The sequence below is a fragment of the Pagrus pagrus genome, assembly GCF_965226575.1.
Source record: "Pagrus pagrus genome assembly, chromosome: 8".
NCBI lineage: Eukaryota > Metazoa > Chordata > Actinopteri > Spariformes > Sparidae > Pagrus > Pagrus pagrus.
The window spans coordinates 27,380,512-27,452,600 of NC_140192.1; the positions used below are offsets into that span (position 1 = coordinate 27,380,512).

Below are 72,089 nucleotides of genomic sequence, written 5' to 3' on the forward strand. Positions count from 1 at the left end.
ATTGTGATCAGTCAAATTTCTTCGTTTTCTTAAAAACTTTGCGTTCTGTTCAAATCTGCCGACTTTGATTTCGCTGCACCAAACTCCATTCAGATTTTCGCTATTTTAAACTTCTCTCCCGCTCAGACACGTTTTTCGCTTCTCCCTCAATCATTTCTCCTTCTCCCGCATTCAAAGCGTGTAATCCTCACCATTTCTGCCTCAATATCCACAGTCTGTACACTCACTGATCGAAATCACAGCAGACTGGAGAGCCTGCAGGAACGCGCATTGCTGTATAATGATCTCTGTCTTACCTTTTCCGATGGATGCAACACTTCTGCTTACTTTAAAAGTCAATTGCTAAAGTTTAAGGAGCTTTGTGCTGCTGCACACCTGCTGCCTTGTGGAAGGCGAGAAGGGAGGGCCTGTCACGCACGCACGCAGAGGCTCATTAAAACACCGCCGGCTAAAAAGTTGGCGGATTGATTTATTGAATGAATGTTTGATGTCCTCATTCACACAAGTGACCTGGCCGATAAGTGCAGAGCGGCTGGAGGAGGAGGGGGAGGAAGGGGATAACACAGGCTTTATATATGTTTCTAAAAATGTATTGATTATATTGTATTGCTCATAATGCGGCTAAGATAATCCAATATGCTGCGAGGCGGTGATTGACCCCATGCTGTCAGAAGCGCTGGGGGGAACATGGCTTCATGAGTGGACTGATTTGAACAGAAAACGTGTAAATATGTCTTTTAATGAGAAATATTAAAACTTCAGTATTTATAACATATTCATCTCTGCTTTGAACGTGTGTGTGACGCACTGGTGTCTGAAAGATGTGACAATATGGTAAAGTCCTGAGTGTGTTTGACTCCCCTGAATCTTTTCAGATGAGTGCAGCTGTTCTCTCTCTGAACGGCAGAGGGCAACGCCAACAGTCTGCTCTCTGTTTTCCAAACTGGGCTACAGGTCATCGCCTTGATGCTTCACAAAGGACACCAGGAACAACACGCAGCTATAGGCCTGTGGATGTGGAGGTAAACACTGCAGAGAGACGATGGAGCAGTGAGCAGAAATATTTTGGATCTACTTTTTTTGTTTGTTTTTTTTCTTGCAAAAAGTATCCTCGTGTAAAAAAATATATATATGACTTATTTTCTCTTTAGATAATGTGCAGCAACTATTATTATTATTATTACTATTGTTATTATTATTATTATTATTATTATTATTATTATTATTATTATTACATTTTCCATCCTGTCTGTATTATCTTCAATTGAGCAGGTAGTTGTTTTATTATTATTTGACTCAGCTGTATAATTATAATAAATTCCACCTGAGCTGATCTGAGCATATAGACATGCACAATGCGTTTCCTCCATGTGTCCACTCTCCCTGCATCATCCTGCCTGAGCCTGTAAGATTTTTTCCAGAGATAACAATGAGCCTCTCACGCAGCGCGACGTGAGGAGCAGCTCACAATCCCATTAGCAGTTTGAGACAGGCCCCGGTGCAGCAGCAGCCCTCCGCACCTTCCAAAAACGTCTTGATCACGTCCCGATAAAGAAACGCACACATCAGCCCTGAGTTGTGTTCACGTTCTGACCCTGCAGGCCAGCAGCCACAAGCGATACATGGATATATTCACAACGGTGGTATTTACAAGTGTTCACATTGGGTTGATTACTCTGGGTCAAAGCTGCTGTTCCTGCAACAAAATAAATACACTGTTACTATTATTTTTATTTTTTTTGCTCTTGACCGGGGAGCCGGGGCTCGGCGTGGCCCTGCTCGGTGCCGGACGCAGCGCTCTTATCACCGCTCATCGCCAGGTGCATCAGCTGAAAGGAGACAGCAGCTTCCACTGGAAACAATACACAAAGAGCAGAGAAAGCACGTGATGCTCATCTGTCTCATCACCACTGAGAGACAGAGAAACAACAACATGGTGATGATAATAACAAGAATAATTCCACATGAATATGTAAAGTTTGCCTTTCTTTTATCTCGCTCCAAAAATAATAAAGCGAGGTAAAAATTTAAAAAATCCAGAGAAGGCTTTATTATAGAAATACGCGCAGAATTAAATTGGAGTGTATTATTATTATCACTATTATTATTGTTGTTGTTGTTATTATTATTATTATTATTATTATTATTATTATTATTATTATTATTATTATTATTATAGTCCTGTTGTCTCAGTGTCCATCCGGGCTTCATGCGTAAAATATCATTTTTCTCTTTCTACTCTTCTGTGACTGTGTGTGAGAGTGTGTGTGTGTGTTGTTATTGGACTGTGTGCAGCGCACTGTACTCTGCTCCAATAGCATCCCAATGGCAGTGAATGGGGGGAATGAAAAAAAAAAGTGTAGCCATGCATGCAGGAGTGGGAGGATCCACTTCGCTTCAATCTCGATCTCAGACTTTTGCAGCGACAGGGGCACAACCAACCGACCGACCGACCGACCGACCGTCTGCGTTAACTCCAAAAAGAAGAAGAGTTACTGCCGGGACATCTACACACACTCTCCTGTTTTTTTTATGGGGATTTGTTGTCAACTTTGTCTTGTTTTTCTTCATCCTTAACCGAAGTGTTACCCCGAGAAGAAATTCTCCCGTCGGCTTGTGGACGTGAAGATAAAGCCTCCTCGGTGTTGAGATCCTAACAGGTGACTGTTCAGAGACTTTCCCACCTTTATTGTGTGCTTTCTGTCCTCTCTGACACATCGGGGATTTGCGTAGACTGCCTTTTACCCTGTAACCACTGCGAGCATCAGAGTCGTCTCCTTTAGATTTCTTCCACTTAAGCACATTTTCTCTTTTTCCTCCTCCCGAGCTGCAGGCAGTGTGAGTGTGTGTCACACGGAACTCGAACGCGGTTTTCAACAGGTTCTTCGCTCTCCTGCCAGAGAAAAGCTCAGTGTGTGCCCGCAGGATTTTTCTTGCCCAGTCTGACCGTATTCTTATGGATATTGCAACAGGTCTGGTGTCACTGGAGCGCCTCTCCGCGGGAGAACAGTCCGAGACGTGCATCATGCTGGACGGCATAAAAATCGAAGATCATCCCCTGCGATCGGGACAGGCCACGCTGGGAGTCATGCTCGGTGAGTCCTCTTCTGTTACTCTATAAATCAGCAAATTACCGTTGAACTGCGCGCACAGGTCAGACACCAGACTCTGATCCCTGTCTGGATGCCATTACTGTGAATGCATGCCCACCGCTGCTTTGTTTCCTGACGCATGCAGGAGCATGAAAACCGAGGAAAAGTTCACCTTTACGCGCGTAAATGGATAAAAAATATGAGAAATTATGTTGGAAAATGTGGTTTTATTCTCATGTGATTGTGAAGAAAATCCACCCTGAGCGACCCGGACACGTAACGGCTGTATGAGTGATGTAATCTGCAGGCCGAGTTGGGGAGAAAATATCAAATTCATCCACTAAAACCCAGCTTTTTATTTGATTTAACGCCACACACGCTAATTGATTTGTTGAAGCGCTCAGAGCGCGGGCCTTCACAGTTTTCTCGCAGCCCCTGGCTCAGGCCTTCTCTCTCCTTCCCCTTCTTCCAGGGTCTGACTGTCATCATCCATCCGTGTGTGAAGGATGCCAGCGTCCCATCTCCGACCGCTTCTTGATGAGGGTCAACGACTCCTCATGGCACGAGGAGTGTTTGCAGTGCACCGTGTGTCAACAGCCCCTCACCACCAGCTGTTACTTCAGAGAAAGGAAACTTTACTGCAAACACGACTACCAACAGTAAGCACGCATTTCCCCTGCTCTCCTCAGGTTGCTTTGGTTGGTGTGCACTGATTTTTTTTTTTTAAAAAGACATTGTGGTGTCTTGGAGGCCTCCGTGTTTGTGTCAGAAATACAGAGAAAAGTCGCTCACATGGCGTGAGTTCTCATTTGAATTTTACAATATTTAAATTCACGCACAAGAAATATCTGCCGTCATGGCGGGTTGGCACACATTAACCTGCTGTCGTTGCTCCTTCTGCAGAAGAATGACGTTGATCTGCCTCCTTTTAGATGATACAAATAAATGAAAGGGCAACAGGAGCAAGTGGAATTAAATGTGAGCTGTGGTAATGAATCAGAGGAACGGAAAGGGGACGCTCATATTTGCGGTCATGTTCGCTTCATTAATGTCACAGTGGCCCACGGTTTTTTTCCACATTTAGTCTCTGAACAAAAAGATGTGCAGGCCCGAGAATGTGCAGGCGGAGGTTTTTATTATTCCTCTCGATCTCTGTCATTTATTTCCTGGTTTGCATCGCGTGGCCTGTCCCCGTCACCGCCAGCCGCTTCTCATGCCTTCAAAATATGTAAAAGTACATTTCAGTGGGGTTTTCTGCGCGGAGCCCACAGCGCAGTGTAGATGTAGTTTCCCCATCAGCTCGTGATCTTTTATTTTGAAAATCGGATGCCTTAAATTTACCATTTAAAATAAATAAATAAAATGAGCGTTATTTATTTGACCCGTAAAAAGTTGATCATGTTTTTTTCACTCATGTTCTTATAATTTAATTTCAAGTTATTTTTATTCTATTTAATTTCAGGCTGTTTAATTTTGCTGCATTGATATGAGAATTTTTTTTAACCATTTAACGGATTTAATAATAATAAAAAAATATCTGTCTGCGCTTTTTATACCGTACCTGCGAGCCACACACGCGAGAACGTCAATTTAGATTAGAATGAACACGCGCGCGCACCCCAACAACACAGCCACGGTTTTAAAAGCGTTAATGATTTAGTGTTAAATTGTAAATTTCACAGTTTGAAAACATGGTAAAAAAAAAAGTGACTAGTTTAAATGCTGGAGTGTGTTCACAGCTGCAGACTAATGTGATTCAATCCAGATTGTTAATTTGATAATTTGCTCTGTTAAATTTAAAGCAACACAATAAATAAAAAACGGCATGATAAATATTTTATTTACTAAAAATAAAAATGGCAGTATAAATTATAATAAGAATAATAATAATAATAATATAAACATTTCCCCATTGTGCTTATTGTTTTGAAAGTGAATCACATTAAAGTTTTACTTTGTAAATCCAGTCTGACAGGAAGTAGAATGTCAGCCACCAGCTCTGGAGCAAGATAAATTAGTAAATTGAATTATTAAATTATCACATAAAAGCAGCAGATCTGTGCTGAGGTAAATATCGCGAGGAGAAGCACCAACAATGCTGAGGGGTTGCTGTTTGGCCCTGGGAGGACCCCGGGGTGCCCTGTGTGTGTTTCTCATCGCATGAGCGCTTTTCATGCTTGTCACTAAATTTCCAGCTTTTTGTGCGCGGCCTTTTTAACAATTCTACTTCGATTACCGGGACATTATGGCTCTCTGCTAGACACCTTTGCGAGGCAACAAAGAGTTACATGTATTGCCATGCGTGCCATTCATCCAGCTTTGTGACAGGAGTGTAGTCGGCTGATAACAATAGCAAATTCATAGCAGTAACTATGGGAGACCGGAGTCACGGCGTCACGGCTCAGAGGTGGCTGGAAACTGAGACAGCCCGGCCGGGAGAAGGATCTCTTTCTCCTGCTTCTTCTTCTTCTTCTTCTTCTTCTCCACTTGTAGCTTTTTTTTCTTTTTCGGTGTGTGTGAATAGAAGAAGTCAGACATAAACACACAGAGACAAGATCTGTTTTGCTTCCGAATAATGCTCCTTCCTGGCATTTTGTTTCTGCTGTGCTTCTGAAGTACCATATTTGGTGTCTCTCTGACCGTTTCCCCTCTTTCTTCTGCTACGTTGAGCTTGTGTGGCAAATCCGACCGACCCAGCCAAACACAGCGACCTGCTGGGCGACGTCCTGCTCTCACACGCTGTTATTCATCACATCTTTTAATTCTTCACCCACCTTTTTTTATTTATTGTTTTGCTCCTCCCTCCCAGGTTAAAAACTAGCCGGAGGGTCCGTCCATCACACAGGCCATCTCCTTTTTTTTTTTTCCTTGTTTATTCCATTTTCATTGATGGGATACTTAAAGATGTAATTGGCACCTTTTTGACTTTTATGACACCCATTTAAGATGCATTTGTCAGCCCACAAACTGCTTTGGGCTGTGAGGAGAGCTCCTCGCCTTACAGAGGTCTCCGTGCCTAATTACATTCCTACAGCAACTGATTCATGCCCCGTAATCAGCTCTCACTTGCTATAATAAATCAAGGAATTGGCAAGCAGTCCTTTTTGGCACCTTTGGAACAGGTTTAAGTGCAGACGGGGGAAAACAATTGTGTACTGTGTTATTAAAACTCCCACCAACACTGTTCAACGCATCTCGCTCCATACAGAGCAGTTATATAGTAACAAGATTGGATTTTATTAGCCATTATCCCATATGTTTGCCTCTTTTTATGCCATGCAGCTGACCTGCGTCCTCGTCTCGATTCGAGGTGAATCCGTAATATTATTGACGGTTCGAGTAAAAGAAAAAAACAAATGCACAGATGTGAAGCATAATTTCCAGAGGGGGAAATAAAATGAAATATATCCCAGAAGAGGCTAAACATGGTAATGCGGCGCTGCCTTTCGCAAGAATATTTCCGAGCGAGTTTGATAAAAGAGGAATTGAAGGAAAAAACGCAGAGCTGTCAGTTGGACAGCAGCCATCGCCGTAGAGGAGGAACAAGCTCGAACGAGAGGGGCGGTATGTAAAAGGTAGAGTGGAATTACACCACCCCGAGAGAGTTTGTTGTGCCCCGGTGTTTGGAGGTCAATTATACATCATTAGAAAGAGGGAGATCTTTTCCCCAGGGAGACCTTTCCTCTAACCAAGCAGATGCTTTGAAGGGAGCCGTGTAATAAGGCCTATCACTGACCCGAGTGTTGGACAACACCCCTGTAATGGACTGCCTTGTTAGAAAACTGCCAATGGGCTCCATCCACAAAACATAACATTAAGTATATTACACACCATGCTGCCGACTTTTTGGGTCGTGCTGCTGATGCATAAAAAACATTCCAGTGTGGATTTTTTTTCCCCCCTTTTTGCTCTATAAAGTTTTACTGTCTAGCAAAATGTTATTTTAGAATGTTTCATTTGTAACTCGTCCAAATGCGCACAGATTTTTTTTTCCAAATTATCTAATTTGCGTGCTGTAAGCAAAAAAATGAAATTTAGGTCACGGTGCTATGAGTTGTAGAAAAACAGAGCAGTGATGAAGCCATAAAAGCCGAGCTCCGGGAACCTGTCTCACCTCCCATGCATGCTGGACGATCCCCCGGTGTGCTGAGAGCTGCTTTTTAGAACTGTTTGGAGTGCCCTCCTGTGAAATTGTTGTTTTTTAATTAGCTGTGCTTGGGACGCTGCGGCAGTGTGTGTGTGTGTGTGTGTGTGTGTGTGTGTGTGTGTGCCGGAGGAGAGATGCTGACGGCTGGGTTTCTGTGTTAGCTCACAGAGTGTGTGTTTTACTCACTCTAGGACACTCCCGCGTGGCCTGGCACTTTGTGAACACTCGTATGCACTACAGGAAAAAGAAAAAAAGTAACTAGGATGTACTTTGTGTTGTCAACCCAGCTGGGTAGTTTTGCAGTTAATTAAAGAGTGTCTTCAATCCTGCTGAGGTATTTCAGCAGCAGCTCTGATCTGTGGGTGCATGCTCCTTTTGTGCAGGAACTTTCAGCTATACTTTCTTTCTTTTTTTTATTTGTATTCTCCCTAAAAAGGATAAAAACGCATCTTTAGCCACTGCTCTTGGGTAAATAAAAGAGGACCTCTACAGAGAGACAAATCTAATGTTAGAAACACTAAGCCAGATAATATTGCTTCAGCTTGCTGGGATTTTTTAGTGCTCGGCAAGGAGCTAGCTGAGGCTGGCCCCGTTCCTCTGTAAGGAAGTATTGGGTTTTATGTCAACATGGCTCGGCCTGTCCCTGCAGCATACTAGGATGCATCATCTGTCATCTCATGGTTTGCTAACTGCCCCCCTCCCAACACATTTAGACCCATTAAATAAAGGACCTGTTGGAGCTGTATTTATTTGCATCACTAGCTACATCTTGGACTGTTTTTTGCTCTTTCCGGTTCCCACAAATAGCTCCTTGAGTGATAAATATTTGATTTAAGCATATCGTTTTACAAGAACTCTTGTGTATATATAATAGTGCCGCTATAAATTTTTACACCGACTATATCTATAAAAGCCTCAGCAGTCTGCTGTTTGAATGTTTTTTGGGATGCCGTCAGTAAATCTTAAGTATTATTTTATGAAATCAGGTGACTTCACTTTCTACTCTGTTTTACTACAAATGAGTGGGCGCAGAGTGTTTGTGTGTGTAGATGGAGGATGGGGGGTATTAAGCATACTGGTGTGTATGTGTACGTAGCAGCAGTTGGAACACAAAGCACTTTGCAGGACGCTATGGGAAGCCACAGAGGCTCAGCCACGGTAATGCCCATCACCACTTTAGAGGCCAGACTGGTGGCGAGGGATGTGGAGCGAGGTCTCTGTGGCTTTGTGTGGGGGAGCTGGAGTGCAGGGGAGGAGAAGGATCTGCGGAGGGATCTGCCTGGTGTGCTCACATTACACTGGATGATAGCGGAGGGGTGCAGAGGAACTCAAGCATGCAATTTGTTGGTAGCCACAATTTAACCTCATCTCCTAAAGCCGGCTGTTAGGCAGCCAGTGGGACATGTCAGTCAATCGGGAATGCTAATCAGTGACGGTGGAGAGAGAAAGCCTCTGCTCGGCAACGTCCTGATTTTCATTACTGGCTCCGAGTCCTCGGGCCTTCAGGTTTATTTTCACAGCATGACAACTCTTCATAACAAAAAGGAAGGCTACCACAAACCATTAAATGCAATTTACAAATTAGATTTTGGCTAAATCTGCAAAATACCGTTATAGGCTTCTTAAAGTAGGCAGCCGAGGAATACACACACTCAGCAAATGTTTTCGATTTCAATTTGCCAGATTACGTGTTCAAATCAGAGGAATGAAGCGTTTTTACGCGGCTGTGCTGAAATAATTCATTTCAAATATCATTTACGGTGTGTCAGCGAAAGTGTAGCGTTTAAAAAAATTATCTCCCAGCATTTTTAATTACATTTCACACATGTTTTGTCTCATTATGCGTCCATAGTTTGGTGGTGGCCCGCACTTGTTTCTCCGGGCAGCCTGGTCGAACGTGCATGAGAAATTGAGACATGGCCTCTGCTGCTGGCTCCAAGTATCGCTGCTGGCCCCAACTGTGTATATGTGATCCCACTCTGGAATGTTTTTCCAACACGTAGGCTTTTCACAGATACACTAGAGAGGACTGGCATCATAGTGGCAAGTGCTGCATTCAGACTGTTGTGTGCCCAAGGCTTACTCTCACACTCACGTCACACATTCTAGCTCTACATGGGAATGGGCAGAGCAGTGTGTTTGTCTACATACACCCCAGGTTTTTGAGAGGGTGTGGGCGCATGTGTATGTGTGTGTGTGTGTGTACACTTGCTTCCTCTCTCTGCTCCTTTCTTTCTTTGTCTCTAATCTAAGCTCCTCGCACTGCCTCACATTCACTCTGCGGAGTTTAAAGATACATTTCAGCACCTCATCGTAGCTGCTGCACGTCCAGATTTCAGCAGTATAGATTTTTGTACATGCGGGAAAACACGTTTCTTTGTCTTTTTTTTTTTTTTTTACCCCTTTTAATCTTCATCAAATGAGATTAGCCCCCAAATACCGGTATTCCTGCCCAAAGTGACTGACAGAGATTTGCACTTTTATCATTAAGTGTGACACTAAGCTGGTCGGAGCTTTGTCTTGAATGGAGGGTCTGACGGAAACGGGGGCTCCTAATCCTTTTATTTGTGTCAGGCCCAGAAAGGGGGAAGAATGGGGCCGGGGTGGGATGGGGCTGCAGAATGCCACGGCCCTTAGTCCCCTCCAGACCCGGCCTCCACAGCCAAGTGAGCATGAGACTCATCTTATGTGGTCTATGCACTCGAGCGGACGCATACACACTCATGCGCACACAGGCACACATTTGTGCATCTACAGTATGTTGAAATGTTTGCTCAAGCACATGCACACGGTCATAGATACGCCGCCTCATGTACACGTGCATATGTTCGCCTACTTCTGCGCCCAATCACACAGTCGTTTTTCGAGTGTGTACCTGCTCACAGCGAAGCATGCATCGGTCTGTGAGTGCAGGGATTGCGGTAGCGGGAGGTTCAATCTAGGATGAGATTAATAAAGTTTGCCGGTTCCCTGGTCGAGGTCCAACGCTAGGCTTTTGTCTGCGGCTCACATCGGGTTGTGGGGCTTCAGCTCCTTTTGTGTGTGCACCCTTGTGGTAATCCATCTCCAGCGGGAGTCCCCTGGGGCACTTTATTTACTCATTCAACTGTTTGGAAGTCTGTTAGACTGCAGATCAGATGCAGTGAAACCAATGTGATTACTTTAACCAGCACTTCCAGATTCCTGCCCAGCATCTCCTCTCACCCTGAGCTGGTGTGCTCTGCAGGTGGGAGGGAAGGTCCACACTGCAGTGTTTCCCACAGGTGGAGAATTTACTGGTGACAGTGCGACGTGTGACGGCGAAGTTCAATAATTAACTAGTCAAATAAAGGTTTATCGATAACGCTTTTTGGCCTATAAGGTGCCGGGCGATGTACAGTTATGGTGTTTGCCCTACCACAGTGGCAGGAGGGGGTCGGCCGACTGTTCTTGGCTCAGGGCTCTTCAGTTCAGGGATCTGGAGGTCTCAACCTCCAGATCAAGGAGGTTGAGACCTCAACTCAAAATCAACCTCGACTCAAAAATCCTGACCTGAAGTCATTGAGATGGCCAGAGTTATTCATTAATCACGTCACTTTAAAAAATGACTTTCTGATTTTTTAGGAATTGTTCATTTTTTTAACTATTACTTGAGCAAAGTATATCTGCCCATTCTCACTCCAAACATATCAAATACAGCCGCTTAGCCTGTGGCCTACACTTCTATGTTTGAACCTCTAGCATCAATTCTTGAAGTGAATTTGGTCTTTTCCTAAACCTAACCAAGTAGATTTGGTACGTAAACCTAACCAAACTGTGTCATTTTCACGTTTATATCAGTCCGAAAGTCATACTATGTTATAATACATGAACTGTTTGTCAGCAAGCTTTATTTTGAAAGTATAACCAGATGTTGAATATTACGTATTACTGTTAACATGGCTGTGGAGCGCTTCACGTGCAAACTGAAGCTAGAGGGGTAGGTAGATCGTCTTGAAGCTTAGGGCCTCTGATTTGACAAGTTGGGACAGAGAACGTGTTGAATATTTACATATAACGTGAACAATATACTTCAAATAACCTCTACAACCAGTTCATTTCTGATACAACTTAGTATTGGGTAACTTTCTGTTTTTTATTTTATGTTAGAAAATGGCACATTTTCTCTAGGTGTCGGATAATTTATAACACCATGGTGATGAATGCTGGTTGGAGGGGCTCCCTGGGAATTTTTGCCTTTGGCCCCAACAGACTCTAGAACTGAAACTGCACATACCGACAACAAAGTACAGGATGTTATGTTCTGATTCGACAGCGGTTGAGTTACATCACGTTTTCACTCATTCATCTGAGTTCCATTTTTTGCTGTCCGGCGGCAGGTCTGTGCTCCACAGTGTCACCCGGCGTCTGTCAAGACTCGCTGACATAGTTTTGTGGTTCCATTCTGTTCATACTACACTGAACCTGTATGTATATGTATGTGTATGGGAACAGAAGCTACAGAAATCAACTTTTAGGTAGACTGATTTATTGCGCGCTACTCAATGCACGAGTTGACGTTGTGAATCAATCAGCCCACCTTAAATTTGACAGCTTTGACCGTGAAGGTCTACAGATCTGTGTGCATAATGAAATCACAATTGTGCATTTTGATTGAAAAAAGAGTGAGAACGAATATTTTATCTACCCGGGCGGACTTCATACCATTAGGCTGTAAAAAATAGGAAGATTTTCTGGGGTAAAATGGTCGACCCTTGCTCACGCTCACCGCTGAATTCAGGAGATTAACAGGAGAAATTACCAGTCGGGGGAGTGCAGTGGGAGAAAGGGTTAATAAAAGGGGACTCCTGCGAAAATCAGGAGTGTTGGCAGGTATGGGACTTTTGTCTACCTGGCGGGGGTTGCCCATGTACGTGAACCTGCACTGACTCATCCCTCTCTGTCTGTCCTGTTTACCGGCCTGCTTCAAGGGCCCGTCCAATATTCTCTGTTATGAAAATTCTGCATTAGTTATTGAACCTCCTGTGCCCACACACTGTAGAGCTGACTTGATTCTTTTATTATCCTTGTTTGTTTGAGTTTGTTATTTCCTCCCTTGCATCTCAAAAATACAAGTTCCAAATTTGGTGGCTGGCATTTGTCAGGTCTCTCTCACAGCAGATCATAATTCTGCACCATAGCAAGTGTGGTGTCACAGTGTAAAAACTAACATCTATGTTTTATTGCAAACAATGAGATGGATTTGGTTATCCATCCATCAACATAAACCCAGAGCTATGTATTCGGGGCTAACCCTCATGTTAAACCGTTGCAGGCTGTCAGGCTCTCTGAATTTACTCTCCGTCTCTTCCCCTGGTGTGGCTGGGGAATATGGCTGAAATCAGCTGCCAGGACCGGCATCTACGGCGTGAGCTCCCTAAACTCGCTGTTTAGGACCAGCCGCTGATTGGTGATGGCTGTCTTGGCAAGAAAAACAACCCTGTATGAAAACAGTGCAGATTGGGTTTCTATGCGTCTGACTCACTCCCGTCCTCTCTGACCGGCCCCCCCACAGCAGGCCAGCATGATTTGTGCATGAGGTCCCGTGACCCATGGAAGCTTCAAAAAGCAGCGAGGGGAAATATTTGGATGATCCTGATGGGGGAGTGGAGACGTGGGAGGGAGGCAGAGATGATGGGGGCTTGGTTAGAGCGGGGCTAAGAAGTGTAAGGCAATGCAGATGTGGAGAATCTGCAGTGCAGCCCGTGATGACAGGGGAGTGTGTGCGCGGAGGAGATGAGTGCCCATCTTGGACTCTTACCCATACACCCACCACCACCACCACCACCATTGTAATCGTCTCTGAGGACAGCTGTAACACAGACATTATGTCCTGCATAAAAAAGGTGGCAAACAGTAGAAGAAACTGTGCACAGGGGGTTGGAAAGGGTTGCAATAGAAGAGGCATTTAATCATCAGGTACCATGCCATGATACTGATCGTCTGTACCTCACCCCCCTGCTGTACACCCCCGATCCCTTCTCCTCTCTCTTACCTTTCCTCTGCTGGCTGGATATTAATATTTCCCAGAAAGCTTCCACAATACGTCTTCTCGGGAAATTCCACGACTCCTGAACGCTGCAAAATGATCTGGTGTCTCTGAAAGGGATGGATAAGGGGATAAAACATAAAGATTTTTCAAAGTGTTTTCTGCGCTTATGTGATTTCATAGTGCTCTCTGGATGGAGATTTCTATCCGGTTGCCTTGATAAGAAAAATGTGTTGCTGCAGGTGAAGGCTGAGTTGTTTGCTCTATTCATCTAAATTTTCTCCTCTAGCTGATAGTATTTTTTGATTCAACCTCATGGCCTCATAGCACATTATTTATGCAGAGAGTCTGCCTCTGGGGCCAGTTCAATGGAAACCCCACTGAACAGAAATAGCTGTAGTAGGCTGAGGCTTGATGCAAACCCAAACTCAGCATTTAGAAAATCAAAGCTGTGGTCTGAGGCTACCTCAATCATTCTTTGGCTTCTATGCCTGTCGCTGCCTCCTCCTGAGAGTGGGTGGGTTGACTGACCCCCAGGGTGTCTGTCTGCCTTAACGTTGGCCCTGCAGGCCCGGCCTCACAGGGGAGCGCCAGCCCCGGGCCGGAGTCGTGCTCTGAAACCAGAGCTCCAAAGTTGTGTTGTGATCCCAGCTGGAGAGACAGCTCTGGCTCTGAGCGGAGCCCTCTCGCAGCGTGCAGCCGGGGTCACCGGTGGCCTCTCAACCTTCATCACTCCACTGTGCTCCTGCGAAAGCACCGACTCGGACTGCGTTATTTATTGAACCGCAGTCTTCGCTTCTTCTAAGACTCGCAACAAATATCAGAGAAGTGAAGTTTTGATGAGGTCATGTTATCAATTACATCTGGCTCGGGAGGTTAAACTACACAAAATGTTGGTTATGCCTAAGCAATTTTCGAGATGAATGTTTCGCATGACTTATGCTGTCAGTAATAGCACTCTGTCAGTGAAAACACAACGACAGCGTCATCTGTTATGTCTATGTTGGACAGTCTCACTTTTGCACTTTAATCTGTAAAGTAACCAGAAAATCTGGGTTCGGGAAAACTGAGTGTTTGTGGTGTGACTGTGTCTTCATGTCTGTGTTTTCACAGTTTCTTACTCCAGCATGTTTATCTCCTGGTATCTTATAGGTTCCAGCTTAGCTTTTATTTAATCGGGTTTTTCGCATTCCTGTGTGAACGCGCTCGCATGTGTGTGTTGCGTGCCCCTTTGTGTGTGTGTGTGTGTGAATTTGGTCTGTCACTCCGCCAAGCATTGGACATGCTGTTGGCAGGCGACACAGTCTGTGGATTCTCCTCTTGGTCGTGCTGCTCTGGAGGCTGAGAGCGGTGCGTGCCACCCAAACCACCAGCCACCCCCTCGCCCCCACCCCCCCCTCTATCATCAGCAGACCGGCCCGCTCCCTGCTCTCCTTGCTCTCCTTTTCCTGGGCCCCAGAGCCTGGGCTGTGGCCTGTGGATGAGTGCTACATCCTGGCTGTCAGCACAGGGGTTAGCTGGGGATTGGCCTGTGGTGGAAGTGCAGTATCTGGCCCTGTCTGTCAGCTCCTCGTTCCACTTCCTCCCGCCCCTCGGCGCACGCTGCAGTCAGTGGCACAAACACACGCCGGCCGAGCTGCGACTGACTCACATCTCTGGCTTGAAAATGAAAGGATCGCCCTCAGAATAGGCATATTCATAGCCATGCCAATGAAAAGGGGCTGTTTAAAACCCTTAAGTGCTCGGGTGTTGTGTTTTTAAACAGACCACGAAAGCTTTGACAGACGGTTTACTATTTCACCCTGTATTTCATTTCAGGTAGTTTAACTGTCACTCTCTGACTTCCGAGGAACGACCACTCAGCCACAGTGTGTATTTGCATACAGTTACAGCTCCCATGCAACCTTCTTTTATTTTGGATGACCCATTCTCATTTATTAGACTGCTGATTTCACAAAATGTCAGTCATATTACATTTTTATCCTCCGAGAGTCTGGTTTTGTGTACATACATGAAACCTGTGTGCGGACCACATTATCTGATGCACACAGGTACATACATGCTTACACACACATCTGTCGTGCACATGCTCGCAGACAGGCTTACACATGTCGAAGGATTTGCGACTATAATCAGATTAATTGGTCCATCTCTCCTTGGAAACATCACATATACACATGAAGGCCTCTGGTAGCGTTCAGCTGGATGCTGCTTACACTAACCAGAGGCCAGGCAGCAGGCGCAGGGTCGGCCGGGTCACAGCACGCTCTCTGGCATCAGCATCTCCTTATGGCTTACATGTTCGAAAAATTATTACAGCCTCGTTCGCTCTGACAGAGGAGGAATTTCTATGTGCTCCTCCTGAGAGTTCCGGTGTATTTAAGCCGCTTTAGCTAAATTTGACACAGAGACACTTTTTTCGCCACACAACGTAAACACGAGAGTTGGTGTTGCTTGGCAGAAGCCGCTGCCTCTTCAAAGGAAGCGGCAAAACACGCTTGGCCTTTGCGATGAATATTATAAGTGCATTAACCATAATCCTTATTAACATTCTCCAAGCTGCATGCAGGTTCAGAGCCGCAAGCGTATGTTTTTCTTGTTGCCCACAAGTATGTCTATGTGAGGGACTATCTACACACATGCTGCCATTCATGATTTTATTATAGGTTTGAGCCTCACCACAACTTGTAGACAGGAACGAGTTCTGCTGCCTGTCTTTCTGTCTCCTTTTTAAAGTGTCTAATCTCTTCTTGACTACTTATACTTCTGCTTGCATGTATATTAGTAGTGTTATGTGTTGAGTCTTTATTAAGGGTCATGTCATGGTGCATCAGTGATTTTCAACCAGGGATTCTTATACCCATGTGCGTCTGCCGTTGTCAGGTGGAAAGATTGTGGAGTGGCCAAAGTCATTTGATAAAATAGAAATTACAAATGGTTTAAGAAATGAAAAAATATATCCACATATTGAGTCAGCTGCTACTATTGAACACCACATTTTGTGACTAAGAATGTATGCACAGTTGCAGCTAAAAGTAAGGCTGTCGATTAATCTGTTGATTATTTTTTTGGATTAATCTATTAGCTTCTTGTTCTATAAATGTCAGACAAAGATGAAGAATGTCGATCCATGTTTCTCAACGCGGAAGACGACGTCCTCAAATATCTTGTTTTGTCCACAACTCAATGGAGGAGTCATGGAGGAGCAAAGAAACTATACAATATTCACATTTAAGAAGCCGATTAATAAGTACAAGTACCGTACTTAAGTACACTTTTGAGGTTTCTGTTCCTGTTACTTTATGCTTCCACTGCACTACATTTATTTTGAAACTTCAGTTACTGGTTACTTTGCAGATTCACAAAATACTGAGTGTTGATGGATGTTACCTGTGACTCGTAACCAATCAGATAGTGTTGTGGGCGGGACATTGAGTGAAACCACAGAGTGTTGACAACAGACAGACGAAGGAACCAAAGCATTGCGTTTTCAAATTAACCAATTTTATCACAAAAACACTGTAATAATCAATTCAAAGCACATTTAGAATACATGAGGTCAATCAAAATGTACTTGAGTTCATCTGATTGCTGTGTGAGTGCATCTGACAAAAAAAAAGTTTGGGAACCAGTGGTTTAAGGAGGGGAAACATGATATTTATGCTCCCAAACTAACTCCCTCCTAAAAATAATGGCAGAAGAATGATTGTATGAATTTTGTTTAGAGTTGTTTATTTTATCCATCTCTAATTAGCAGTGAGTTGTGGTTTACCAAATCAGAAAAAATCAGATAGTGTTAGGTAAGCTGTCAATCACGAAAAGACCGAGTTAACATTCACATACTTGCTTGTGATTGTCCAAATACACAGTCCGCCTGCTCTGCCTCATGTGGTAAACCCGGCGCTGCTGGCACTTAAGACGAGCGAAACAACCCATAAAAGCGTATTTTGCAAATACAGTTTGACCCAGCTCTGGTTTTTTCACACATTCTGGCGCTAATAAGCTCTGACACACCCTAAACAACCACCCTCTCAAAGAGCACGTCGAGTGTGGAGCGGCGGTTTGGTGTCCAGGGGAAGCCTGTGGTTCTGGAGCCAGAGAAGGAGTCGTGCCCCGCCGTCCCACAGAGATGACAGGAAGATAAGAAAGAGAGGTGGCCTCTCCGCACAAAAACATCCCACCAGGAACTAACCTAACCTGGGGGAGACGAGGAGGGCTGCAGGACTCTTGTCAGAATCTATCCTCACTGGAAGGAAATACACACGGAAAATCACTGTTTCTGGGAGCGTTAGACGTCCAGTAGCCATCAGAATCGGCTGTTAGATGTTCTTGTGGTGTCACAAATATCCATATCGAGTTTATACTACAACAGCATGCCTCTGTATGTCACAACTTTGGCTTTGTGACATGGTTTCTCCTAACCAACAGCCACAGAAATAAAGGAGGGGTGGGGGGCTAAGTACAAGCGACAGACTCTTGGCAGACACAGCCCCTGCAGCTACAGTATAGCTTAGAAAACCGCTTATAGTTTGCAATATTTGAGAAGGCGAAGTGAAAAGTTAGCCATTTCTCTCAGACGATGCGTAATGAGGGAACCGTAGGGAAGGAGAAACAGCGAGCGGTTTGTGGAAGCGGCACTAACACAGGGATCAGCAGCATTAAAAGAGATTTACACCCCGAGCTCTTAAACAGTTTTCTTTTGCTCAATGGTTCCTCTTTTACAGATATTTCAAGGAAGTAATAAACTGCACTGACAAGCGTTCGAGTGGCTCTGAAACATCCCTCATGGGCAACAGAGCTCCATCACTTGTATCACGGTGCCTCGGCTCCCGATCGTTATTCCTGTGCGAGTCAGCCTGTTTCTTTCTGTTAGCAGCATTTGGCCTCTCCTGGATATTACCATCAGCTTGTTGTTGTTTATATCAAAGAAATGTTGCGCAACTAACTCTAATACATCAGGCACTATGTTCTCCCGAAGGGTAAGTCGGTTCAACATTTATCTCGTAGCGAGCGGTGCTGTTGCCGTGTGGTTTAGGCCGTCAGACTGTTTTTCCTGACGGTTAAGTTCTTTTGAAGCTGTCTGCATGGTCCAGAATGAGGCCCTGCACAGTGTAAGATGTCATACTCCCACTGTGCTGACCAACATGCTCTGTGGGCCTTGATGTGCCCATAACATTTAATGGTACTTTGGCAAATGCTAATGGAAACTCTTACTTTGCCTAGCAATCACATTTCATTCCCTTCTCTCTGGTTTCTCTCTTTCTTTTATTTACCATAATTATTCATTTGCCTCTTTGATATACTTAGGTATGAAAGAAGAGCGGAAAGAATATGCATTATCTGCTAATTATTAAGATTAAGAGTGGGATAAATAAACCAGAACGAAAGGGAACATTTGTCTCGAGTCAGGCACGGTTCCCTGCGTCCTGCTACCCCACAGGGTGGATGTTTGTCTCGCCGGGATAGCAGAACATCACAGAGTGTCCCTTTGGATGTGGAGCTGGGACCAGGGTTGGCGAGGTACTCGAGAGGAGGAGGAGGAGGAGGAGAGGGGTGGGTCATGCCGTGGCATGTCTCAGTGTGGGATGAGGAAACATCTCGACCTCGCACAGGTTCAAGAAGAAACAGCCTGCTTCTGATTAGTGACTCTGATCCACAGTGATAAACAATTCCTGTGGTCTCCTGCTCACAGAAACATCACTGGCAGCGACTGAGCGTTCACGGGTGGTTTGGGTGTTTGTATGTATGCTCAGACATGCAGGGTTTGAGAGTGTGCTTGAGAATATATCCGAAAATCATCAGTATCTCACCAAAAATAGCATTAATTCTCATTTATCTGGTCAAACATGGACCCCAGTTGTACTTGTGCAAGCTTGAAATAGAATAATGTGATGTTCTTATGTTCTAGAGTGACACCAGAGTTGTAATTTGCAAGCCAAAACATGAGGGTTTGTGGTGATTTTATTAACTTACGTACTAACTTAGTCACACAGACACATGCTTAAAGTCCCCCTCCAGTCAAAATGTGTTTTTCTTTGTGTTCCTACAGTTAAATGTTTGAGCCCCGCTGTGGAGAATGATGATGTTTGACAGGAGAAGGCTGTTTTTTTACATTGGTATGATAAATTACATTTTCTCTGTGCTCATCTGATTTTAAAGGAGAAGTTCACCCAAAAATGAAAATTCAGTCATTATCTACTCACCATCATTCAGATAGGAAAGTGGAAGTGAAGTTTCATAGTCCACAAAACATTTCTGGAGATTGCAGCAAAACAGTGTTGCAGCATTCTCCTAAATAACTGAATTAGCTGGGGACTTGTTTTAAAACGTTAAACATCTTAAAATGGCTCTGCACAGCTCGCCCGGCGTAATACGAGTCTATGAAAGGCCTGTGATCCCAGATTGATGTGAAAAAACGTAATTTACACCATTTTTAAAACTGAAATCTTCACTTTAGCTGCTAAGCTAAACGTGCTAGCATGCATGCAAGTGGATGCATTAGCTCGACAACGTGTCAAGGCTGTAAATAACATCTTTTTAAATCAATGTGGGATCTCTGGGTTCCCAGCGACTTGGATTACACCTTGGCAGCTCTATGGAGCCTGTTTTTTTCAGTTGCTTTTTTACATTTTAAATCAAGTCCCCAGCTACTTCAGTAGTTTAGCAGAATGCTGCAATGCTGTTTTGCTGGGGAGCTCCAGAAATGTTTTGTGGACTACAAAACTTCACCTGACTCTCCATCCATGAGTAGATACTGACAGAATTTTCATTTTTGGGTAACCTTTTCCTTTAAGAGGCGGGGCCTACGAGCATGATTAGTGACATCACAAATAGTTCGGCGCCTAGCCTGGTCCAATATTTAGCTTACACAAGCGTGATGTGGAAAGTCGAAGCCTTTAGCGCATAAACACTGAGGATATGTACAGTGAAGTAGGAGACATCCAGCATGTTCATAGATTCTGGACTTAATTGTAATAAGGAAAAAGATTTTAAGAATTTTAACAGGAAAGAAGACATAAGAAACATATCTGAAGTCAATTATTAGCCAAAGTAGAGTGTTTTATACATCATTAAACATGTCTGGGGGGGATCTTCAAATAGCAGAATAGATTAAAAAGATTAAAAAAACAGACATGCATGATATCACTCCAAAGCCCATAACAGTCCAGACCCACAACCCGAGGGTGATGGAGGAGTTTTAAAACTTTTCAGTCAGAGTCTGTTGTCCTCTTTGCCCTCGCTGGTAACTGGCAAGTTTATCTGTTGCTGCACTTCCGCGCAGATGCCTGGCATCGAGCCTCGAGGTGATAAAAACGTCTTCAGAAGGTAAGTGTTTATGGTGAGGATCCATAAGGCTAGCAGGATCAAAGCTCTGTTGAAAGGGCATTAAGCAAAGAAACAGGAATAATAAACAAAACAGCCAGTTAGTCATACAATCCGATTTATGACATCTAGAAGACCATGTCAGGGAGAGGCTGGCTGTTTTTTATGGCTGTAAAGAAAAACAGCCTCCAAGTCCGAAAAAACAGGCCAGTTAAGTCAAAAGAACAATAGCAGCGAGGGAGGGGAGGGAGGCATTTGAGATTTCACACCACAAATATACAGCAGATCTTTTTTTGGCACTTTATATTGCTCTTGTGTTATTTTCTCCCTCTTGTAGAGGATGAAAATCGTGTTTGACTTTTTTTTCGTTCTCTGTGAATTTCTGGGTTTGTGGGGGAAATGCTCAGCAGCCCTCTGTCTGTCTCACAAGGAAAAAGTATTTCAGCGTCAGACAAGAGCCTTGTGTATGGCTCAGCTTGGCTTCTCTCTGGCGCTCGTCGTCCGGGAACGGCTGATTGAGTTGACTGTTTTAGCTGTGTATGTTCACAAATGCCCCCTGAATCCCCCCACCCCAACAGGGCCAGATTACACTGAGGGCAAAGGTAATAAATACATTTCACTTTTTAGACCTCAGGGAACTTAAAACGTTTGTTTTTGTTTTCTTTTCTTGTGTTTTCACGCTGAAATCAGGTTTTAGGAGTTAGTCTGTAGGAGTGGGAGTGTGCACACCACCCGGGACCTGCCATTCCCGTCCTGTCCAGTCATTTGCTCCAGGCTGCAGCTTTAAGTGGGAATTATTACTTGGGAGATAAGTATGGAGATAAGGCAGTCCTTGCCTGCAAGATGTATGAGGTGTGCCGACACTGGGAGAGGTGCACCTGACCTGGAAATGAATGGTGTGAAGGTGCAAGTGCAGCGCATGAACCTCCTTTTTCACCCTGTCTTGTAAGCTCATGGCCGCAGATCATTACGCAGATATTAGAAGGGGCATATGGGGATTATTGGATTTTATCAACTGTTAAGATTAAAATATCTATATCTCAGAAGGGGGGGTTGAACTGTTTGTTTCACTTTCTCTCACGTAGAGACGTCAGGTGTCCTCGACTCAGAGGGAACAAAACTGGTACAACTCGATTCACCATTAATAACTACAATAAGGAAAGAATTTAAGACAGTGGGCCAAATGTAAACACCTAATATGTAATTGATGCTGCAACTAGTGATTATTTTTCTGATCACTTAATCTGCCGATTATTTTTGCAATTAATCTTTAAAATGTTGTGAAAAAAATTCTGATCACAATTTCCCAAAACATCTCAAAATTGCTTCTTTTGTCCAAACAACATTCCAAAACCCAAAGACTCTTCATGTACTGCCATGAATGACAAAGAAAAGCAAAAAAAATCCTTGCATTTTCGCAACAATTTTTCTTGAAAAAGGACTAATTGTTGCAGTTGTAATGTTTTTCTATTGTGGCACAAAAGCTGCAACTGTAAGGGAGCGTATGAAATGTATTGAGTGATTGGGGGTTGAACTGTATGTTTCACTTTCTCTCACATTTGCGTCATTAATACTTTATTCAGACCCTCGCCTTGACTGCAAGGCCCCTGTAATATCTCACAATAATACAACAGTATTGGTTCACCTCCAGTTACTAAAATAAGCAAATAACAAATTAAGATGGCGTGCCATAACCTTAACATTTAATCTGCTGGTTATTTTTGCAGGTAATTGCTTGCTCTTTATAAAGTGTAAAAATGTTAGAGAAATGCTCAAAAAAATGTTTTCCCAGAGCCCAGCATGATGTCGTAAAATTGCCAGAACCCAAAGACATTGCATTTACTGTCATATATGACAAAGAACAGCCGCAAATCTTCACATTAAAGAAGCCGGAACCAGACATTGTTTGACATTTCTGCCTGAAAAACATAAATCAGGTATGAAAATAGTTGGCGTATTAATTTTCTTAATTTTTTTTCAATTGACTAAATGTTGAAGGTTTTATAATTAATCTGCGAGGGAACATAAATGATCAAATGAAATGTTAATCTTGGGTGAGAAAAAAATCCAAAGCTCCCCCCTGCTCTCCCTAAAAAAGTCACAGCAGAATCCATTCAGCAAAAAAAACAATGATTCATTTATTAAACGATAAGTTTTCAACTATAATCGCCAACTATTCTGATAATCAGTTTATCAGTCTGAGTCATTTCTAAGAAAAAAAAAACTGATTTCAGCTTCCAAATGTGAATATGTCCTGGTTTCTTTCCTCATCTGTGACAGTAAACTGAATTATCTTTGGGTTGTGGGCAAAACAAGACATTTGATGATGTCGTCTCGGGCTTCGGAAACACTGATCGACATTTTTTTTTTTACCATATTCTCACATTTGTAGTCCAAATCAACAGTGTGCATAATCGTTAGTTCCCTTCCTAAATGCTTTATTAGTTTACTTTTGAACATTTAGCATCTTTAGCTGCACTAAATGCAAATGGAATTCAGTGCTCCTGTCTAAAGACTGTTAAATAATGAAATCTGAATTGTGAAATTGTTGTAAATTATGAACAAAAGCACAATAAAGGAATTGGAGATTTCTTTTTGTTTTCACAACAGAAAATTGATTAGGTGGCTGCTCCTCTAAGGTGTGTGGGAGAAACATTCCTCCTGCTTGGTATGTTAATTCGCAGCTCCGGGGCCTGTACCAGCCTTCGGTCGTTCTTTGAAGTAGCTCCTCGCGCTGACGTCTCCCCATCAGCTGAACTTGTGGCCTCTTTGCATTTTTATTTATTTGACAATCCCTCGCATGTAAAAGATGATAAAGTTGACACGTTACAGGCAGCCGTCGCTTTCGCTCGTTGAGCAGAGCGCTTTGTTCAGCAACACCCAAACAAATTTCATGACACTTACATGCCAAAGGAGTTTGCTCATTGGACGGCTGCCAAGACGCTAAAAAGAAGCCAGACCAGATCATTATGATCTTACAGTGTCAGTTAAGCAAAGTACCTACAGGATCATTCTGTATTTACTCATCTCGATCGCTTCTTTCATTTACAAATCTCCTCAATCCGTTTTTTAAAACTTGCACATTATTGGTGGTTAGCTACCTGGAACATTTCCTCTCATCTGCCAGTATTGCTTTTTTCCCTTCTTCTTCCTCTTCTTCTTCTTTTCTAAAGCTCTCCACTAAGAGTCATTGTCAGGCAGCCAGCTAATGTCCAAAAAGGTCACCCGCTGTTATGATTGAAGCGAGCACTGGTGGTTTGACCCACCACACAAAGTGGAGTTATAGGTGGCCGGTCAGCTTGTCAGTCAGGTTGGGTGGTTTTTTAATCATTTCATCTTTGCTGGGGGGCTCTCCAGAGACCCCTGCAACGTTTAGCAGTCTGCGGCTCAGGACCCCGGGGCTCGTCTAAGCCCTGCCTGTATCCGTGCTGCCATTATTAGCTCTGCTCTCCAGAGCACACCGCTCATCTCTCCCCTGAGAGGGCGGCTGAGAAATGAAGCGCGCTGGCTGGGCGCGGCAGCGGAGGGCCAATAGCCCGACATGGAACAGTAATTACTCCATTGATATTCCTCACACAATAACACTGTCATCTCTCATTTGCATAACCCCGCTCGGCTCGCCACAGCAGATGAATGCATATGATCTTGTCAAGAGGCTGCAGGAGTTTCGATGGCGTGTGAGTGGAGGGGTTTTTCACCTCCTTCTAGGTGCCACTTTTGTTTCAAACACGCAGGATAAACTGTTTGATTATGATTAAATTAGCAGAATGAAAGAGGAAACCGCCTTTCATATGTTCTCTATATACTTTCCGGCTCAGCTGTCTTTGTGGTATTAGAACATAAACAACAAGACGGAGAGAGGAGGCTGCGGTGTATCAGGTTTGTAACCGTGTGTGTGCATGTGTGAGTCTGCCTGAGAGAATGAGAGTGTGTTGAGGGGGTGGGGTGTCAGCGGATGTCATAGGGCCCTGTCTCAGTCCTTGGTTAATGGCCATTGGTCATAGGCTGTCTCCCCTTTATTTCTTTTGCTCTCCTGCTCTATCCTTCCAGGTCTCCCACTGGAGCAGCGCCCTCAGGCACCGCATCATTTATTGCTGTCAGGAGTCACAGGGGAGAGGAGGGGGAAGAGGAGAGGGGGGGAGTGCAGGAGGAGGGGAGACAGGGAGAAGATGTGCTGCAGAGAGAAGCCAATGGAGGCGATGGGGAGAGGCAGGCACGCTAGACTGTCAAATCTCAGCCGTTGAATATTTAATGGAGCCTGGAGTGTTTATTTAGTTAGCCTGTCGATTTTTACCGTTCTGTCAATAGCGGCTCCCGTGTAGCCTGCTGATGATCTTTAGTGTCTCTTCCCCCAGGAGAGGCCAGGCACTAAATGCAATTATGGATTTTCCTGCACCGCAATGTGTTTGATATTTTTACTGATCTAATTTGCAATCTGGTAGTTTATTGTTTGGCATTTTAGTGGCGCTCAAGTGGCGAGGCAAATTTGATTTCCCCTCATAATTCTTTATAACTTCATTAATGCTGTTAGCACATTGGCACAGATCTTAAATAAAGCTCGAGAATCATCGCATGGATGAATGCATTCCTCATTTTATTGTCTCCATGCCCCATTCTTTTTACTGATTCTGGTTCTAATTAAAAATCATCCTAGTGGTGTACTGTCTTTGTGAAATATGAAATCATAATCGGATTTGAATGGCTCCCTTCACAGAGGCATGCGTATTCAACCATTGTGGGCAGGACGGAACAGAATCAAAACAACTTTCTTTCAGTGGCATTCGGCAGCTTCGGAGACAAATGAGGGTATTAGCAACAGAGCAACAAAAGTAACAGAGGCAAAATAATGTGGGTGATTGTCTCCGAGAGAGGCAGCGTGGCTCCACGTGTTTTCTGTAGAGCCGTAGGATTTCTAGCCCTATGACGGATGTGTTAGTTAGAGGGGCAGCATTAGCTGTAATGCTGTTAGCATGTAGCCGTGTGAGTGATGTGCTAGTTAGATGCCCAGCAGTAGAGCTAATGGTGTTAGCGTGTTGAGCCTTCAGAGGGATGCAATCGGTTAGGCTGTGATGGATGAGTGTCGTGCCGCGGAGGCCTGCAAGCCTCCTCATTCGCCAGGCTGTCAGCTTCTTAAGTGGACGTGCACAATTAGTGCCGAAATCAGAGACTGCTTAATCTGATGGTAGGCTTAGCGTTCAGTAGGAAAAATGGCTCATCTAGCCGGTGGTGAGTGAATGATGGCCGCTATAAAAAGACGAGTCAAAGCGGTGTAAGAGAGAAGGGGCTGATACACATCTTTCTCATTCAGTGTTCCAGAAAATGTACAGTAAGTCGGACATGATGCTGGGACTTGGTCTTGGTTGAGAAAGCATCGATAGAGGGGGGCTTTATTTTGAGAACTTTATCCCGCACACACAACTTCCTCTAGGTTTCAGAAATATAAATTACCATTAAAAATGTCCTTTGAAAGGATCGACCGATCCGTCATCGCCGCAGCTCAGCGTTGCTGAGTGACGGAGTGGCGCTGTCGTGTGTCAGATTCACAATTCACATTCCTCCTCAGAGGTAATGAACAGGGCAACGTCTCACACTTCAACAGGAGAGCACGGGACATTTTCACGCATCGTTGGGTTTCTAAAACAAACAGGAAATATCAAAGGCAGAGGTGCTGAAGCCTCGTTCATCCTCAATCAAACCTGTTCTAATCTGCCCCGACGCCCTGCACAGACACATGCACTCGCCTGTCACAGTGACGAGAGCGAAACCGCAAATTAAATTATTGTGTGTTTGTACTATCACAATCACTGTGCCTTGATCTAATGGTAAATTGACGTCTTAAGTAGAAATCGAGTTGGAAATTGCTCAAGATTATTGAATTAGAATGATGTTATTAATTTGTTTTTATGACTGCTTTCTCTTCATTGCTCTTCAATCAATCAGCTAATTACCTTGGTGCCTTTCCAAATGATGTACAAATAAGTTATTGCAGTTTATAGCATGAAGAGCATGATGATTTATCAGTTGGGGCAGAGTATTAAACCAAACTATTAAACTGGTTTAAGTGTTTATGGTTTAGAGATCACCTCTACAAGATAAGAGACAGTGTGAGATGCTGTAAATCTGTCTACTAGCTTTAAACTGTGAATCTTAATTAAGACTATTTCCATATCTGATGATTTTCTTAGAAAGACTGAAGCTCTCTGCCAGGTTACCACATGTCCTCCACAACAGACAGCATGTTGCTTTTATTTGCAGTAATCCCTGCTACTGTGAGGGCCCAGTTTCAACAAAACTCTTATTTTGTAAAGATTTTCCTGACAGCAAAGATCCCCTCTGTAATTGAGGACTGTCATCAAATCAGCTGCAACCTTCCCCTCTTGCATCACTTGTGGTTTCACATGAAAACAGGACCTCTCAGCCAAAATTTAATGACATGAGCTGTGATGAGAGATGTTTGTACTCCGGCCGTGTATAAAATCCATCGTTCTTATCAGCTGAGATGAGAGGGGGAGCGAGGCCGAGGAGGATTTCTCTCGGAGCAGGAAATGTCATTTCTCTGTAATAGTTTATGATTCATCCCTCCACCTTTGACTAAATAATGAGGGATGACAATTAGAGCGGGCCATGGGAGTAGGAATCAAAGGGCTGAGATTCCCCTTGGCAGAGTCGGGCCTGTCTGAGTGTGCTCCCAGCAAACTGGATCCAGATGTCGGGCTCTGTGCTGCCATACAGGCTGCTGCTGCTGCCGCTGCCACACAACAGGCTCTTTCTGCCAGCCAGCCGGCCACTCAGCCAGCCAATCTCTCAACCTCCGTGCTCGCAAACATGACAGGAGACTCTCCTGGTGAGAGCTTGGGACAGAGGCCCCGCTCCAAATAAAAGAATTCCAGCTTGTGACCCTCACAGAGCCAAAGTATCACTTCTTTGCATGCTGTGATTTATCTAACCCTCGGTTTGTGTCTCTATCCACTCTTTGTCTTCACACGTCCTTTAGTTTGTGACTCTTCCTGAGCTCTGTGCATGTGGGCCTGCTGGTGGAGGCAAAATAATGTTATGGATGTAAATAAGCTTTTAGCAGGTGTAATATATTTGCAGATTGACATGTAAATGTTGCAATAGTGCCGACAGATATAAAAATGGTATATTTAATTGTACTTTAAAGAGGCTCTGTGTAGTTTTGAAGAAGAAATTCAAAGTCAGGATTTTAATATTTAGAATATTAGTGAGATTATAAAACAAATTCAGATTTTTTTTTTTTTCTATTACTGAATAAACAAGCTAAAGTAAAGAACTCTTTGAAGCTAGAGAGGTGGCAGGGTCCGCCAAATATAAACAAAGTTAGTATGAAATTGTGTTGTCCTTTCAGGTCAGTTTTTTTATTCAGTCATGAAAATGCAGTTTGTTTAGGCATAAAAAATCTGTCAATAAAATTTCTTCCCCAAAACTACACAGTGCACCTTTAAAGGAAGAGTTCATCCAAAGATGAACATTCAGTTGTTATCTACTTATCCCCAGGTTTGTAGTCCAAAAAACATTTCTGGAGCTTCACTGCAAAACAATGTTGCAGCATTCTGCTAAACAACTGAAGTAGCTGGGAACTTGTTTTATAACGTAAAAAAACAACAATAAAAAACCCACAAAATGGCTCCATAGAGCTGATCCGGCATAATCAAAGCCTCCAGAAGCCACCAAGGTCCCAAATTGATTTGAAAAGACGTTTCAGAGTTCAGCCACTTCAGACGAGTTGCACGCTAACACTGTCAGCTAAGCAGCTACAGTGAAGGTTTTGGCTAAATAAAGAGTGTGTACAATGTCTTTTCAAATCAGTTGGAGTCCAAGTTGGACTTGGATTATGCTGGAAAAGCTGTATGGAGCCATTTTTTATTTTTGTTGTTGTTGTTTTTTAATATATATTTATTTTAAAAAATGTTCCCAGCCACTTAAGAAGAAGAAATGGCATGGGGAGAGGGGATAATGTTTTATTTTTGGGTGAACGGTTCCTTTAATGATAATCAAAAAAATGTTTCTTGTCCATTTCTTGTTGAAGAAGTACAACACCATAGATCACCAGTGATCTGATGTGTCTGCTGGTGGAGGGGATGAGGGGGTCGGGTGTTGTCACTCAGCGCAGCGGCTGAATCAATGGTCCGGTGTGGCAGAGAAAAGGCCAGCAGAGCGCTATTGATATGTTTAACAAATTAGCCGCGATGACGGCAGGTGTGATTGTGAGCGCAGCTCTGGGGTCAGCTCGTCATATGGTGGCTAACAGACACGATATTGCTGCGTGTCCTGATCTCTCCATTCCCTCACAATGGCATTAGGGGCACCCCAGGGAAATAAAGAGTCCCACTCCCCTATCCCCAGTGCTCTTCAAATTAACTCCCCAGAAGGTTAAGCTCCCTGATTCATAATTATTCAAGCCCACCACCACCACCACCGCCACCAGCCCACTCCACATCCACTTCCCAACCCCTCTCCCTGCCACTTCTCCTGAGTGGCACTTGGCTTTTTGTGGGAAAAGCCCAGGAATTAGATTAGCTAAGCCTGACCTGTGAGCGTACAGCCAGATGACGGGAGCAGGATTGGACTTGATCTCTGCCTGTCTAGCTGTCTCTCTATTCAATCTAGCTGTCTGTCTCTCATATGGTGTGTTATTGCTTGTGAGCGTCCCTATGGATGAGACATTTTCAGCCGCAGCTATTCTGCAATTGCATATATAGCTCTCCAAGGAGCGGCCAGTGTCAGGAGTACATCTCACTTGCATGGACATGATTTGAATGATGGGATGTGCGATCGGCCTTCAGTTCTCCCTTTGTGGGCTCTGTGGCAGTCTCAGTGCTGGTCTGCTCATTAAATAAGTGCCAACATCGAACAAAACATAGTGGCTGTTAAGCAAAGATAGGAGGAGAGTCTTTCCACAAACTGTAGATGCGGCGGCAAAGCAGTGATTGCAGCTCCAGGTTGTCTCATTTTTTACTTAATATCTACGATCTTAAGAGGAATGTTGGCGGTCAAAAGCAATACACTCCGCTGCTCTTAAAAGCAGTTCCATTTGAAATAAAATGCAACAGGATTAGCCATGGTTTTTAAGGAATTTCACTGGAAAACAAAGTCAAGAGAGAGAACTTTGTAGGCACAAAAACGACTTGGTTGAGGTTCGGAAAAGATCAGGATTTAATTTAGATCAACCATGTACGGGTCGCCAAAAGACACAGCCAGAGATGTCCCAATGTCTCGTTACAAACACATAGTTTTATCATCACAAACACAGCTGGACATGTCAAAACTTCCCGTCAAATTATCCGTCTTTTGTTGCCACAAACGCGGCAGCCTTCTCGCCTCTAACTCCTCCACCATCCCATTCCACTCCCTGATATGAAAGTCAGGTCATAGGCATGTATTGTGAACGTGATATGACATGTCGGATGGTACGTAGCCTATGACACACAAAAACGGAACGCGTCAGCGGCGTGCAGAAACGTTAACTGCCAACATTTTATTCTGGCGAGTGGCTGCGTGTGAAGCTAACTCCCAAACCACCACAAAAAAGATGCTTTCAACCTCGGCGGTTTGATCTGTACCTGCTGGAATTACACGAGAGCAGCCGTTCAAAATCAAGCGTTAATAGTTGTCACGCTTCTCAATCAGTGTAGGTCTTCTGTGGAGGAGCCGAGTGCCTCTGAAGTCAATTGGGTTCCTCTGGAGGCCGAGGTAATGTAATGAGGGACCACTCTGACTGAGGGCCGGCCTCCTCTCTCCACAATCACATAATTAATCTCCTGATTCCACCACTCACCATGTCATGACAGATACGTTTGTGTTTGGTGCATAATGGTGAAGTGTTCTGTGCTTCCCGCATGCCTCTGTTTTAGAAAGCGGTTATAGAGCCCATTCCTTCACGGCCTACAGAGGGTTAAGAACAAAGCAACACTCCCTTCGGGCCCTATTAGGAGACAAAGAGAAACACACACTTCTCAAGCAGGTACCCTAATAATATGTCTGCAATTTAGATAATGACTGGGAGTGAGATAAACTGAAGTGTGTATTACAGGTAATTGGATCTGTGTTGGCTACCTAAGCATATATGGGGTTGTGTATTGTGAGCTGGTTCTTTAGTTTACAAGGGGCGAGAAGAGATGGACTGTCAATGATAAGTATTGTAAGGCTTCCTAGCATATGCAGTAATAACGGCTGATTTGAGATGTTCTATCCACCCACGGACGTCATCGGAGCCCGAAGCAAATCAGAACTGGCTTCAGATATCTGGCTTTGGACGAGGCAGACTTTACATCATTTCTCCTCACATCCCCGGCTCTCGCGAGCACGTCCAGTTAGTCGGAGGATGACAAATACAACACCCGGGGCTGTCAGAATGATCAAGTTGAGAGAGGTTTTTTTTTTTCCTCCAAGGTGAAGCCTAGAAAAGTTGGAGCCATAATGAGAGTTGTCAAGCCTGTGAGGTGAAGCGCAGGCAGTGGAGGCAAGGCAAGGGTGCCTTTGGGGGCCTGGTGGGCTGCATCTCCGTGGCCTTTAAAGAGATTACCTTGGCATTGTAAGGAGCAGAGGGTTGAGGAGGAGATAGGCCAAGTAGCCCATTACCAATGCTGCAGAGGAGCCTCAAAAGCTTCATTAATAATCTGATGATGAATCACTTTAATTGGACCTTTATAGCTGTTGCCTAATCCCTAGTCCCATCTTCTCAACTCTATTCTTAACGGGCCGGTAGTTTGTTTTTATTTCACACAATAATAATCATTTTAATTGATTAAGTTTTTGTTACTTATTTCATGAAGGATGGGCCGGATAAATGGTAACTGTGGCTAATGTGACGACGCTTTAACAAAGCGCTCCTTTCTTTCAGTGCCCTTAATGTGCCATCTTTGTTCGGATATGTCCATATGGTTCAAAGAAGTGCCTGTTTTTAAGACTACACACCGGGTCAGATTTCTCCCACTCTTAATTAGATGAGGGATGGCCTAATTAAATCAAATTCATTATCCTCAGCTCTAGAAATCAAGAGGCTCTATTGGAAATAAGGTTAGGCTCCCCCTCATCCATCATGCCCTAACTAACCAATTTACAGGCCAGCCTTTTGCATGAGGCATTATTACCTTGTCATAAACACTTACCTTTAAAGTCCTCGAATCAAGCCGTGATATGCTAAGCTTTTATCACATTAGTTTGTGCTACTGTGTCAGCCTCTTTCTGCCTAAGATAAAGTAGGCTCCCAATAATTATATTAGCCACATAAGGCAGAGACGGTGCAAACGACTGCTATTTAAAGCTGGCTGATAATTCTGTATAATTAAGACATAGTACAGTTCTTCACGCAGAAGAGGGATCGAGGGCTTTTTCTGCGGCGAAACAATGAAAAACACAACAAACAGCTCTGTATTTAAGCTTTCTTTTAAAGCAAGAGAAGGTGCTCTAGAGTAAAAAAAAAATCACTTTCGCGAGAAGAATTTCACTCTCTGCCGTTAACTAAACACTTGGCCGCAAAGTCTGATTCCTGCAGCTGTGGTTCGCTCTGCGGCCATTGTCTCTGAAACACAAAAAGCCACCATCATGATTATTCTGAGCCCGACTGATCTATCTGAACACACGAGTCATTCATCATATGGCTCGTCTTTGATATCGCTGATGCCAAAAATGATTAAAAAGCTGTATTTTAATAAACTGTCGCAGCACTGTTTCACCGCTCAGATCTTTGCATATTTATATCTGATTAGTGCGGGTTTAGCATGTGAACTGTCTGCTAGAAGATGTGAGAATGCTGCTGCTTAAAATTTACAACAGTCCACCATCGGGCCACAATGCTGCGCGGCGGTGGAGCCATATTCTGAAACACATGAGGCCTGTCCTCTGATCTGTGTTGGAAAGTGAATTAGTAAGCTCCATTCTAAAGCCGGTGATAGCAATGGGCTGAGAGCAGTGATTTGTTGGCGGTGTATATTACAGCCCACGGTCAGGGAGGGAGGGATCAGAGAAGTGTGTGTGTGTGTGAGGGATAGGACAGGGGGCCTTATCACTCAGTGTTTACTCACAGTAAATTGAGTTGAAATAATAGTCTTTCTCTGAGGCCAAACAATGGAGCAGGCTGCAGGCCGAGGGCCCAGGCTGGTGCAGAGCCGGCCTGCGCCACTTCAAAATGAAAGGGCTGAGCCCGGGGCCATGGGGAGGAGGCACGGAGGGAGCGGGGGGCCTTTATGTGGACGGCTACACCAGTCGCAGAGCAGACACCCCTCTGACAGGCACCTGGGTAGGACAACGGGAAGAGAGAGGAGCGTGGAGCTGCTGGGAGGTGGGGGTGGAGCGATGAGGCCTCGGGGCTCTGTCATTAGGTTGGTGGTGGAAAGGAAGATGACTGCCCCGAGGACAGAGGAGCGACAGGTCCCGGTGGGACAGCGACCGCAACCTCTCATTCCCCTGGGTCTGAGCTGGGACTGGTGGGACGTGTCAGTCTGTTAGCCCCCCCTGCTTCAACACGCTCTCATAACCCCTGGCTATGGTTGAGCTCCAGCAGTCTAACCTGCAGAGGGAGTGTGTGTGAGCAACAGAGAGTCATGAGCTGAAAGAGAGAGGCGTAGAGAGCATATCCGTGCAGCGCGCAGACCCTCCTATGCCATTGTTTCTGCCTGCGTGTGTGTGTGCTTCAGCTGCACCTCAGCTCTGCCTCTTCCCCTTCATTTATCATTCTGCAACATAAAGTGCTGCCACAGCATTATAGAAACAGCTGCTTTTTTCAGACAGCCACACAGAATGGGCTGCTCCCTGCCACACAAAGACTCTCCTGGACCTAAAGAGAGTGTAAAATTGGGGGGTGAATACAAACCTTTTTTCTCGCTGAGAGGGCTGACCGCGGGTGTCACTGCGGCGGGAGACATTGTCATCGCGTCTGAAGACAAATAAGCATCCATATCGGCCCGATCATGTGTACAATGAGTGGCAGGGGCACCGGCGAGATCGGCCTTGTTCGCAGCCAAATATGCATAACTACAGCTGCTGCCGCGTGACACTCTCTTGAGAATTCATGAGAGGCACTTTGATCAGGCCTTATATGTATGACTCATCTGAGACACCTGTATCTCTGTGAGCCTCCCTACAACACAATGTCAATTTATTGAGTCCGAAGCTGAAGCAAAGGGAAAACAAACCCCGTCAGTGCTCTGTTAGGGGTCATAATGCAGTCACTAAGACCACTGAGATGACTCAAGGTAAGCGCCGCAGGGCCATGCAGATACAGTCGGACTCGTAGGGAGACCAGACGTGCCGTGCCATGCTTCACCATTCCATTCTGTGCCTTAAAGGCTCCACGTGGAGAAAAGGGAATTTTGTCGAACCTGTTCTCTTCCAGCTGGAGAGATGAGATTTTACACTCCGCCAAACACATGACAGAGAAATGCTCGGTGTGCTCGGTGAGGCTGTGTGGGAAAGACAGAGGAGAGTCGAGAGAAGGAGCAGAGAGGGCATCAGAGGCAGCTCCTGCCAGACCACCTGGGGCAAAATGCATGCTTGAATACTTTAAGACGTGAACAGAATACTTTCGCAGTAACATTAGCTGCTACGGTGGAGAGAGAATTTCCCTTTCATGATTAAACACACAAACACGCACATACACAATGCAGGTTGTAACAAGTCCGGACAATTCATTTATTGTTCTTTTAGGGTTATTTGTACCTTGTGTGGAGTGTATATCATGGTCGGGAAGGTGACATTAACAACAGAAACATTATGTCCTGCAGGTGTTTTTGTCAAAGCTAACACTCACTGCAAATCTGTGCATTATCATAACAATAAAATCACACTTTTGCAAGAAATAAATGACAAGTAGCATCAGAAATATATGTGAATGCAGTGGATTTTGCAGTAAATTTGTTAAGTATACATGCATGTGTGATGTGGAGTGAAGTATTCATATCCTTTGGTAAAAGTAGCAATACTGCAATGTAAAAATACTCTATTACAAGTAATAATTCTGTTTTGAAAAAGGTTCGTGAATCTTTTTTTTTTTTTTTTAAGTATCAAAAATCAAAGTGCTTATTTTTTGGATATATGGTTCCTGAGGGTTAAATGCAGTATTATGTTGTGCGTTATTAGTAGTATTTACTGTACTTGATCATGGTGGAGCAAATTTTATATACTGCTGTGGCCTTTTAACAACCTCATTCTGGTCCCCTTGATCGTTTTATTAGAGGCTAATTGGCCCATTCATTAGCTTTGTCTGTTGCTGATCTCAGAATTACTCTTATTTCATTAAAAAGTTTTAACCCGGCATGTTCAAGCAGAGAGAATTGAGGAAAAGTGACAACCTGCTTCTGAGATTAAAATGGTGCATTGTGTTTTTCCTGTAAACATAATGTTTCTTTTGCATTTGTGAAAACTTAACAAAACAAATGAGAGTAAAAATCAAAATGCATTGTTTTTAACACATTTAAATTCTGAGCTTTACAGGTCAGACATAGAGAATGTAAATGTCTGGAAACTTGGCACTACACTTTTTTTTTAAATCTGGCCCCTCTAAAAAAGAAAAAGAAGAAGAATATTTATCTATGACATACAGTCATACAATGTACAATGGCCTATTCAAAAGCAGTTGTTTCATCTTAAAAAGTAAAATATATGAATGGAAACCATATTTATGCAAGAGTTGAATAACATTAATTTGAAGTCGCAGAAATCAGCATCTAATTTTAATCAGAAATAAATATTACTGTCGTTGCAGATAGACTTGACACATAACACACAAAGAGACAAAAAGAGACAGTCAAGTCAGCTGCAGTAAATTTACTTAGATTACTTTTAACAACATAAATCCTGGCAGATCCATTTTTTAAACCTCTACCTTCATTTCATCGGTCCAGAAGCAACTGAGTGACCCATGGGAGATAAAATGGTTGGCATTTTTTGGCTAACACGTGATTCTTTAATAGAGCTTTACATCATTTTTTATTATTATTATTCTGCTAATATAAATTCATCACTTTAATGCTTCACTCCCTCAGCCAGGCGCTCAGACCAACTGGGAAAGAATGTATCTAAAAAAAAAATAATGATGATGCAAAATGACCTTTTTTTTCCCTCTCGACCTAAAGATCTCTGGAATTTGTAGGTGGTCTCAGTAATGTAGCTGATGGTCTTTAGTGAAACAGCAGGTTTTGGGTTTGCTCTGCGGTGTGTGTGCGCCCCTCTGTCTGTTTGACACATTCCAACACTGCACCCCTCTCCAAGGCTCCTAACTACCAGTCAGTCGCCATGGTTACAGCCATACATCCATGCCAGCCCTTCACACTCAAAGACATATTTGTTTGGCTAGTGTAGCTACGTTCCTGACAAAAAAACACAGCTTTTTAGCATAACACCTGCTAATCTTGGGATTTAGCTCTTTGAAGAGGATTGCTGATCAGAAATTCAAATATATTATTTGAATGCTAATCTGAATGTTAATCCCTGGCCCCCGGGTCTTAAAGCATCCTGTCTTTCAATAACAATGTTTATTTTTCATTTGCTTTGCCTTTTTCATTTTCTCTCACGCCCGCCCTCCCGCCCCTTGTTTAGCTCTGTCGTCTATTCCCTCAAGAATACTGACGGTGGACTCATCTTTTAAACTGTGTGGAAATTTAAGATTCGGGTGCTCCGATAGACATTTGATTATTATTGTTCATTATGAGGAGAAATTAGGTTGACAGTGAACATTGCTCTGGGTGGAATGCTTGGTATTGATCTGGCTTAATTGATGTATCCCACCACAGTCAGTCAGACACCACCATCTTCTAATTTTCAGAGTTTAATCTCAGCTACGATTAATTCAAATATTTTTTTACAGAATAATAACACAGTTAATCACCTAAAATGACATCAGTGCTCAGAAACTGGAAATGTAACAATTCTAAATCATCTTTTTCTGCATAATAATCTCTAAAAATAGTTTTCATACTGCACATATTAGACAACATACACCGCCGATATATCTGTGATGTAGCAGTCGTTCTCTGATACCCTGCGCGTTTATTCTTTTATTTTTGCACTATTTTCATTATACTGCTTGTTTATTTTCCTCTCGATTCCATTGCTTTTTTCCTCGATCTTATCTGCATGACGATGTATCTGTTGGGCCACTAAAGGAGATGAGTGGGCGGCTGATCCGGGTCTCCTTTAAATTATGTTTTAATTGGGATAAATAAATGCTGAGAAATAAAAGGAGGAGATAATGAAAGACAGACCAGACCAAAACATATACATCCGTATAAAAACTACTCCTTTTATTGACTTACGTGAGTAGTTGACGTGGTGTACATTAGCCTGTAATTGCTGACTGTACATCCTCATCCAGCCGGCAGACTCTCTGTGTTCTTTTGATATCTGCTTCTATAGCGCTGACTTTTGTCTTGTCCTGCGAATCAAGAGCAGCGGGATCACAAACACATGAATCCGGATCTTGTGAACAACGTCTAATTCCTGCTCGCCTCACATTCTCTCCCACCAAACTCATTTTGGGCTTAGACTGAATCTCTGTTAAGTAAACAGAGCCCCCTTCATACAGCCAGCCTCCATCACAATGATGTCCAGATCATCTCTTCCCATTAAAACCAGAGCAAACACTTTACTTCACACCAATATACTAAAGATTGGAGGGGAAACACACAAGGGCTTTTTTTCCATCTTTCCCAGATTGTCTCTTTTTCTCCTTTGCTACCATTTAATCCAGTATCTTTCAGCCCTGGTAAACTCCTCAAGATGGACATTGCTTGGTTCAGGGTGGAAAGGGGTCAAGCTCCACTGGCCTCTGCACAGAGCTGTGGAATTTTTCATTAGTGCACAGCTGGGTCACAAGTGGCTCCAAAGCCGTCTTAATATTGTGTAGGCCCACAGATTAGGAGCGGAGAAAAGAAGCCAAAGCGTGATGCTCTCCACCAGACCCTGTCTTTGCATATTTGCAGACTTGTGCTTTAGAACACCTCATATTACTGTTTGTTTTATTTCTTAGACCCAGAACCTCTGGGTCAATAGTAATTATAAAGCCCTCCAATCCAAATGTTGTTTTTTAACCATTCCAGCGCTGAATCTGTAAGATGAGTCCATTTATTTTTTTACAATAAAGAAAGTAAAGTATCTCAGCCCTGGTCGAGGCTTTTCCTACTTTTTCACGTCACGATTTTAAAGGAACAGTTCACCCAAAAGTGAAAATTCAGTCATTGTCTGCTCACCCCCGCGCTGATGGAAAGCCGCGGAGACTTGTTTTACAATGTAAAAAAAAAAAAACAACGACAAAAAAAGCATTTAATATCTCATTACAGTCTGGCGCAATCCAAGAGACCAGACATCCCAAATGTTCACCCTTTTCTCCTCACTGCTCGTTGTTTCACACTCCACAAATCATTTCTGGAGCTTCACAGCAAAACAGCGTTGAAGCATTCTCCTAAAAAACTGACTGGGGACCAAAAAACAGCTTGTGTTGTATAAGCCAAGTCTCTGGAAGCCCTGAGATACCAAATGGATTTGAAATGGCATTATTTACACCCTCAACCTTCAGTTACCCACTTTATGGGCGCTAACATTTTTAGCTTAGCAGCTACAGTGAAGATTTCGGCTTAAAAAGGGTGTAAATAACATCTTTTCAAGTCAACTTGGGATCTCTGGGCTTCTGGAGACTTGTAGCTGTATGGAGCCATTTTATGTAATTTTTTGTTTTATTTTTATTTTTTAAAACAGTCCCCATCTACTTCAGTTACAACGCTGTTTTGCTGTGAACCTCCAGAAATGTTTTGTGGACTACGAAACCTCACTTTCCATCGGCATGGAAATGAGTTGATAATGACTGAATTTTCATTTTTGGGTGATCTTTTCCTTTAATCTTTGAGAACCATTTGTTATTTAGAGATCACGATAGTTTTTTTTTTATCTTTGATACAAGACTTCTTGTTAACTCCTGAGTCAACCGCTTATTAAGAAAAATAAAAATAAATAAATAAACCTTGTGTATCTGTGGGCAGTTACACACAGCCATGTGATAGCCATTACACTTATTGTAGCCATCACTCTCTCCGCTCTCCCAGCTCTTTTAGAAGTGGCAATCACTCGCAGTAGCTCGTCGAGCAGGCCGAGCCCTTAATAGTGGGCTCTGCTCCACCTCACACAGATTAGCTTGGAAGGGGCGCACGAACAGAGACCCGGCGATGGAATTATAAAAAATATATAAAATGGGTGCAGATGATTTTACATGTGCTTTTAATGGGAGCTGTTGGGGTATTTCTGTTGGGCGTCTTGCTCTCAGAGAGACTGTGTTGTAAACATGTCACATCTCCAGCATTGATGGCTCTCACTGGAGTGACAAAAGCCAGAGCGCAGCACTTTATTCCAGCCTGTAATTCACAGTCTTTTCATCTATTTGTTTAAGGATCGACTCCACTTTGAGAACAGGTAAAAAAAAAAAAAAAAGCATGAAAAAAAGCCAGAATGCAAAAAAAACTGCACATCTTTACAGTCATCGTCTCCTCTGATGCTGTCGCTCAGAGTATTGTTTGTTCGGAGCTCTAAAAACTGAGCCTTAATGTGATGTTGCACTCATTTTACATACTCAGGAACACCAGCTGTCCAAACAGCATCATGTGTGCCTGTCTGCTTACTCTTGTATTTAGATGTGTACTTAGCCTCCTCTGCAGCCAAATACACTGTCCTTTTCACTCCATGAGCTTTGTTCTACCTGTGTGGCTGCGGAGGATTATTTCCACGCTGTTTTCCTGGTGACTCATTAGCAGATACATGTGGAGGAGAAGCCCGATGCTGCAAGACAATTCTCGGCATACCGCTGTTGCCTTTGGAGCTTTGCATGAACACGCAGCCTTATCTTAATATATTTCTCATATCTGATAGAGTTTGACACCAGCAAGGTTGACTAGTCAGAAATGTGAAAGATATACGTGCACTATTTGCATGTTTTTTAGGCTCTTGTCATCCACTCCAAACTCAAGTGTTGAGTAATCTGTGAAACACACAGCCGCTGGATGGAGTGAGATCATTTGAATAACGACGTAAGGGTTAGGATTTCTTTGTGCAGCTGTGCGGTATAGCGTTATGCACAGATATGCCTGGGATGTCTGTCTGGCCGGGGACTCGTCGCATTCCTGCACATAGGAGCTCATGCTGCCGTAGAAATGAAGTGGCCATATTTATTTTCCCAATAGCGGACGTGTGGGTTAGACGATCCTGGAAACACTTCACTCCAGACTAACTGTAAGCAGTGTCTTTTTACACATCCACCATAGTTCTGTTCAGCAGCTATTACTAAGTGTGCTCCCTCCGAGATGTAGGGCAGGTGCATATGCATACGCTAACACATCGAACACGTCTCCGCTATTATCTTTGCTGTGCCAAGTGCAATCAGCTCGTCTCATTCCTCCCCTGTGAGCTCGCAGGCAGCCGCTGCTGTGCTTCAGTGCGGGGAACAAGCAAACCCTGTGGCCAGAGCCGTGTGATGAAGAAGGCACCTTTGGGCCATTAGTGGTGTACACATCTCCCGTTAATGTGTTTTACTTTTACCTGCTGGGAGTTTAATTAAAAAACAAAGAGCCTCAATTTAAAGGCCATTATTATGCTAATGTAGTAAGCACGGGATGGTGATTAAGCAGCTTTTAGAGCTGACTGGAGCTGGCCCTTGGGAACAGAAGGATGGCACTTTTTATTTGGCTTCATTACTCTCCATGAATCTATGCTCCAAAGAGAAATGCTGATACTATGAAACAAGGTCAGCTATTGAGATCTTTTATGGAGGCAGCATTATCGGCCCCACTTTTTTGTACTCGCGCGCACTGAAAGTTTGTTTTAACCTCCTTCTCACAGAGACGGAATGAATCAGGATCTGCTTTGGCTGCTTTTATTTACACATGCACGCCCGTCGGCCCCTCTGCAAGCAATCAAATACTTGTATTAGCTAAATTCAGGTTACTATTTTGAACCCATTGTGGTCAGCATCCACTGTCTGCTGCTTTAAGAGGACAACAGGACCGTACATAGCAAAGTAATTTTCATCATGTTGAGACAAAGTTGAAAAGGTTTGCCTCCAACATCTGGGCATCAAATGTTTTCCTCTTTAGCTGAAGCTCTTGATACTGTTGCTAAGAACCACTTTTCACATAGCAAGGCGTGTCTTCTGAGGAGCTGAGAAGTGGCTGTTTAATGGATCAGAGGCCTCTGCGGCCTCTTTGAGACAGATATGTGTGTTGTGTTTCCAGACAACAAACAGAACAAGATTCCACCTAAAAAAAGGACGAGAAATTAACCATTTGTACATTCAGATTTTGGATAAACATTTCTATGAGGTATTTGCAGTCTTTAAAGCGACAGTTTGACACTCCAAGAAATATGCTTTCTTTTAGATGGAAGGACAATTCTGCTCGTAGGCCCAATTCAGACCAAATCCCAGTCCTGCATTTAGGCTGCGTCGGTGCTGACCTGCAGCCGGAAAACGGGCACTAACTAATCACTGCAACACCTAATTTGGTCTTAATGACGCCTTATATTTGTCAGCAGCCAGTTAAAAAGAGGCTTAGCCTGACGAACGAAACAGGGAAACAGCTAGCCTGGCTCTGCACTTAGCATATGTAAGACAGTATCATAAAAACTGATGCACCAGCATGTTCAAGGCTCTAGCGGTGTAAGCTAATTGGGCTAAACAATAGTAGTAGCACTTGATAAAGTCGCTGACCTACATCTTGATTAACGAATAATACGGCGTAGCTACCAGTCACTCTTAAAAAAAAGAGGATTAGCATACTAGCATAATGGAAAACGCTAGTGAAGGACACGTCCGCACTTGCGCCCATAATTTGTGCAAGGTATCACGGGGGCTCGAAATAATGAGTCAATCTTCTAATCAACCTCCTGGCAAAAAAAAACACATAATTGTAAATCTCAAAATACCACCTTCAAGTTTCCACACACTTGTTTTGCCCTGTCTTCACTTTTATGCTCGGTTAAGCTAACCGACTTCTGGCTTTAGCCGCATATTTAGCCGACGGATATGACAGTGGCATCAATCTTATATTAATTATCTAATCTCCGCAAGAATGTTAATGAGCACATTACCCCGAGAAATAAAATATTCCAGTCAGCTTTGTTTAGCTGCCGAGAGCAGACTGATCAGATAAAGCAGCTAAATAAGGAAATATCAAGCGAGCGTACGACCGGTCGCTCCATGTGCCCTCGGCCCTGCCCGGCGGCCCTTGTCTGACCTGCCTCCCAGGCCTCGTCTCTCACCTCGGCAATGATTGGCGTGGCCACAGGTTTCCTGCTCCAACACGAGAGCCCATCTTCAAAGTAATAGCTTACAGCTGCTGCCTGGCTAATCCTCATCCCGGCTGTCTTTGAAGGGATGCGGTGACATAATGGCCCGGGCCATTCTTCTCTAAATTGTTATGGTGTTTCTGCGAGTGTTGTTCAATAGCGAAAGGGGAGTAGGTAAGACTGTTGCACGTGTTGCTAAATGTAGCATGATTATCAAGCAGCCATAAGCAGCTCCATACTCCCCTCCCCCCCTCTTCGCTCTCTTATTCTTCTGGAGTTTCTTTTATCCCGCCCAGTCCTCCTGATGCTTATCACTGCGGCAGAAGCATTAAATGTAATGTCTGTAGAAGGGAAATCATTGGCAACATGTGGTGAGAGCTTAAGATGTTGTCACACTTTAAGTTGCCTATAATCTGTTCAAAGGGAGTGTGCATAGTTCTCCAAAGTGCCTGGAAAAGGGGGGAAGAAGAGGCCGGTGTCTCTCGGCTGCACTTGGCTCGGCTGAAATGTTCATCAGACAAAATAACCGTCGGTCCCTGTTGGCTTTTGTCTTCCTCATAATGCTCTTTTTTTTTTTCTTTCCTTTTTTTTTGCTAAAAACACAACTTGTGGTGTTACAAGCCTCAGCAGTGTGATAATCTGTCACGGAGAGGAGGAGAGAGGCATAGATAACGTAAGAAAGAACAGACAAGGGATTACAGGTATGTGGACACAGGATTAAAAAGAGGGATGTAATGATTCCTCTGGGACACAGCAATGTGCTGAGACGGGCTCTTTTTTTCATTTATGAGTCCAGTTCTGGGGAGGCCTGGGTAAATATTGACAGTTCCTCTCCGCTTGAGATGCGGCCATTGATCCACACAGGAGGGTCTCGTCGCTTGATCTGTGCGCTCAGGTGTGGGAGGAGGGGAGAGCGAGAGCTGGGACGCGGCTTGTCATGCTGGTGGTCTTCTTTGTGCTGTCTTTTAAACACAAACTAGCTTAAGAGCGCTGACCGGGCTGCTTCTGCGACACCGGGAGTCGTGTTACCCGAGGGGCAGCTGAAACGTCCAGAAAGTGGATTTCTGGGTCTTAGTGTGACGGGTCAGTGGGATCAAGCAGAGGCAGAACGTGGCAAATGATAAGCTAAATCACTTTAAGTCTGATTCCTCTCACACCTACAGCACTTTGATATCTTTAATATCCCAGTGGAGCTTCACAGAGAGCTAACGTTATCAACAGCCCCTGTCGAGGTGTTTTTCTATATATAAAATCATCATTTACATCTTCTCCTCTGTCTCCTGTTGGCATGCCGGTGCTCAAACCACTAATCAGGTAATGTCGGGGAGGTTGAATGGCGTGCCTCCCCCTGGTCAACCTTCACTGCTCACACAGTGGTGTTGTTTTAAAGAGCATTCTTTAGCAGCTGAACTTGGAAAGGTATTAAAGTGGGATTAGGCTCCTCCACAATCCACTGCTTGTGTCATTCAGGGAGTTTGTGTTCTCCTCTCCCCACTGCCACCTCCCCACTCCTCCTCTGTTTGATTGTGGCTAGCCGCAGGAGTGGGACTGACTGTGCCTTTCAAAGGAGAGGGGTAGGGTTAAATCCCTAGTCCACTGCTCCCTGCTAATTCTCCTTGTTCCTTAGAGAAGGATTTACTTCTGCTGCCAGCTTCTCAAAGGCCTTCTCTGCCCATCCGAAAAGTCGCCGTTGCCTTCCTGTGGAGGTGTGGTTGCCATAGAAGGGGCGTCATGCATGGCTATTCCATCTGAACCCCGCTGAGAATGGGGACCGGGGACTGAAAACAGGCAGAAAGTCCGGATTAGACCCGAGGACAAAGCAGGACAGGAAGATTCCAGAAGGGACGAATAGGAATTACAGCAGCAAAAATAATGCAAAGTGACAGAGAGGGGAAATAGAAAAATAATGGCTTACAAGATTAGACTCGGCGAGGAAGAAAGAAGAAAGGAAAGAGGGCTGAATGAGAATGTTTTCATCTAGATGAGAAGATTTGAGAGAGCGGTCGTAGGTGAATGCGGAGTCGTGGACGTATCAAAACCGCGCTAACAAGTCATTTCCTCAACTTTTTGCTCTCTTTCTAAGCCTAAGCCGGCAATCATTAGCTAAACATTAGAGTTAGAGCTGGGAACTCGTCTTGACAGATTCATCACCTCTATTCCCTGATCCCAGCATGTAACACGTTAATCCCTCTAAAATCTCAAATCAAGTCCCTGAATATTCAGTTTGTCTGTGCAGGAGTGTGTCGATGTAAGATTTCCTTTTATTTTTTATTTCTATGATTTAAAAAAAAAATTTTTTTTTTGGTCGTGTTGTTCTTGCCTTTTGTTTTTTAGTGTCCAAACTTGGAGGTTTGTTTAGAAGACAGATCCAGGTTGGCAGGTCACTTAAACTAGAACCCCGCTTGTTTGAGAAACATGCCAAAATTTCTTTTTCATGGGATTATCCTTGAGGTTTTTCCATAGCTGAATAATAATCTTCTTAACTTATTGTAATAAATGAAAGATTAAAGGATTTTATGAACCCTGTGAGTGCCAGTTTCTGATATCTCTGTTGTTTTGCTGCTGCGTGATGGTTGAAAAGAAAATAAGACGCTCTAACTGCCGCTTTCGGTGCCAGATACAGGTGGGGATTTTGACCATAATGGATGAAACTGGTACAATCACCTATCAACTGCTGTGATGTAATTATGATAACATCAAATTCTGCCCTCATGATTTTAATCTGATGAGCAGATGTGAGGCAATTATTCCAGAAAGCTGCATAGACAACAAAAAAAGCACACTGTCTTGTTTCCAGCATGCATACAGCTGCTCATACACGTGTGAACACACACACACACACACGCACCATATCAGTACTCAATCAGCACCTATAACAACATTACCATAACAAAACCATCCTTTGGTTTCCCTCCGCTCATATTTACACATTATATTCATCACTATCGCTCATCCCTGTCCCGAACCAGCCGATGATGTCAAACGCTCCTCTTGCTGCCTCCCTGCCTTGCACAATGAAATAGATGTTCACCACAAATAGATAGGCGGTTGCCAGCTGTCTTCCAGACCAGGGCAAACAAAGAGGCCACTAATAAATCCAGCTTTACGGCTGGACAAGATCAACCACACTCCCTGCCTTCTTGCTCCATTTAATGTGGCTTCTTCTGTACAACAGAGAACGAATTAAATGCCTCTCAGTCACCAATAAAACAATGCAAACATCTTCCTGAAAGGATATAAAAGAAGATGGAGGCGTTGTCTAGGAAATGGTGATAGAGGCAGTGTTGCGCCACAGAGACGTGATATTAGACAGTAAGATGAAATATGAACAGACCAGAGGCCAGCCCAGTAGTCAGCCATGAATCATGGCCTCTGATATCTGATGCATACAGAGTATCAGGGTTATGAAAGAAATGTCAGCGACGGTTTGATTGGGATCATCAGGATTCGGTGACCGCCGCACTAGAAAAGGGTCCAGCCTCTTTTTCAGATTTGTGAGGAGGTCTGGGTGCCCATGAGTGAGCTCACTTGGAATGACGCGGGGCTGGGCCCACCCTAGAAATTTTAACAGATGAGCTGCTGCCAAAGGAGTCACCTCCTTGGCTGCCCACAGGACCAGCAAGCCAACTGGACTCTTAATCAAAAAGCCTTGATGGGCAACTCCAGAGAGGAGAGAGTAAAGCCAAAGAAAAGCAAGTTGTGTGCTTAATCTCAGAAAGTTATTTTATTCAACTAACATTGCGTTTCATTTGGTCACCTGTCGTTTTATCTTACATGAGAGAGTCAGAGAGTGAGGAGGGAAGAAAGAAACATACTTTGTGTTTAAAGTGAGAATATGTCATTTTTTGCTGAACAGCAAAACACGCAGTATGGCTTTTAAACAACTACATTTTCTCTGCTGTCAGCTCATCTACAATCCACTGCTTTTCTTTTGTTCTGTAGGTTGTTTGCGACCAAGTGCAGTGGCTGCATGGAGAAAATCGCCCCCACGGAGTTTGTGATGCGCGCTCTGGAGTGCGTCTACCACCTGAACTGCTTCTGCTGCTGCGTGTGCGACCGGCAGCTGAGGAAGGGCGACGAGTTTGTCCTGAAGGAGGGCCAGCTGCTGTGCAAGATCGACTACGAGAGGGAGAAAGATTTACTCAGCTCGGTTAGCCCGGATGACTCAGACTCAGGTGAGCCCTCTGCACCCTCTCGCACAAGAGTGAGAACAACACCGTGGTGCGATCATCACATGGCACCCGGGTGTTGTATTCTGTATGCTCTGTTCCATCACAGGGAGAGCCAGCATAGGCCCTTTTCAGACTTTGTATTAACATCCGTCCTGAGTGATCGAATCACAAGTGGACAGCTCTCATAATCGGACACAATATAATATTTATGTGTATAACATTTGCCAAATTCTCAAGAAGGCCCAAATAATTGAGAATTTGTCAGAGACATCATTTTAAATTGTTTATAAAGTCTCTTATAACTCAACAACTCACAAACTTTAGTGATTTCTAAAGGGGGTCTGGGGACATTCTCCTCATTGGCTACTGTTTGTTGTATTTGTAAATTCTGCCGTATTTACCATCAATTAAATGTCTTCTTTCATAAATTTAGTGTAAATGGTGAATCCAGTTGAAACACAGTGTTAAAACAACTGCTAAATGTTAGCAGATAAGACAACATCATAAATCTAAACTAAATCTAACTAGATAGAACTATAAGAACATGATTTGTCCTTAAACTAGTTGCCAGATCATTTGCTGGAACATCTGATATTTTTCAGAGATCTCGCATGCAGCCCAGGCAGTAAAACTTCTAACATGGCTCCATCTGCAGCTTTTCAATGGCTGATGACGTTCTAATTCAAGCAGGGGGCGTAGGTTTATGATACAGTAGGAAGTGGAAACAGGACGAAGCCAAGCCACCCTGTATTAATGGCTCTCCATGCGTGGGCAGGGTCTGGTGCTGGAAAGAATTAAATCACTGTATCATGGTGAGTGACAGAGGGATTTGGGGCCTTTCTGCAGAAAGCCTGCTCCTCCGCTCTTATCAGCTCTAGTGTTCCTCGCCTATAGCCTCCACACACAATGAGGCATCTCGCCAAGCCTCACTGTTCACTACCATCTGGCTCACATTTAGACACGCACAAAAGCGGGGAATTTGTCAAATACATCTGTGCCTGTGTCAACTTTTGTCAACTTGTGGGAATATTTGCTCTGCGTCTTCCTCGTTCGCTTGTGTCCCGGCGTATCGCGCAGGCAGGTCCTTTGTGCACGTCTCCCAGTTTTCAAGATGGAGAAAATGTTGACATGAACAGAGGTTAACCTCAGCATGTGGAAGATGAAATGTAGGTTTTCACGGTGGAGAAATGTAGATACTTATCAGATAACAGGAGACACTGAGACATCATGTGTGCGTCTCCAGCCCAAAATCATCAGGATTCATTAGCACCACGGCTGGTTTAGATTTGGAAACACGTGTCTTCAGCCCCACATAGAAGAAGAATTGATGTTTTTTATTCATTCATTTATTTTTCATGTTATGTTTACATAGCTTTGTGGCCTTCTTATGGCAGGTGAAACTGAAATGCATGAGTCATTCTCCACCGCTAACACTGAATTAGGTAACATATTTCATACTATATGTCACGCCACAGTTCCTCTGCTAAAAACAACACTTTAAACTATTTTAAAACCAGAAGCAAAAGTAATTATGAATTCTTTATTTTTACACATAATAGAGGATACATTTTGATGATGCCTTTTTCACTTTGTTATAATTACTTTTAAAGGAACAGTTCACCCAAAAATGAAAATGTAGTCATTATCCGCTCACTCCCATGCCAATAAAAAGTTTCGTAGTCTGCAAAAAGTTTCTTAAACTTTGCAGCAAAAGAGCGTTGCAGCATTCTCCTAAACAATCAAAGTAACTGGGGACTTGCTTTAAAAATTATAAAGCAACTGAAAAAAACACATCCTGACTAATCCAAGTTTTGACGAGCCCCAAGTTTCCAATTGATTCAACAAAACGTTATTTACGACTTTTCAAACCGAAATCTTCCCTGTAGCTGCTAAGCTAAAAGTGTTAGCAACGTGAGCTCAACCGCACGTTGATTGTTTAAATAACGTCTTTTCAAATTCATTAAATTAATATAGGATCTCAAGGCTTCTGGAGATACGGATTGCGCCGGATGAGCTGTATGGACTCGTTTTTGGTTTATGTTTGGTTGTGTTTTTACATTTTAAAACGAGTCCCCAGCTACTTCAGTTGTTTAGGAGAGTTCTGCAACTCTGTTTTGCTGTGAAGATCCACAAATGTTTTCTAAATTACGAAACGTCACCTGATTTCCCATCAGCGTGGGCGTGAGAAGACAATGACTGAGTTAACATTTTTAGCCCAACTGTTCCTTTAAGTAATGATTTTTTTTTCTGAGAGTATTGAGTATGTCGTTATCATGTGTAATAGCTGCAAACAGCAAGCTGACTTTAATGCAAAAAAATAAACTAACAGGCATTTTCTTAATAACGGAAATCTAATAAAACCAAGTTATTATTTTGTTTTAATGGCACAGTGAAGGATAGAAGCATAAAAATTACACCGATTTTACTACCCAGAACTGTAATATCCTGCTGCTGACAGTAAAAATCTAGCAATCCATATGAAAGTTGTCATTAATATAAGCTCTGAAACGGAGCTAAAAATTGGACTTTCTTGCTGTGTCATGTGAGATGCATTTCCCATATGTACTCATGTTTCCTTTTTCATGTTGCGCTGGATGTAGTATTCTTATCAGAGATTGATTTAGTGTAAATCAGACAAAGCTGAGAGCAATAACTTACAAGTGACGCAGTGTCCAGTTCAATGACAAATGTGCATATTTCACTGCGCTCTCCAAGAGCAACCATAGACTTCTGTAAGTCTAATCGTACATGTGGCCTTTTCCTTTTGTAATAAATCGATAACAAAGTATCAAAAACACATGTGTCTCCTTTGATTATGCACTTGTGGTGTGTGAATCTCTCGGTATAGGGAAGAACGAAAATATATTTATCAGCAGACTGTCACTGACTAAAAGGGTGTAGTCAGTTCAAGCTCGCGCTGACGATAAAGAGAAATGACTCTTTCTGCAGAGAAAAGTGACGATGAGGAGTTGGACATCAAGCCGGAGAAAGGAATAGGAGGCCAGGGGAAGGGGGATGACGGGAAGGATCCCAGGAGGCCCAAAAGACCACGAACCATCCTGACCACTCAACAGAGACGGGCCTTCAAGGCCTCCTTTGAGGTGTCCTCAAAACCCTGCAGAAAGGTAAGAGAAAGCTTAAGTAAAGAGAGGAAAAAACTAACCCTTTGTTATTTTCCCCCGTCTGCATGTGGAGTAATGGATATTTAGATGCCGACCACGAGCCCTACAGTAGTTTCACAAATAAAATTCTCAAATTAAAAAAATCTCCCCCACCTCAGAGCTGAGCTTTGAAGTGGCGAGCAGCATTCTGTTCTGTGTTAACCGAAGCAGGCTGGTGTAACGCAGTCCGCCTGCACCAAATGTCATACTGAGATAGGAAAACTGCCGGCGCTGCACCCGCGCCAAGGCTTTGAAGAGGCAATAACCAAGAGGTCCAAAAAGACCACTGCATTTATTCAACCTTCAGTAAAATCAAAGAGGCAGTGTGCTGTTCAGGAGGCAAAGTATTTCAGTGTGCTGTGAAGTTTCCTCGTGCGATGCTGGAAATCTTTTGTCTCGATGGTTTCAGGTGAGGGAGACGCTGGCTGCAGAGACGGGACTCAGTGTTCGGGTGGTGCAGGTGTGGTTTCAGAACCAGAGAGCCAAGGTGAGAGCGGCTAACACGGGATGAATTAGGTTTAGTGTCCGCGTACAACAGCCTTGTTCCATCTCAGAGTCCAGCTAATAAATCACCACAACTATGTGTGTTAAACTTATCACTGCATTCCTTTCACAAATGTTTAAAAAGAAAAAAAAAGCCAGAGGAGTTGCAAATCTAGCTTGCTCTTGCATTAAATGTCTACACCCTCCTCTTTTCTGATCATTATCTTGTGAAAACCTTTGATACTAGACAATGAAGTGCACTCACACACACATTTTGTGCGGTTCATTCGAGGGTGAACAGCGAGGAGCATCCTTTTTAAATTAAAGAGCGCATGTTAGTTTTGGGGGTTCCTCACGACTCTGACTCCTTCGTTTCAGATGAAGAAGTTGGCAAGAAGACAGCAGCAACAACAAGAACAACAGAATTCTCAGAGACTGGGCCAAGGTACGATACTGCACACACAATGGAAGCTCATTGTCTCAGAGCTCGTTCTCTGGGGAGGTTTTGAATAGTTTCAGTATAAATTCACATTTTTAAACATTTTCAAGCTCCCTTTCATTAAAAATATGTTTGCTTATTGTTACTTTAGTTAGTTGTTAGAGCTTCACTGTGCAGAGTTTGACACTAGAGGGTTTTTTTAACATTCATCTGCTATGCTCAACTTGAATCAGTTAAAACGTGCTAACGTGCATGATTCTGTGACATCACAACCAGCCAATCACGGATGAAACATACATTGGGAAGTGTTATGTGGAAACATGCGGTGTATGTATATTCAGAATTTTCAGTGACGGAGACATTATTTAAAGTGCCAGCAGGGGGCGACCCCGCTGGTTTTAAAAGAGGTCTGATTGTATGGAAGCTTATGAGAAAATGACCCTACTTCTCACTTGATTTATTGCCTCAGTATCCTAATGAGTTTACGGTCTCAAGTTTCAAGTCGTCTTCAGTACAGCATGATGTTAATTTTGTAAATTAAGATAAGATAATCCTTTATTAGTCCCACAACGGGGAAATTTGCATTGTTACAGCAGCAAAGGGGATAGCAAAACAGAGATAAGCATCAATAAAAAAACTAAAATAACAAGAGGAAAATAAAAACAGTAAGAAGAATATAAACGATAAAAAAAGAAACCATTAACAGTAAAATAGACAAAAAATCAGGGTATGCTTAGGACTACTACTACTACGTTGTGAATGACAAGTCGCTACTTCAGCATACTTTACTTTAACCACATGTTTGTGTAGACAACTGGCTGTTTCGTGAACGTAGTTGTTCGCATAGTTGTCGTGTTACTGGAGGATATCACTAGGTGGCATGCCAGAGAACTCAGTCCGTCCCTGCTGCTGCTGATGTGCTTAGTGACACCTGACCCTGTCACATAGCCATATTGGCCCTACACTGCCCCTCTTATCCAAGTGCTTATTGCATTTTGAGAACGCATAGCATTAATTTCTAAAGATGTACACAACCGGCCTTAGTTGGATCCAATCAGGATAGAGGCGTAGCAATGAGTTTTTTCCCAAGCTCCACCATCTAGTCCAAATATATTCACTGCTGACTCCAAGAAATCAAGACAGTGATGGCCATAATGCAGAAATCAAGGCTTCAGAATGGCGCATTTTATCATGGAGAACACTGAATCAGAAAACATGATCTTCGTCTCTTCCCTTCTTTATGTTACAGTATGGTCAAATGTATTGTGAGAAAACAGTCCACAAATTCGATAATTACATTGGATAACAGATTACAAACATGTCTCTGTGTAAACCAGAACACAAACATCAAAAGCAAGACAGATATTCCGACGTCATTCTGCAAAGCCACTGCAAAGGAAAGTGAGGGGGGGATGGGCGGCAGCGACGGAGCCACAAGAGATTTGTGACCTCACAAGTCGGTTAGCCAAGAGCAGTGTTTGTGAGGGGAAGCCGCAGAGAGGACTACTGTAAGGTTTCCATGCAAATACTAATAGATACAGGCAGGCAACCCAGGTATTTGGAGCTGTGTAACAATAACCAGGCTCCCTTTAATTTTATCAGTATTATATTTGGTGCTCTGGGAGTCTAAGAAAAGTGCAAAGTCAGATGTAGATGAGCTTGGGAAGATCTAAAATTACCAGGCATGAATGGAAGGAAGAACAAGGAAGAAGTCAGGGTTTTTCCCTCTTGAGCCCATGTTTCTGTGTGCACTCATTGTGTGTGGCTGCATTTACTTTTTACTATTCTGCACACTCATCCCGAGCTGTTTTCGACCTTTTCTCTAACAATGTTCCCCCTTTTGCTCTCTTTGCCCTGCAGAGGTGATGTCCAATCGGATGGAGGGGATGATGAACTCCTTCACACCGCTGGCTCCGCCGCAGCAGCAGCTGGTCGCCATGGATCAGAACGGTTACAGCACAGACCCGTTCCAACAGGGGCTCACCCCCCCACAGATGCCCGGGGACCACATGAACCCATATGGTGAGCATCCACCAGAAAACACCCACTCCTGCCCTAAAACACACACACACACATGCCTGTCCCTTGATCAACCTCATAGCTCTCCAGTGTGGGACGTGTGTTCAGGCCACACTCGTCTGGTTTAAGCCGTATGAGCAGCTTCTCCTCCCACATGAGATAACACGAGCACACTCATAAACGACTGCGTTTTGAAGTCCATTTTCAAATCTGTTTAATATGGTTTTAACTCCCCGCCTTCAGTTCTGAGACATGTCTTGTTACTGATGATGTTTTCCAATGGTGGTAAAAACATGTGGTCAGTGTGGAGATAAAGTGCAGTCCATGCAGTGATTGAGGGTTGTGTGAGGTCATGAATCAGAGTGAGAAAACAACAAGTCTCTGATTTCTGTGCGATACAGCATAGAATTAAAATGCAAACAAGGAGGAAAGGAGGGGGGAAAAAAATCAGTCAATCAAGTGTTGGTCCACAGGATGTAACTGGAATAACACATTTCTAAGTGATGTCCTCAACAAGCCCCAGAGGGACCATTTCCTGAAGTTCATAACTTCCTTATAATTTGCCTCCATTTAGTTCTTCTCGGTAGTAAGAACCCAAATCCCCAGTCTCATCACTCTCCTTTGGTTTGGGGAAAAGAACAATATTGGCAAGGCATTAAAAGATGTGTCTCAAATCACTGTCCCCATTTTGTGCAACACTATCATTAAGATCCAGAGTGTAATAAAGTTAACTATTCCCTCCAGAGAAATAACATGTTGAGGCTTTATGAAAGGCGGAAACAGTTGCTATTAACCAGATCTTTTAGGAGGATGCCCCTTGTTTACATGCTCCCTCACAGACCGCAATTGTCCCAGCGAGGGCTGCAAAAAGTGAGCTTTGATGATAACCAACAAAACACTTCTCCCAGTTGTGATGACACACAACAGCAATTTCTCAAAGTGACTATTAGTAATTATAATTTCCCAACGCTGCTATAAATCTCAAATGTAAGATTGCATTGATTTCAGAGCGGGGTGTGTTTTTGAATGACGCCTCTGCCACCAAATCCTGACGGCATTTCTCCGTTATCGTCTCTCCACAGGTAATGATTCCGCATTCCATGACATAGACAGCGACACGTCCTTAACCAGCCTCAGTGACTGCTTCATGGCATCATCGGAAGTCTCCATGCAGGCCCGCGTGGGGAACCCCATCGACCGCCTCTACTCCATGCAGAACTCTTACTTTGCGTCATGAAAGAGAAGATTGTGAAAAAAAACGTCAGCACAGAATAAACTGCCCATCTCAACCTGAAGCGCGATGGCCGGGAGTTTCTACACCAACACGGACACGAAAGAAGAAGAAACGGCTCCTGGTTATGTGCTGAAGCTTACTCAAAGATAGTGAAACCACTTGTTGTAGGACAGTGAAGACCTCCTGGGGAAAAAGACTTAAATATTGTTAGAGATTATTCGGTAGGATTGCTTATCTGTCACAGGAGATATTACTCTTTTCTTTGTTCACTTAAAGAAAACAAGTAGATATTGAAGCCACTTATTACACACTCTCAAACCAAATAACACAGTGAATTTATACAGTGCATGATCAATTGTAAACTAAAAACTTTTTGTAAGCCCCCCCTGGTTAAGATGTGGTGTTTGGACTGTTTCTTCTTTACACTACATGGATTTCCATGTTCACCGTTAGCATTTTGATCACTTTCAATAGGTTTAGATATTGTGTTAATAGTAAATAGGTGCAGCATGTCTGCAAGAGTGACTGTACATTTGTGTATGTATGAGAGTTTGTGGTGAGAAAGAATTGTTTAGAGGAGAAAAAAGTGGAGACTTTGTCGGACAGGTAGGATCAGTGAAGTGTAAATACTCTCCCCAGGCAAATTGGATGTGCATGTTAAAAATGGAAAGCATTCTATTTATTTAACTATAACAGGCTCTTGAAGGTGCATATTAAAACTGAAAAGCTTTATTTAAAAAGGAGAGCATTTTTTTTGTTGAGCAATTAGTGAGTTCATGAGTTATCACAACTCATCTGTATGCCTTTTTAATATGAAGATTAACCCTTTTTGTTTCGTTTTTTTCTTCAGCCAAGCTGTAAATGAGCGATGTTGCTATTTATTTCGTACAGAACCATAAACTTTTTGTTGTCATTGTCATATGTGCATTCTCAAAATGTTAAAGTTGCTAATTGACCAAAGTTGACTGGTTTGATGAATAAACAATGTCTTTCTCCTGGTAACATTAAATAAATGCCATTCAGTGATCATTCACATGGTGACATTCAGCTGCGTCAGTGAACAAGCCTTTGACAAGTTTTCTTCTCCCATCACACTTGGAATTTGTTAGCCATGCTAGCCATTAGCTCTACTTTTCTGATGTGTTACAGACAACTCGGAACTCCAAAATTGGTGACCTACATGAAAAAGTACAATGGAGCGCCATTCAAAGTCATAACTCCCACTTGTAAATGGGAAGGGATTGGACATCTGCAGACAACAGTGTTTGTACCAGGCTAGTGAATGTGATTTTTAGCTACATTTCCAAGCTCAAAAGTGCTGTATAATAAAATGTAGGCTATAATTGCATGTGCACTGGCCAAGGAGACATCTATTTGTTATGGTCAGCCAAGTTCTCTATGCACTGTGCACCTGGAACGCAGCATTATGTTCAGTGCTTCAGTAATTAGCAAATATGAATATGCTGATATGCTAAACTAAGATGGTGAACATGGTAAACATCATCCGTGGAACCTTGTTTAGGAAAACTACAGTATTTATGGTGAGAGACGAATATTTTTATTTTTTTTTTGTGCATTGAATTACACATATGATGTCAATTTTAAAGATAATGAAAGTCTGGAAAGTCGTGAACAAGGTAAAGTACCATTTGGTTTTGTGTGACAACGCTCAGTGAACTACACCTCTCGTCTCGCACAATATTGGTCACGTACAACAAAAACATGGCCGTCACCTCAGCACAGAAAAAGTAATTAAAGGAGGTGAAAATCACAACACGACTGGGCCTGATGAGAGCTGCAGCTATGTGAGGGGAGAGTTCTACAAGGCTTCAGTGAGTGTTAAATGTCACTTGTGCGACTTTTGGATGCGTAGCCTTTCCCCAGATACACACATACGTTTTGCAGACATTGGCCCGACGGATAGAATTTAATGTACTTTGGAAAGATGTAGCATGGGGAGCGTTTGCTAATTGGGAAGACGTTGGCAAGATGTCAGCAAATGCTCCCAAAACTACATTTTTCCACTGTAATTCGTGCCAATGTCAAGACGCATGTGTATTATTGGGGTCTAAGTTATGTATTGTATGTCTTAAAGGGCCTACTGCAATGGTTTCATGACCAACTGTGACTTTATTAACTTAGAAAATTATCTTCCAAATTGACAAACATCATATGTGTAATTCATGGCACAATTCAAACAGGATCAAAAAACTCCTGTACATGTATTTTATTCTGAAATAACCTCTCTTCTGAGGGTCTCTGCCGCTCTATAATATAGACCTATAATGAGTATAAAAACCCAGATCTTCTGCATTGTGAGGCCAGTAGAGAGTGCACACCAGAGACTTCTACAGTCCTAGCTAATTCGAATTGGACACTTTACAAATGTTATTGGACCAAATGGATCAAATTCTGATAGTGAAACAATTTCATTTCATGGAGGTTGTGAAGCTCAGACAAATTCAGGACAGCTTCTTGCACAATATAAGCAAATGGGAAAAAAAGTGTTTTGGGCCCCAAGCATTACGTCACCAAACAGTGCAAGCATTGTGTTTACAACGACGCTGAGGCAGAAACATACGAGTAGTGAGGGTGAGGTCGGAGAAGAGTTCAGGTGACATACCAATCCAGCTGCGAGACTAGAGAGCGAACCCCACCTACAACCTCAGGGCTTGTCGGGCGGTTGCTTGGAAGTGCCACCTGGGTGCTCCTTCATCTCTCTGACAGCTCCTCAATGTGGCCAGGCAAGCTTCCACCCACTGTCTGAGTAGTCATGTGACCAGACAGATAAACAGTACATTTATGATTTTCTGTGCTACTATGACTCAATATATTCAGACTCATACTTTTGACAGGGTTTAATAATCTTGGCTGCTATTTCAGAGTAGAGGGAGGACATGAAATTGTCAAATCTGTGAGGATTTAGAGCGTGAGCGCCGTGTGGTGTGTATATATATCTCCACTATCAAGTCTTCAATCTGACAGCCAGGTGTTGGACTTGTTGGCAAGGTTACACTGCCATTTGTCTTCACTTGTCACACCAGTAGGCCAACGTCCCCGGAAACACCGCACAGTGACATCATCTCGGTCTGGAACCTGATTGGATGAAATTGTTCGAGTATGCAAATCAGTGCGAAGTGGATAGAAGCCAACTGGCCTAATAATAGGAGTTTGTCGTTTCTTTTCCTCCATAACTGAAGAAAACATTATCAAGTCGAACAGGAAGCGCTGTCTGTCTGTCTGTCTTCCTGTGTGTGTTCATGTAACTATAAGTCAGACTTATGTGGATCATGAACAGGTTTGCATCAGGTTTCTAGCATGTATGTTGATTAAATTGTGAGAGACTGAGTAAACAGACGTGACAAAGGCTTCCATTTACAGTAAACATGGATGGGGCTGCCAAGCACACATTGTGTTTGCATTGGATACACAGTACAGTACGTTTGAACCTCTCCCTTTTCAGGGCAGGCCAGGTGAGCTCACACAGAGCTGCTGACACCGTGGTGGAAATGTGAGCATAAACCCTCAAAAGCCATAAATTCTCCCACATGATCATTTTGCTACAATATCTTTGTAAAGATTTCTGTTCAATAACTACACAATTACGTCATTATTAGAGCCGCAGAAATAAAGACACGTCACAATAAAACATGTTATTACAAGACTGCAACCACACAGTCCTGACAAACAATGACATTGTTGAAGATGACAAAAAGATCAGGGCCGAGATATGATTTCCTCATGGTGAGACCGCAGATCATCAAGTTGGGTAACACAGGTTAAAACACACTCACAATCAAACAGACCAGTTTTACCACTTATGAACCATTTTTTACCTAAAGTTGAAACCCCCTCCGTCTGTTGATCTTTGCCTCAAGCTTAAAGGAATAACATTAGTTCAGATATGTCTTGTTCCATAATGATGAGAATCGCTGATGAAATTAAAATACTTCATTGATGACTCGTGGACATTTAGGTAAATACGCGGGGAATCACATAGACTGATTAAGACACTGAATAAGACTGTAGGAAATGACTTTATAATTAGTGAGAGTAGAAAGGGTTAAAGGAGAACTACAACTTGCCCAGGATGCATTTTATTGACCATTTCTGCCTCCACATTTTACGTCCTCGTGCCCTCCCTGCTTTTTTTCTTACCTCCTGTCTCCACTTTTCGTCGGTTCAACCCCCAGTCTGCCAAACAGTAAGTGGCAGTGAGTGAATACAACCTGTGTCACTGCTTGTTCTCTGGCACTTGGACGTGAATCGGGCCAATGAAGACACTTTGAGGTTGAGGTAAGTGCGGCCTCGATATGAAAACAGTCGCGCTGAAACCTGAGCTGTGGACACACGCACACACAAACTCACGGAGAGTTAAGAGTCGGCCTTCAGTAAACTGTTCACACATTTACTCTTCTGCCGTTCTGGCACCACATAGGAAATGAGCCCAGTGACAATATTTTCATTAGATAACCAAAATCCTGAAATTTTCCACCTGAGACACAATTGGAGGTTTGTGATTCATTTTCTCTTGTAACCGTGAGCTTCTCCTGCCCGGCCCATGGAAAACATATGGAGCTTGATTTGTTATTCGGGGTAATTTAAAGCAAGATTCTCACCAGCTGCCCCATAAAAGCCCAGCGTGACCAAAGACAGTAGCTGAAGCAACGAGGCTGCATGTCCCACCATCACTTCATTACACTAAATCAGTCAGGGAGTGACTCATTCCAACCATGTGACACTTTTATTTTGACACAGCCATTGTTTTGGATTTACTGTACTTGTAATTGGCATTCCTAAATTGTCATTTCTCAACAGCAGACCAATATTACATTTTTTATTTTAACAAACCAAGCCCAATTAATTGTTGCTATGCCGAGCCAAAGACACTCAGACGTTTGTGGTTTCAGTACAGTCTAGATTTCTTCTCATGATTTCACAGAGTTCACAGGAGTTCACAGCGGGTCCCCAGTGGGAACAGGGGGGAGCTTTTGGGTGTTTTCGTTGGGCATTTTCCATGGTGTGTGGTTAATTGTTAAGAGAGACTTTTAACCAGCGTCTGACACATATTCTTTGAGCCCTGAGGGCTTGTGCATAATCAAATGAGAGACTATGCTGCGGTTTTGACCGAGGTGAGGAGAGGTCGCAGCCAAACATGCAAGCATGTCCTCACAGCAGTGTGTTGCTTTATTGTGTCTGTCACAAAAACACCGCTGGCACAGTATGAGGCACTATTTGCATGCTACAGGTCCAACACAGATGTAGTAACACAGGTTTATTGTTACGTGAGCCCATCAAGTACTGCTGTTTTCATATATTGTAAAAAATATTCAGATCCATTCAATACTTTGTAATAGTCATCACTCAGAGTTAATTAACTTTCCCTGTTCACAAATAATTAAATGATTTATTAGCCATTTATTATGCAATTGTTTATTGTAAAGTTGCAACTGATGTTTATAATAATTTGTAAATAGTTAATATATAACACTGTGTAGTTCATCTATAAACATTATTTGGATTACCATTATAAAGTTGCAGCAGATGATTATAAACATTTACACACTTAGTAAATTATTTAGATAACATTTAACTGTTAACTATCAAATATCAACAAACTATTAACTACTCAAGTTAAACTACCTATAAATGTATCATTTATTAATGGTGGTTATCATCCAGTGTTCTCGATGTATGCTTGTTCAGTGAGAGTATACAAATTCTTATAAAAAAATACAAGAAAGCCACAATTCAAAGGAAGCTTCAGGTGGGATCCATTACCTTCATTCCTCCTGTCTAAGAAAGAAATGACCATTTGAACCTCTCTGAAGACATTTCTGGGACATGTAAACATATTGCTGCAACTGCTTTTTGACCCCCCTCCTCCGTTCCAGTGCTGAGAAAAAGATGGTGTAGGATTCACCTCTCAGTGCCCAGGGGTGCAGATAGAGCCCTGGATAGGGCTCAGTAATCCTCACCACTATTGGAGCCCATCTGTTTTGGTTTTCATTTTTCTGCATTATTAGTGCTTATTGGTACATGGTCTAGGAATTTAGCCAGGGTGTTTGAAGTCAAGGAGGAAGGTGATGCCAGGGGCATTAGTCGAAGGAATGATGACCTTAAGGTCTAACACAAGCCAGCACTCCTAACCTCCAGGAGCCTCTCCCTTGATGTTGGAATCCAAGAGCTGCACTCTCTCCTTCCTCGCCCTGGACTTTGCAATTCACCATTTCTTTTGCCAAATCATAGTCATGAGATTTTCTGATGCGGTGCTAAAAACCTCTAAATATTTATAGTCTGATAATCATTCAGTCAGATCAATAATAAAAATACCACACATGCCATTTGTAATCTTTCAAAATGTATCAGAGAAAAATAAGCGTGACTTTATAAAAAGTCGAAGGGATCACTGGAGTTGAGATGATTTATAAGAGGAAAAAGCAAGAATGTGTGTAGTATATTTTATGACAATTGTTCCCATAGTTTAGATTTTTATCTCCAAAACACCACCTCCAAACCTCATGAGACTGGTTTCCATCCAGATGTTTTGCAAATTTGAACAGAATTTTGAGAAAATGTGCAAAAGAAAAAGTGCAAATTGCAAAATTGTTTACCATCCACCGGCGTATGTTGGTTCAATCTAGATAATCAGTTGTTCTCCAGTTGGAAAACTATTATACTACATTATACCATATTTCTTTGCAGCAGAGGTATATGTTAGCTATGTCAGAACATATTCATTAAAGTGTCCCCATCCCCACTATACAATGTAAAAATGCGAGTTATGAGATTTTATTGTTTCCCTCAACCTTTCCTGTATGACTTTGATGAAAAAAGGGCTATAGTGGCTCTAGAGGAAAAGTCAACGGATCATCAGTCATTAGGATTCATCCTCTGGGGACCATGAATGTCTGTATCAAATTTGATGGAAATCCATTGGAATAGTTCTCAAGATATTTCAGTCTGGACCAACAGAGAGACATTACCATCCCTGAAGCCATGCTAGCCATGCTAGTGGCTAAAACTCATGAAAAACCCTGTAAAAGTAGTCAGGGGATGTTTCTGGATGAGTCCTCGATTCAGAACTTCTAGTAGCAAAGTAATATCAAGGCCCGGAAAGAAATTAAAGTTGAAACAAACATTCTAATTGACCACAAAGTAATTTTGCTTTATAATCAGTGTCTCTGCTGCAGGCCATGCAGTGGTGTAATGCTGCCGATTAGTATCATCATCCTGTCCTTGAACTCTAGCTCAAGCAGAGGATGGTTCAGGCTCACATACACATGTCATTTTGGAGTTTCAGTCATATAATTTGCTGATGGATTGGTTATAGGTTTGTTTTCCACCTCATGGCATGCACAGCTCACTGATACCTGCTTATTTCTGATTAGTCCTCGACTTAAGTTACCTTCTGGCAAACAGACCATACCAGCATTGACTAAGCAAAGTTGTGTTCGTCTGAGCATTGGATGCGCATTTGTCAAAGCACAGCAAAGAATTAAATCTGTCACTGGAGCAGATAAAGGCAGCAATCATGTTAACCACAAGAGTTGCAGGAGAGTGCGCAACGCAGTTCAGGTTACTCAGCAATTTAATCGTGTCAATAAAGATCCCTTTTTATGTGTGTTACTCCTCTTCCGAAAACATGTTTGCATATAAAAAGGAAATTTTATCGGTGTAATCTGAAAGCTTGTTAAATTCACAGTAACTCTGGATGAACTTAAAGAGGAGAGGCAGCAGCCTCCTCAGTGTTGCTGTTCACAGCAGCTCTTGCAAACATGGCCTCTGGATGTGGGATACGCTGCAGGACAAGGTGAGCCCTGAGCCGTATATTCAAGCCCTGGATGTTTCGACAGAACTCACCTGTGAGGCTGATAAATCACTGGAGTGTACACTCAGAGCCGAGCGTGGACAGTAAATCTGAAAGTCAACAGCGGGTGAGGGCTTAACCAAACTGTTAGGAATTCTGTATTTGGCACATTTCCTGTCATGTATGCTCTATTTATTATATACCCTAATGACTCCAGTGAGACTTTCTGGAGGCCATCAACGACTTATAAGACATACATTTGCTCTGAAAATAACGCTTGACCTCTGTCCTTCAGGAGGAAAGTTATAAAAGAAGTCTGTTATATACATTTTGTTTGTTTATATAAATTAGATCCAATTTAGTGATTCCTGAGGATCTTTATAAAACTGTAAATCACAATCTAGTGGGTGCCACACTGGCTATTGCACAGAGATCTTCTAATGACCACTGGGCCACATCTGACCTCCTGCGTGACCCGCTCTAACTTGATAATCAGTGTTTTCAGAAGACAGAGGTCGCGGCTCCTCTGCCCTGACGTGACCTTTTTCATTATAGCAAGAACCAAAATGATGATCAGTTCATCATGACAATTATAATCCATAATGTTACATATGAATATCATTTGTCAGTCGTGTCTTTCTGTCCAACCCCCCTGGAGATGGAGCTAATAGAGCTTTGATTTGGAGCGCATTGATTAGCCTGGTGCTCTCCTCCGGTTAACAGCAGACAGTCTTCCTTTGTGTGTTTCTGACAGTTTTATTATGTGGACTAAAACGGCCCAAATAAACCATGGATGAACAGCCCAGCTTTTCAAAAGGTTAGTAAATTTCACCATATGGATTTTTTTGGTGTCTCTCCCAAATGTCATGGCTTAATTATTAACTGTGGGGCCATTTCGGAGAGAGATTTGCACTTTTACAATATTGTTGTGCCCGGCGAGGTTAAGTGTTGAAAGTGCAAGGAAGGCCATTGTCCTTCTTCTGCGTTTAATGAAGATGGATTTAGAGATGAAATGTTGGGTGTAATAAAGACAGCGTGACCTTTAAGGCCTTGACACAAGCAACAAAACATAACGATAGTTTGAACGGACAAACGAAACACTTCAGGAACAGGTTTGCACTGATTGTGAATTCGACTGAGTGAAGTAACCTGATTTTTTATCAGCAAAATATATTGGTCATTTATTTGCTGTGTGGCGTGGATTCACCAGTATGAATCGAAAAAATCTGTTTTAACATTAAAGATACAAGTACATGAATATGCAAGTCCCTGGACAGATCTCAATGATCTATAAACCGGTCGATGGCCTGATCCAATAGTAACTAATCAGTTGACTGAAGCTTTGCTGGTATTTCTGCACAGATCTGACCTTGAGCTCTGACCTTTAACCTTAAAAAAAGGTCATAGCGCGATTCTCACGTTGACCTGGGACTCTTATGTCTCAGGAAGAGCACCAGACTTTGGAGTTAACTTTCATAGTTGTGAAAGAAGCAACTGTATCACGATGGATGCAATGATCTTGAGCATCACAACCCCTCAAAATGAATCGGTTCACTATCATAATTTGAGACATTCAGTCGAATAACATTTGGAAAGTATAGAAGAGCTGCACAATTAAATCATCTTATCCTCATTCAACTTAGCCGGGCGCCAAACTGGAAGAACAACATGTCCGAGGACGGCAGCACGATTTTCAGTGATCTCAAGATCTTCAATTTTAAAAGAAAGAAGAAAAATTGGACAAAAGACGGCAATTGTAAAACTAAAAAACTGTAAGCGAGCAACACAGAGTATGTGAATGCTAGTACAGCTAGCACAAGCAATAAAACCCAAGACAAAGACATGGATATTAACCCCTTTCTCCAGCCAAAACGTAGCCACAATTTGGCAAGGTACATTATACATTTTAAAAGTTGACTTTACTTTTAAAAGGTCAGGATACCAATTACCTCAGAATTACCAAGTAAAGTAGACTGTTACATTTACGCTGTACAAGCTAAAACATTTTAACAACGTAAAATTATTAGTCTACTTTACTATGTCATTCTGAGATAAATCGGTGTCCTTGATTTTTTAAAATTAAGATCACTGACTGATTTTACAGTGTAAAGTTTAGTTTATATATACAGCAAGTCTTTTTTCTTCTGCCGTAAAGTAACAAAAATACTTTTTTCCCTGGTCTTTTATGAAGGATATCTGATATACTTCAATAAAGACCAGAAAATCACAAGTATTGGCACTTTTATAGAATTGGTTTATTTTCATTTATGACGAAAGTTGAAGACTGCATTTAATCCAATCAAACAGAACCGTCCCGTATTAAGAATGTATCACCCTTGAATGGTATCAAAGCTCATCTATCTGAATGCGTATCGGATCATCTTGTAAGGGAAAGATGCACACCCCTAATACTTGCTGTCCTGTGGGATCTTCATTGAATGCTGTAATTGTCCAGTGAGAGTATTTTCCCCCTCTTCAATAGATCCAGATTATGAGCTCTATATCAAGATTATAACCAGTCACGAACACCAAAGGTCGCGACCTCCCAGTGTGGCCGTTATGAGTAAATATTGATTACACTACAGTCAGTCAGCTAAGTGGAGCCACCCGAGCAGAACACAGCCATGTACTGTGGTGTTTTTTGAAAGGAGTAATATCTGGCCTAATCCCAGCCTCAGCCCTGCCCTCGCCCCAGCCGGTGCACTTCTCTCTGCTGTGCATATCAGCATGTGCGGCTCTGCGCCAGGCTCGGGTTTCTCAGAGCTCCTGCTTGGTGCAGGCAGACCTTCGCGGCGGTGCGTCTGAATAGGCTCCTGAAACTTTGAGTCCTCCAGCTCCGGCTTCCTCGAGGCACCGACTGGCTGACTCCCAAGATGGTACGGCAGTATCTGAGTTCACATGTTCTCCACCCCCACCTCCATACATGTCATCAGATTCGCTGTGCCCGCCTCAATGAAAGCTCTCTGTTGACTTCCTCTGCTGACAAGCGAGACGTGACCAGCTCCATGGCGTTGAGCGCTAACCACTGAGCAGGAGCCTTGAAATCGAATAAGTAAAACTCTGTTATGAAATACTTTACGTTGCCAAATTCATGATGTGGCTTTCTGTATTAAAAAGGCTCTTTTTGAGAGCAGCCAGGGATGTTTGATTCATGTGCGACAGTGATCCTCGTATGATTTAATGAGTGTTTTTCAAGGAATAGTTTGACATTTTGGACAAATACGCTTGTTTGCTTTCTTTCTGAGATTTTCGGAGAAGATTGATACCACTCTTAAATCTTAATAGTAAATATAAAGGCTACCACTAGCAGCCAGCTAGCCTAAGCATAAGATCCATGTGTTGGTCTATTCCTTGGCCAAGAGCAGGAGCTTGAAATCTTGTCGTCACTGTGAGGTTGCCAGACAATGAGCAGAAGCTTCAGTCACTGGTAGGCCGATTTTGTTACCTTTGGACATGGCAAAGGTGAGCTGCTCTGCAACTAGCTTAGCACTTTGTGCTAAGCTAGTTGCACAAAGTGCAAAGTGACATGCTGCTAGTAGCATTATATACAAAGGGGCAATTTTTCAGATATGGCCAGAACTTTAGCTTAAAACATTCAAAAAATGAACAATTATCAACACAGTGTGAAGAAACAACAGTATTGATGTTTTGTCAAAGACGTCTATGTACTGTGTCACAGAGATTTTTACTGAAGTTAGCATGCTAACAAGCTAGCTCCAGCCTGTCATGTCTCGTTCAACCAGTTAGTACCTCAAGGGGAGATGGGGCATAACGTGTTGTGTTTTGTGTGTCTTTATGGTAAATAAAAGGCTACCTAGCAGCCAGTTAGCACAGCTTAGCATAGTATGTGTTTGTTTGTTTCTTGGCCAAGAGCTGAAATTTTGTCGTCACCGTGAGGTTGCCAGATAAACAGCATCGACTTTAACTTTCAGACATGGCCGAGCTAGTTGTGTCCCCTTTTTTTCCAGTCTTTATGCTAAGCTAAGCTAGCTGTTGGTTGCATTATATTTAATGGATAGACATGATAGTGGTATCGATCTTCTCATCAAACTCTGGAAAAGAATGCGAACAAGCGCAATTGCCAAAATGTCAAACTATTGCCCCAAGTTGTTGATCTGAGTGTCCTGGCATACATGATGATAAAATGTTTTCATTATTTATATGAATCCCAACAGGAAGAGAGGATTTCAAGCCATGCAGCAGTGGTGTCAACCTTCAGATTGACAGATCAGACTGATTTTCTTCTTCGGGTGTTTTGGAACTGGAGGCTCAGGTGGAGGCAGCAAGCCCCGACAGAGAGCTGCCATTGCGCAGAGCAGAAACCTACCCACAAACCCTTGCCTGTGGCTGGCCCTTTGAAGATACATGCCTCTTCTTGACATTTCTTGTCAACTTGCCTTGGGAAGATTGGATCCCGTCCTCCTGGTCCACAGTTTGTGTTCAAACTGTCTGGGATGATGCAGGAGATATAAACCACTTCAATGGAGATAAGCAGTCATTAATCTTCAAAGTCATTACCGCTCCATAAAAAATGTTTCTGTCTGACGTCTGGAGGTGAGCTTCAAAGTGAGATGATGCACAATCCATAGTGAAAAATAAACATGATGCAATGCAAAACACTGCTAATATCTTATTTATCCCCGCCTTTGACACCTCTCTTGTACCCTGCATGCCTGAACAAACAGATACACACCAGAGCTGACGGCGAACATGGCATATTTGTGTCACTCTAGCAATTGGAACAGAACAACATTAATAGACCATGCGGGTTGTAATGCAATTAAAACATAAATATGCAAAGTACACAGGGGTTGCCGCCGCTGTGCTGTATCTGCAGAGACAGGTGCCAGCCATCTTTAGTGTTTACGACAAAGATCCTCCAGCAAATGGCATCACGGTGATCAGACCGGATTAATACGTGATGTCTGGGAGGTCGGATTTCAGCACGACTTCAGCTGAAAACAAACTAAAACGGTTAATGATCTCAGCAGCAGGAGGCCTGCTTCCAAACGATAAAGTAATCTGATATAGAGAAGAACTTATAGATCATTAAGTTTATTGCAAACTCTTACTACTGAGCAGTTTTGTCCTGTTTTTATACTGTCTTACAGATCAGATGAGTTAATGATTATTGTCTGTCCTCCTGTTATATTTCTTTGATATGCAACGAGGTGTAAAAAACATCCTGCATGTCTGAACAGAAAGCTTTTGTTGCTCCGAGGCAACTGCATGTTCCAGATAGTGGGAGCTGACAGAGTCCTGTCTGCTGAGCGGGTTCTGGCCTCCTGACACGTCCTTGGGAAGCATTTATTTTCTCTTTCATCACTTTCATTCTCGTGTTCAATTTGACTGATTGAGCAGACCAGTTGCCGCCTGGCAATTTCTACAGATGTACACAAATTGTCAGTCACGAAGTGGCTGTTCGATAATATAGCCTTTACAGCCTATGCCCAAGGACCCGTAGGCCATTACAGGGCCATTACTAGTGAAATCCTTGTCTGGACAAGTGGAGGGAAACTAATGTGTTACTGTGACGAAAGGTTCTCATTGTGAGGGCTGCAGCGAGAGCCGATCAGGGGAGATAGGATCAATTAAGCTAGTAGCAGTGAGTGTAGAAAGCAGCAGTTCGCCTCATTAAAAAAATAGAAAGTTGTTTTGTAGGTGTGTGCCAATTGGTTCACTCTCACATTTATGCAGCAGATTGTGTCGACAGCTGTATTTGTTCACATTTGTCGCAAAAATCTGAATCCGCAGAAACATTTGCACTGCTAATGAACATCTCCCGACTCGTAGATTTGTTTGACGTGCTTTAGATGTTAGCGTCTATGATGAATGTTTTGAAGAATACAGATTGACTCAGTAGCTTGTAAGCATTAAAATTTAGTGAAGAAACATTCAGCCTAAGGTTGACAGCTGCTGACAGCTAGAACCAATTGTGATTTAAGTCATTGCGATGAAGTTAAAAAAATTAAATAACTGCATAATTCTTGCTGTACAGATTTTGCAAATTGGTGCTGAATTAATGTACAGTAGACAGTTTTTCATCGTAAAAATTGGCCGTCTAGACAACTTCATTGCCTCCGCTGTTTCTGACAAGCTTAATTCTACAGTTCCACATCTGTCTTTATTTTCCTATGGGGTTTTAACTGTCTATCACAATGTGGTTTCCAAAATTTGCTGGGTGTTTCTCAATGTACCCACACAAATCCTTCCAACTCCGATTAGAAATGTACTTTCATATGTTTTTCTGCGGTTAACCATATATACTGCAGCCTTTCTTCCAGATATTTTTTCAGTAAATATCTAAATACACAAATATGCGTCAGTTGTTTTTGTGCCATAAATTACACTGACAGGAAACCAGTGATGAGCTTATCATCAACTAATAATGGAATTACTTTAAAGCTTTAAAACGCAGCCTGTTTCCAATCCGGCACAATCAGAGTTGATAAAAATGGACAACACAGCCTTCAAGCTAAATGACCATGACATTAAAGTGTGTTGGCGTTCACTCCTCTGTGTAGTGAAGCAAAAATGTTTGGTTCGAGGAGGGGTGTAGGGGTTTGTGTCTTGGATTAATTAAGCTGAGGAACTCCCAGTTTGGGGAGCTTAGCATGTGCAGGGTGATGTTTTCTTCTGAGTCTTTTCCACAGGGATAGGTTTGCACTCATCTTTGATAGTTAACCCCATGTGACCCTTCCCTAGAGCCAGTCCCACTCCCACCTCACTGCTCCTGCTTCTCATTAGAGCATGTCCACTAGTCTGACTGGGTCTAAGTAGGCCGCCACCCAGACCACTGACGCACCTCCAAAAAACATAAAATACTCTGTGTGTGTGTGTGCAGAGCCACTGTATGACTGTGTTTATCGGTGATTAAGATGTCAGCATTTGACTCTGATAGAAATCTCAATTTACTGTCGGTAACACTATATAATGACATCAATAATAAATGGATGGAATAAACTGTAGTTAATAGTCATGTCCACTGTTAACAATAAAACAATAAAATGCTTTTTAAAGCATTTATTAAGCAATTGTTAAGGTTTATCAGCTTTAAAATAGCCATCCAAATAATGTTATTAGATGAAAAACACAGTATTTATTAACGAGATACCAAGTTTTATAAACATCACTTAAAACTTTGCAATAATCAATTGTGTGATAAATGGTTTATAATGCATTCCATTGTGTCAACAGTGGCATAACAATTAACTAAAGTTGAATTAACTATTTATTTGCCATTTATTAATGATGATTAACAAACTATAATTACCTTATTGTATGAATTAGTTTAAATAAACCCTTTACTTTTGCATGCAGCAGCTTTAGAATGCTGAGTTCATATTTTACTGCTTTTGTACAAAAAATATCCATTTGTCAAATAGTTGAACTCAAGCAGAACAGCACTGAAGAGATTCAAATGGCATTGATTTTGACATTACATTAAATATCACATGTATAGACAAGGGTTATGTATCAGATTTTCATTATATGATCATTGTGGCCAAAAGAATGCACGATAATGATAGTATTGCAATATCGACAGACAATCGGAAGAAAAGAAAAAAAAAAAAAAAAAAAATGGCATCCGTCAAATTCTTCTTTCACAGTAGACCTATTCAACCAGCGGCCCTTTAACAACCTCATTCTGGCCCTTTGATCATTTTCTTGGTAGGTTAATTAGCCCATTTGTCAGTTATGCCTGTTGCCAAGCACAAAAATTCTTGTTATTTCATTAAAGAGTTTTAACCCAGACCGTTTTAGCAAGGGGAATTTACCAGAATTACCTCTAAGGTTAAAAAGGTGAATGTTTTGGCCTGTACTTTTGTATATAGTTTATTTTATATTCCAAGCTTCACAGATCAGCCATAGGGGAAAGTAAAAGTCTGGCCCCTTGGCACTTCACTCTTTTTTTTCAAATCTGGCCCCTCTAAAAAACATGTAGTCGAATAGGCTTGTTTTACGCAATTCAAAAAAATCTCCCACACTGGCTAGCAAACTTTTGGGGGGTTGTTGGTAGAGTGTCTCACTTTTTTCTGCGTTATGACGAGTGGCACCCCGTGCCAAGGTGCATTACCGCCGCCTACTATGACGACCCAAGAACAGAAAGAAAGGAAAGTGATTTAAGGGGCACTGGATTATTCACACAATATCATTATTATTAGATGTGTATTATTAACATGATATCAATTCATTTTTAAACATTGTGGTTATCATCAACACCCGTATATCGTGAAGCCGCTAGTACACACAAACATGTAGAGTCCACATATGTGTGTAATGTGATTCAAGAGGTTTTGTTTTCAAACCACCAAATATATTAAACAGATAAGTTCATCTAAATGTCAGTAACATAACAACCATCAATAATAAAGGGTAGATTTAGAGGTAATTAAACTTTAGCTAAGAGTTATTCGACTGTTAGCAAACAATGAAATGCTTTGTTAAACAACTGTTTATTGTAAAGTTACAACTGGTGTTTATAATACTTAATTCTTTGTAAATAGTTAATAAATCTGTGTAGTTCATCTATAAGTATTATTTGAATGGCCTTTATAATTCTGCAACTGATGTTCATAAACCTTTACAATTGCTTAACAAATGGTTTATAAAGCATGTCATTGTTTGTTAACAGTCAAATAACTATAAACTTTCAGTCAAAGAACTATAAATGTACCATTTACTAATGGTGGTTATTATAAAGTGTTACCAAAATGTCTTTCATCTACGAAGAAAAAAAGAATCAATATTAGCTGATCGCGCCACATGAGATAAGCTGTTTTGATGAACATTTTTTACAGCAGAGGCGACAGGGTTGAAATTGCAGCTGAGTCATTACCCTGTATCATTGCTATCTCGCTGTATGATGAGACGTGAATTTGTCTGACCTCCCCGGGGCAGCACAAAGGACTGAATTCAAAGCGGGGCACCCAGGGGCCAAGCTGGCGGCGGGCCCAGCTGAGGAGCACCAGCCAGCCACCACCTGCATACTGCTGCTCGCCCGGTCTCCCTGGATATGAACCCCCGCCCTCCCCTCTCTCCCCCTGCCTCCACCACCCCCCTCTCCTGCTCCGACTAGCCTCATCTGCATCCCAGTCATATCCTACTCCCACTCCTTATATCTGCCCAGTCCATCTGATCTGTCCATCACGCAGCCTAAATTCTATGTGACAGCAACACTATGGCCTCAGCTGTGAACACTCCTTTCATCCTGTCACCGAGCTGATCTTCAGATCGCGCAGTGACAATGATGCGTGCCATCTTTTATCTCCTCTCGGCTTGTAATTTAAACATTCGAGAGTTTTGTTGCACGTGTCACATTTTAATAGAAATTAGGATTTGGTGTTGGTGGCTAATTTTGCTATTTTATTTTATTTCTGTTCATCACAGTTACATTTTTACAGGTTAAAATGCATGTTTTTTAACATGTGCATGTCATTTTGCACAGTCACTGTCAATACGTATCTTGCACATTGTATAAAATACAAATTGACATGTATAAATGCATATAAAGAACATAATCTCTCCACACTATGACACATATTTATATAGGAATTAATCTGTATTTCTTTGCACCATGTGCGCAGCTCACAGCACACAGAACAGTTGTGCACAGACTTCAGTGTACACTTTTATGGTTTCAGCAATGGTGTTTTTAATATACTGTACACACAATTACTTTCTGTTCACAAACTTTCTATTGTACAGTACAGTCCTGAACATTTTTATTCTTATTCTTTATGTTATCCTTCTTTACATTATTGGTTCAGTTTTTTTGCTGTCCTCATTTCTAGCTGTATGTCTAGTAGTTCTGTGTACGTGAGCAGTAAGCCATTTCTGATTCGGATCTGATCTGATCGTCTTCCAACACCAACACCAACCCTGCCCCTTTTTCTTTTAGCCTGATAAAACTTGAAAGAGTAGAAATGTCAGCGCGCTTAAAACTGTTCCAAAAAATTCATCATGGCGACTTAGTCATGCTTGTCAAAACAGCAATTATCGCATTAAGCTCAAGTACGCACATTTGCATCCCCAAGTTGTGTAATGAAGGCGGTTTGTCTGATCGGTCGTCCAAGAAATAAACAAACTCATCCCAGGATTTCATTTAACAAGTAAGGTGCTTCATGAAAGACTGACAGGTTGTGTGACAAAGTGAAGGTTGACACTTAGTTCAGCTGCAGATTCTGTGCAAGTGCTTGAAAGATATCCAAACTGAGAGTTATCAATAAGGGTGTGATTATTTGCTTCTTATATTAACCTTCCATGTGTTCAGCCTCCACACGGCTCAAGTGTTTCTCTCTGGCTCAACAGTCTCAAGTGTGTTTCTCTCTTAGTTCAATACTGCCCCCTGGAAAATAGTTTGTGTACTGCAGCCAATAAAGCTGGATCATGGTGTAAAAAGATGGCAGCCCCCTGGACCGATCATTTAGTCCTCCCATCTGCCTCCAATGAAGTTCTGGACCGGCAATGGTAACACTTTAATTTGGGACATTCTGACAATAATATCAAGATGTCTGTTAGACCACACATGTAAAGCCAGAATTAAACTAACCACGTGTCCATTGTGGAGATTATTTTTAATAACTGTGAGGATGATATCACTGTGATTAGCATTCTTGCTAATCACAAAGCCTCTCTTCATCCGCTCTGTTTTTTCTGTCGGAGTCAACTGCAGTTGAAATTCTCACCTTTATTATTATCACTGTTTGCAATTCATTTCCCGTCAAACTCAGATGTCACAACCCACATGACCCCTGCCCTTGAGAAAAAAACAATATCAAAACAGTGAGCTGGGAGGACAACTGAGCCAGACAGGGAACACTGGGATGCCAGTGCCCAGACAATAAGAGAGCCAAACGGAGGATGGTAGAAATTCTCCTCCCAGCTGTAGACCTTGTCGGATCCCTATCCCGAATTCCTGAG

General features: G+C 42.7%; 1 protein-coding gene across 2 annotated transcripts; it reads left to right on the plus strand.

Annotated features, from left to right (window-relative positions):
* The first annotated feature begins 2,449 nt into the window (after positions 1-2,449).
* Positions 2,450-54,363, plus strand: lmx1bb (LIM homeobox transcription factor 1, beta b). Of its 2 annotated transcripts, XM_084361028.1 has the most exons (9): positions 2,450-2,660; positions 2,973-3,095; positions 3,565-3,751; positions 45,791-46,023; positions 48,970-49,145; positions 49,591-49,668; positions 50,043-50,109; positions 51,964-52,125; positions 53,205-54,363. In XM_084361028.1, the coding sequence occupies exons 2-9, from the start codon at positions 3,026-3,028 to the stop codon at positions 53,357-53,359; spliced, it is 1,128 nt and encodes a 375-aa protein (XP_084217154.1). In that variant the 5' UTR covers positions 2,450-2,660; positions 2,973-3,025; the 3' UTR covers positions 53,360-54,363. The 2 variants fall into 2 exon arrangements, with proteins under 2 accessions (XP_084217154.1, XP_084217153.1); XM_084361027.1 differs by having other exon boundaries at positions 2,450-3,095.
* Positions 54,364-72,089: the final 17,726 nt, after the last annotated feature.

Bases quoted from the DNA above. Each gene is read 5' to 3' on its own strand.
- lmx1bb (XM_084361027.1), top strand. From the start codon at position 2,957: ATGGATATTGCAACAGGTCTGGTGTCACTGGAGCGCCTCTCCGCGGGA. The intron at 3,752-45,790 runs GTAAGCACGCAT...TTTGTTCTGTAG, and splicing joins TGCAAACACGACTACCAACA to GTTGTTTGCGACCAAGTGCA. The intron at 50,110-51,963 runs GTACGATACTGC...TTTGCCCTGCAG, and splicing joins TTCTCAGAGACTGGGCCAAG to AGGTGATGTCCAATCGGATG.